The sequence below is a fragment of the Coloeus monedula genome, assembly GCF_965178545.1.
Source record: "Coloeus monedula genome assembly, chromosome: 8".
NCBI lineage: Eukaryota > Metazoa > Chordata > Aves > Passeriformes > Corvidae > Coloeus > Coloeus monedula.
Window position 1 is genome coordinate 4407398 of NC_138788.1, and position 61698 is coordinate 4469095.

General features: G+C 42.8%; 4 protein-coding genes across 4 annotated transcripts; all 4 read right to left on the reverse strand.

Moving 5' to 3' along the window:
* Nucleotides 1–863: 863 nt before the first annotated feature.
* On the reverse strand, nt 864–18355 carry LOC309575703 (hexokinase HKDC1-like; the record flags this gene model as incomplete). The annotated part of the gene is made up of 18 exons (XM_082286430.1): nt 864–1008; nt 1641–1874; nt 2581–2736; nt 3449–3632; nt 4213–4312; nt 4404–4499; nt 6027–6146; nt 6236–6384; nt 6664–6968; nt 7437–7670; nt 8410–8565; nt 8831–9014; nt 9638–9737; nt 10974–11069; nt 11860–11979; nt 12059–12207; nt 14595–14757; nt 18293–18355. The coding sequence occupies 18 exons, from the start codon at nt 18353–18355 to the stop codon at nt 864–866; spliced, it is 2754 nt and encodes a 917-aa protein (XP_082142556.1).
* Nucleotides 18356–23619: 5264 nt separating this feature from the next.
* SUPV3L1 (Suv3 like RNA helicase) lies at nt 23620–41318 on the reverse strand. The gene is made up of 15 exons (XM_082285898.1): nt 41033–41318; nt 36280–36357; nt 35889–35996; nt 34167–34281; nt 33435–33603; nt 31884–31995; nt 31529–31606; nt 30377–30468; nt 29809–29989; nt 29288–29381; nt 28423–28642; nt 27971–28051; nt 26281–26457; nt 24548–24696; nt 23620–24172 (listed from the first exon to the last, which is right to left on the reverse strand). The coding sequence occupies exons 1-15, from the start codon at nt 41286–41288 to the stop codon at nt 23677–23679; spliced, it is 2406 nt and encodes an 801-aa protein (XP_082142024.1). The 5' UTR covers nt 41289–41318; the 3' UTR covers nt 23620–23676.
* A 1528-nt stretch (nt 41319–42846) lies between these two features.
* Nucleotides 42847–54390, reverse strand: VPS26A (VPS26 retromer complex component A; the record flags this gene model as incomplete). Its single annotated transcript, XM_082286160.1, is given in 10 exon segments — nt 42847–43163; nt 44036–44178; nt 44748–44816; nt 45871–45977; nt 46398–46562; nt 47014–47170; nt 49252–49324; nt 50986–51135; nt 54308–54322; nt 54325–54390. Coding segments are annotated over 10 exon segments (1059 nt in total). The 3' UTR covers nt 42847–43049.
* A 427-nt stretch (nt 54391–54817) lies between these two features.
* SRGN (serglycin) lies at nt 54818–57308 on the reverse strand. Its single transcript, XM_082286175.1, has 3 exons — nt 57187–57308; nt 55271–55418; nt 54818–55126 (listed from the first exon to the last, which is right to left on the reverse strand). The coding sequence occupies exons 1-3, from the start codon at nt 57275–57277 to the stop codon at nt 54913–54915; spliced, it is 453 nt and encodes a 150-aa protein (XP_082142301.1). The 5' UTR covers nt 57278–57308; the 3' UTR covers nt 54818–54912.
* Nucleotides 57309–61698: the final 4390 nt, after the last annotated feature.

A 61698-nucleotide genomic window follows, 5' to 3' on the forward strand; every position in this document is an offset into this window, starting at 1 on the left:
ACAAAGAGGAGGCTTTCAGATACTCAGGTGATTTTTTTTTTCTCTCTACACAGCTGTTTTGGTGGCCTCTTTGATACCCTCTATGTAGCCCTGACACAGACATAGCTCAGACTCTGGAGCTCCTTCTACATTCTCTCTTTCCTTCAGTATCAAAGGAATCAGTCACAGTCAGAATTCATCCAGCATTGGTTTAGCTTTATGTGACTCAGATGCACTGATGTATTTTGACACAAACTCATATTCTGTGGAATCACGTTTTTTTCCTTTACATTCATCTATTAAACATGCCTCCTGTACTCAGGGAAGTATTACATTACACTTGCAACCAGTGCAGCAGTGGGGGGAGCATCATTGACCAAAGTCCATTAATTTATTTCACCTGCAAATTTATTGTAAAACCTGTGAAGCATTGAGAAAAGATATGTCCACTAGAGAAGATGCAACATCAGAATCTCAATATTCCTTGAGCCAGGCCAAGAGAAAACGAAGCTCAGAAATCCTAAGAAACGTGATAAACTCAGTTGTGGTGCAGTAGCTTAATTAGGATGTTGTAAAAAGACACATTTGGGTTGATTTTGTTTGTTTGTTTTGTTTTCACTCTCCCATGTGCATTATAGATGCATTGCAGGAAGTACAGAGCTGAGTAGACTGTGGTTTGCCAAGACATAATGCCAGTGGGGAGCAGAAACACCTAATCCAAGTTATCAAAGGACAAAAATCCACAATCCTGGTTGGTCAAAACCAGCTGCTCTCCAAAAACAGGTACCTGTGTACTGCTGTTTGGCAAAGCTATCTTGAATCACCACTCAGCAAATCCCTACTGCACACGCTTGGCAGTGCTGAAATTACTTGACCACTCATTTCTACTTCTGTCCAACATTATGCAATCTTTTTGCAACTGCAGTAATGAGGGCAGCTCCCTTCCCACTTCCATCTTCAGAAAGCATGAAAGTCACATCACACTGAGGTGCCAGTTCCTTCACTGTTTCCTGCAAGACCCTAGAAAAACTGAAAGGGAAGGGAGAGAAGAACAGAACATTTTAGCAGCTGCTTTCTGATCTGATATCTTTGTATTCACCTATAAGCAAGGAGCCATAACCTCAGCCAACATCTTCCACAGCATTGCTTTCTTTTGCTTTTCCTCCTAATCATCAAAGATACAAATTTCTGTACACAATCAGACTCTAATTTTTATTTCTCCATTTGAATTTTGTTCAGCATGATGCCACACACTGCCCGCGTCTTCAGAGATCATGAAGGAGGTTCTCTTAGCCCAGCTCAAAAGCTAATGCATCTATTTGTAGGCCTTGCTCACAAAATATTGACCCAACTCCAAAAACTCAAGACAGCTTTCCATCTGGGAGATTCAGATATTGCAGAAATATACCGAAACACTGCAAAATAAGCATTAGGTTCATTCAACATTCCACAGAAAAGAGCCTCCCAGTGGCAACTGGACTTGCCTTTGCAATTTTTGATCCTTTGGCTAGGCAAGGGAAATGACAAAATGCAGGGAAATGTGTTAGATTCTTACCCCCTCTCAGGATTTTAATTACCTCAGCAGAAAGCTGGTACAGCTTGGTATGTTCTCACAGTGAAAACAAGCAAACAGCAAAGGGAAGTGGTGCCAAGGTACTCACTGTGGATGGAGCTTGTACAGAGTCCCATCTACTCCAACAGTGATTTGCAAGCGCCCCACACCTTGGTTCTCCCTCTTCTTCTCCACAACAGCAGCCAGCCCTGCCCCACAGAGCCGGGCAGCTCTTCTTGACACAACACCACACACCTCCTTCACAATGATGCTGTCGTCACACGTGCTGTCCAGGCCGAGCTGCTGCAGGATGCGCCGCACTTGGAGGAGAGCGAGCCGGTCACTGTGCACAGGGAAGCACACAGAGCAGCAAGGCATTAGGGAAAGCTCCAGCAGCTGAGACAGATGTGATTCAAATGAAACGGGACCACTTCAACTCTAACACTCTCCAGCTCTTTTAAGGCAGATTTCTGTCTGAATTCAGATTGAAAACTTGCTCCTGCCATGCCCTTTGCCATGTTAAGCTGTATCTCCAGAAAGCACAAACTGTAGTCATTCATCTAACTCCCAAAGTCATGAGGGAGCAGAGCCAGATCAGCCACCTGACTGTTACTTTAGATCTCAAGGCTGAGACACTCCTTTCAAGGCTTTCCACAGCAGAAAGAGTTTCAAATAGCCTGGAAACCATTGCAATCACGCACAGATTTATAGGTAAGCACATATTCATGTATCACTGACTTCCTACTTTCTTAAATAAGTACTATTCTAAGTCTCACAAGAAACATTTAGCTTGATGGCTAAGGCATCCAAGATAACCCAGTTGTGTGGACAGGAAATAATATTTCATATAATTACAGAATAATTCTGTAACTCCCCCAGTTTCTCATTTTTAACTTTTATTCTGGAGGGGGGGGGTGCACAAAGAAGAAAACTGTAACTGACTTAATTGACTTCTTGAAGGAAAGGGCTCCACACACTAGCAAAAGACTGTTTTCTAGGTGTCCCAGAAGACTTTAAGGATTTAAACCATGTAAATCTAACAACTTTACCTCTCAATCTGAGACAGGAATTTTGTTTCAAATATGCCTCTTTTCCTGAGTGATTCCGAAATGTGTCCTCTGAACAGCAGCCCTTGTTTCGTTAAGTCAATCAAAATTTGCCTTACTATTTCACCTAGGTACATTCCACTGGTCATTTTTTCATACCTGTTGGGTCGAAAGAGGAATAAAAATGTTCATTTAAAGAGATGGCTCTGTTTAGCTTGAGTGGTATGTACATGCCCTGTGAACTCCAAAAAAGCAGCCCAAGCTTGCAGAGCAATAGTCATTGAACTCCATCTTTCAATCACCAAAAATCTGCTGCAGTGACTTCAAGTGCAAACATTAATTATGATATATTTACCTGTGCCAAATGGTAACAGAAGTAGAAAAAACTCTTGCAATATTAAGCAGAATATAGTGTTAAAGCCAAAGTCCACACTGAAGTGAAACTCTTCCCTGTCCCCCATGCATTCACCAGTGAGTCACACCTAACCAATACTGTCTTTACCCAACAAAGAACAGTCACGTTCAGTTTATCCTCTCGCTTGAGTTGTATTCTACCTTTGAAAAATCACCCTAAGAGGAGGAACAAAGCACAGCCTAGACTTTGCAGGGAAATCTTAAAAGCTGCGCTGTTTGGTAACTGCTTCAAGATGAAAACAGTGCTGTGGTAACAATGTACATCTTCGTTTTTTCCTTTGGGGTTTTTTTTTTTTTTTTTTTGGTATCTAGGTTACTTACCAAGCAACAACAAAAAAAATGCAATATTAAAATTTCCTTCCTGATTATTCATTCATTAAGCACGTTATAAAAAGCAGCCAGTGTCTCTCAAAGACTGACTTCATCAGGCTCTTGGCATCAGGACCATCACATTTACCTCTGTTTCCCTGGGTTTAGTGAGCCTTCATCTACTTCTTTATCATATTTTGTCCTGATGTTGTCAATACAGCCATTGTCACCAAATGCTCCCCATTCTGTATTAATACACATTTTTCCTTCATTCCCTTCCACTATTTCTATGTTTTTCATGTCCTCCATGTAGCAAACATTGCTGCCTGTTCCTAGAAGGAAAGAAATAACAAGACTTCAGCTGGAAAAGTGAACAGCACCAGGAACTCATAGAAGATGACTGCAGTGTTCATCTTTAAGTTCTCTTTGCCATAGCTCAAATTTCAAGGTCACTTCCAACACAGGCCATTCTATGATTCTATGCTTAGATATATTTCTGGATCAAAACTTGGAGGAACCTATTGGGGGAACCATCTAAGAAGCCCAACAAGAATTCATTCAGATTTTTAAAAATATTTGCTTGTTCCATGGTCTGTAACCTGGCCACACAGTAAATATGAATACACTTTCCGAAACAAGAATTCATGCTCTTATCTGCTTATATACTTTTACCCTGCATACACTTGCTAGGCACCATCAGAGATATGATAAAAAGTCCAACAGGTCCAGGAACTTATCTGCTACAGATGTTGTTAAGTTTCCTGCTGAATACCACACAAATCTGCCAAGAACCCCAAGCAACTAGTAACACCATATATCAAACTCAAATAAAAGATGCTGGTTTACAGATTCCAAAGCCCAGCATTACATAGGTGCTTTCTTCTCACAGTGGTCACCTGGCCACCACTGTACCTGCAATAAGGCCAATCTCACAGTTTGGATCCTCATATCCGCAAGTCATCATGGTCCCAACAGTGTCATTCACCACTGCTACAATGTCCAAGTCAAACTCCTAAAACACAAGTCACAATCAGTAGTGGAATGCCAGAGGAAGAGTGAGGGTGCATTAAGTACACCAAAATGAGCAGAAAAAAATAGCTCACATTTCTTCTTTTGATGGCCTCTCTCAGCATATCAACAACATCTTCCCCCTCACAGTCTGTTGCCTTGAATCCTTTTGTCCATCCCACAAGTGTTCCCTGAAACAGAAGAGAAAGAAAGTCATAAGTGAAGAAAAAGAGCAGACTGTACATTGCAAGCATCAGCTTTTTCTTGCCTCCCACCCCCATGTTTTGTTTTTTTTTTTTCCAAATGATGTATTTCCCTGGACAGGTTACTGAGAGTGACTAATGCAGGCTGTGCACATGTATCTTTGTTACCCAGCTGCTGATGGTAGTGACTCCAGGTTTACTCAGCTATTTATCAAGGCACTGCACTCAGTGCCTTCTAAATCTCATTTGGAAAACCTCATCCCATCTCATCTCTTGTGCACACAGCCATTGTATTACCTGTGAGGGAAAGACTGCAAAAAATACTTTTGCCATAAATTATTAAACACCCATCAAACATTAATGAACATCTACTGTTAATTTTTCGGTCGTTTACCGAAGGACATTTCACAACTTCAGGCAACACTAATTTGTTTCTTTTCAGACAACAACCTGGCCTGACAGAAGTTGATTTCCAGGTTACCTGAAGTAATTAGCCTTACACTTCCTAAGTGGCTCTAGACTGTGTGTCCAAATAAGAAAAAAAGAAAAAAAAAATAGATGGCAACTGGGAGAAAAAGCTGCTACTGAGAAATACTCTCAAGTTCTAACAACAATAGAAGACCAAACACACAGAGCAACATATTATGACCCTGACATATGTGTCTGTCTCAGTTTGCCTCCAATACTGTGGAATTTGCTTCCTAATCATTTGTCAAGACCTAAATGCTATGCTGTAGGTTGAGAAGGCATATGAATTAATGTCTCCACAAAAGGCTAAGTCCTATTGCTACTCTCTCAGCTGTGAGCTGAAAACTGAGACAAGGCAGACTAGCTTCCAGGCTTAGAAGCTATTGTAAAACCCACCAGGACATAAAAACATGCAATAAAATAGCAGTCTCTTATTTCCCCAATATCCTACACATTTGACTGGAACTAAGCAGTACAACATCCCCTGCCCCTCTCGGAAATCAATAAAAATAATCTTTTCTTACATAAGATCTGAAAAGATAAAAGATAAGGTATCTGTCAAAAATCCAACTCTTCCAAGCTGAACAAGAAAACTCAGGTCTATCCACTGACACTCAACAAAAAGAAGCTAATGTAGTGCGGAAGTTAAAACAGTAAGAGCTGTGCAGCACAGCTTGGAAAACAACCTGGGACTGTAGCTGTGCAAGCAGAAGGAGCCATTTATTATCCCTTACCACTGAAGAGTTAAGGCAGCGTAAGATTCCTGGGTTATTAAAAATATGCAGTTCATTTTGCTGTCATGAGGGCTTAGCTTTATAAAACAAAAGCAAGTCATGTCCACCACTTACCACAGACAAGAAGTGAAAATTCAGATTCCCATAGGCAGATGGATAACATAGGATGATAATTTTCTCGTGAAACACAACTAATTTGCAAAATAAAGTAATAACATTCTCCAAACCAACAAGTCACCCTTGCCCAAAATGATATGATTTACCAAGCAGATGCAGAGCTGCCATTTGACCCATTTTGTGCTGCAGTTCTTACCTTGTCAATGCTGGCTTGCCTGCAGGGGAAAGAGAAGGTGAAGCCCAGAGGAAGCCGAGCACCTTTAATCCCCATATACTCCAGAAAGTCTGCTATGCACTGGACAATATGGTCAAAGAGCTGGAGGGAAAGGAAAAGTATATAAATCTCACAACTAATCCCATACAATGGGCCTTGGCTGGATCGGTTAAACAGTCACTTAAGATTACCTCTTCTCCTGTCCCTTGCATGATCTCCAAAGGAATGGCAAAAATTTTGTTATACATTTGCACTGATCTTCTTCTCCCACTTTTGATTTTGACTAGCAGAACCCTGAAATTTGTGCCACCAAGATCAAGGGCAAGGAACTTTCCTTTCTCTGAAGGAAAAGAAAGATATTTCATTTTGGTGCTTCTCATAGCACATTTGCTATGAGTTAGAATGACATACCAATGATAGCACACTGCTCCCTACGGCATTTACCCCATCAAGTCTTTTAGCATGGGGCTGAAGATAACAGATAACATAGCAGGAAGCACCGGTTTGACAACATAAATCCCCCTGGCATTTGCCAGGTTAATCAGCATATTCCCTCTCCCCAGAAAACAGACAAACAGCTTTCCTGAACCACCTTCAGGTGATCAGGAACTAATTTCACCTGTTCCATCTGGTGTCCCACAGACGTACGTCGGCAGCATCTTCACTGTGGCATTGGCTTGTGTCTCTCTCTTCAGCCCGTACTCCAGCTCAGCCCTCATTTTGTCCATAACTTCTCTGAGGACGCCCAGGGGCAGCAGGAAGGGTGCAAGCGTGGCATCAATGCACTGGCGCTGGGCGGCCAGTCTGTGTGCCACCGCCGTGACCATGGCAGCCCCCCTGCCGCTGCCGCTCACCGACAGCAGGAACCGCACGTCACAGGTGGGCACCAGCCTTCTCACCACCTTGTGCAGACGTTTGGCATATCTAGCAGGGACAGAGATTTGCTTTAGGCTCTCACAGGCCTTTTGGGCATGGTTTACTTCATCTCTGCCTGGAATCAGACCTTCAACCAGTTTGGGAGAATAGCTGGAGAAAGTTCCCGGTTTGGCAAAGCACGTGTTCAAAAACAGGGAGGTAGTGGAGGAAAGGAGAAAGAAAGAAAGAAAAGAAAAAATGCGCAGTGAACTGCAAATGTCCTGGAGACCCAGGAGTCAGTTGAGAAATCAAATGCATTTCCCCAGACACCGTTATCCCAGGTATCATGTTCTTCCCACCCCACCCCAAATTCTAAAGCTCCTGGGACAGCTTTGCAATAACTAATCCAGTTAGATGTCACCCCAAAGCTGAAGCAAAACTGGCAGTTCTCTGAAAAGCCACACACACATGCAAATGGAGACTCTTAGCAACATCAATATGCAGCCAGCAATTATCAAATCCTCTCTAGTTACTTACTGGGGGTGGGTTTTATAGAGTCCCCCATCAATCCCAACAGTGGTTCGCATCCTCAGCAGCTTTTTATTCTCCCTGAGCCGGGTCAGGATAGCTGCCAAGGCAGCAGCACAGAGGTTGGCTGAGCGGAAGGAAACGATAGTGCAGACATGCTGAACAGCAACACAGTCCTCCTCAGAGGGAAACAGGTTCAGCTCTGTAAGGATCTCTTTTGTGTTGCTCAGACCTTCCTTGTACCTAACCCCAAAACAAAAGAATACATCACCAAATGCAAAGGCAACACATAAATCAATACCTTGGCTTAAAGAGAAATGAGAGGAGACCAGGACACAACCTATCAGGCAGTATCATGATTGGTTCCCATAAACCAGTAATGTCTTTTCCACAGTATTCCCAAAAGTACCCAGGGAAGAGAGTCTGCTTCCTGGGATTCAGCACTTGGTGAGACCAATCGGCTGTTCAAGAAGAGAACGGGATAAAATAGTCCATACAAGGAGAGCACATGAATGGATGTACAGCTTCACTCAATACAACAAAGAAAATAATTCCTGGACTGACAGTGAGGATCAGGTTTCCTCTCAAAACACCAGAATCCAAGTTTTCCATGCAGTCATCCATTAGCTAATCTAGAATCTGTACTACATCTCCACAGCCCCAGTATTCCCACATCAGAGAGGCTGAAAACTGCAGCAATCATCCCACACACAGGTCTCCAGAGAGGTTATTTAAACAACCTGCATCTGTGATGTTTAGCAATATATTTGCTACTGTGGTACTTTGCTAAAACTATCTTACACCAATTCCTACTTACAGAAAGGTCAACTTTTCTCCTAGCCAAAAGCAAAATCAAGCTGTACCGTTCAGGATTGTTCCCAGCACCCACAGATTATACCTACACATTCATTATCAGTGCTGTGCTTGTGACAGACTGACTTTGAGAGTGGCTACTCTCAAACACAGTATTACAGGTTCTTACTTTTCCATTGCAGACACGTGTTTCATTTCAATCTTGCCCTTAGTAAGCAGAGCTGTTGACACTTTCCCATTGAAGAGCAGACCTTCCTTTGTCATTTTTAGGAGAATGAGTCTTACAAGTTCCCCCAAATACAGGCTGCTGATCATCTTCTCAAACCTGGAATGGAGCACAGGAAGGATTACAGGTTGTTCACCTATTTTTAACAACACATGAGCAACTGTAGCAGCAATCCCCTGGCCTGAAGCAGGGAGGTGTGAAAGGTACCCACCCTTCCTAGAAGGAAAAGATCTGGCTAAGACAGAACCAGGATCATGCCATCTCAGGTTCACTTAAGCCAATTCCTGTTTCAAAGGGGCTCTTGGCATACACTGGAAAAGCACTCTGGGAACTCGGACTGCAAGTCAGTCAGGGAATCACTTACAGTTGTTTTCCAGGATTGAGAGATCCCAGATCCAGCTCCCGATCAAACTCTGTGCGGAGGTCATCCAAAGCACCATCATCTCCAAAGGCCCCCCACTCTGTGTTAATGCACATCCTCCCTTCATCCCCTTCCACCAGGTCAATGTGCCTCATCTCCTCCATGTAGCATGCGTTGGTGCCAGTCCCTGTGGGTATTGGATAAACTACTGTTTGTTCTAGGTGTGCTCTTTGTTTAAGCCCACATGTTTGGGAATAAGTCAGTATATTGACTTTGGAAGAAAATACAAACACATAACCCTGTGGTATAGGATGCTAATATAGGCCACCTGCACCTGTGAAATCATCATTTCACAATGAATGAAAAGACCCTGAAATTATTCTAAGGCTTGTCTTGTTTAAAAATAGTTTTTCCTTTTTCAAATGTACTTCTATGTGCCTAATAAAAGCCACCATGGTGCATGAAATGGACAAACTGTGGAAAGCATAGCTGGTACTAACTACCAGACATGAGGGGAATTCAGCCTTCTCTGGACAGACACAGTAATTTTCTATACGGTCAGCAGAAAAGTTTAGTATGCTGGTCACAACTGAGCCCAGACAAAATGGGGACTGTGGTATTTGATGGCAATGTGATCAGCATAAAAACAGCTGCTTTAGAGAAGGCAGCCAGGCTTGAAAATCCAATCATTGTTTTTTCCATTTTCTTTCTGCTCTTTCCTGTATTGTGAAACTCTCTCCTACTCCAGATTGGTAGTAATTTAACAAATGAGAGGGAAAAAAACCCTTCATGGTGAACAGAAAAAATTACCAATTATGAGCCCAACTTCACAGCGCTGGTCATCATATCCACAAGTCATCATGGTTCCCACGGTGTCATTGACCAGTGCCAAAACATCAACATCTACATCCTAATAGCATAAAGATGAGTGATTAACAGGGACAAAAGCTTAGAAAGCCTCCTATGTGATAAAGCACTGGCATGCAGACATACTCCCCAGGTTGCATTTTGAAGGCCTCATTCAGGAAAACTCTTTGATTGAAACACACTACTTCTTTTTACAACACTCTTCCCACAACCCTGTAAAGTTACAAGTATCTCTGAATTCTCAAGTGTTTCACCAGCCTCTTTGCTTGAAGGATTTGTTTTTCCCCAATACCACCTAATTTGCCAGAAAAATGGCGTGATACTGGTGTGAATGTTGTGATACTGTGCTTACAGACTGTGTGAAAGGATAACATCCTACCACCTGAGCAGATCCCACCAAATAGGACAGAACATAAATGCAGCTATGGCTGTGCAGCAACACCACACTCAAGCAGAAAGTCCTTCCATCAAGGCTGTCCCTTCACATTTCTCAAAGGATTGTTGTAACTCAGATGCCAATGCCAGGAGGAGGCCACACTTTACCCATGAAGCCCCAGATCTTTCGTTACCAATAACTACAAGACTGATGCAGATAAAGAAGTGAACCAAAATCAAGGCTGGATTTTTACCACGTGAGAAAACAGAAGAATTTCCTCTTTACTATGAATTCATCAAGATATGGAAAGATGCCTTGTATTTCTTAGCTGTTGTTACCAATAGCACCAAACATGAAAAGCAAGGCTTTCCAAAATATTAAAACGCAGTGTTATTCAAAGGCTATATGCTAGTTCAAGGGCAGATTTAATCATGTCTTACTGCTGACCTTAAAAATTACAATCACTCTATTCCACAGACTGGACAGGCAAACCCTGCTAGAGTCAGGTGTGCCAATTTGAGATGACAGTTGCCCCCTACCAAACTTCATCCCACAAGCCAGGCTGTGAAACACAGTATGTGAAACTATTGAGTGTTTCATGTCTCACTCAGTAGGTTCACAAGAGATTCCCTTGGGCTGAGACAGTGGGGCCATACTGGTATGCTGTCACAGCCAGCCTGGGTTACCAGTGTGCAGATGCCCTTGCTGTTACTGGGGAAGCCTGAGTTACAGCTGCGAGAGAGATTCAGATGCACCAGATGTACAGCCATGCTGAACACTTGCTACTGACCATCCCTTAAGGATGTCTGACAGCTCTCAAAAGAACCCACACAAGAAGAGCTGATTTCCCAGGAAGATATTCTGAGGCCACTCAGGTTCAGCTCCTGCAGGTATGAAACTTGCCTTACGCTTCTGGAGGGCCTTGCGCAGAGAGCTGACCACATCTGTGTCCTGAACTCCTCGGACCTTGAAGTGTTTTGTCCACGCAAGAAGAACCCCCTGAAAAGTAACAGTGCAGTGGCCCAAAAGCACACAAACTTTAGCATACAAACCACAAAGCCCGCCAAGACTAAAGTGTGTGGAGAAGTCCACTATGTCTCTCCACACATTAAAACTGAGCCAAAAATCAGTCAGAGCAGAACATCTTACCTTGGGGCACCTGTAAGTACCAACACAACCAAACAGGTACAGTCAAAGCCACAATCCTGCAAATGCTTCTCCCTGTGCTTCATTTAAAGCACATGTGGCTTTCCTGATGCTCCTCACAATCTAATAGCATTAAGCAAAAAGCATTCACAGGACTGGGACCCAGAGCACAAACTCTTAGAAATAAGAGAGGCTAGAATGAGAGAACACAAAATAATTGCAACCAGCCCTTTGTTTCCCCAAGAGGTGTCTCAAACAGCTGTGCTACAGGTATTTCCTATTCAGAATCAACTGTAAATAAAAAAAATTGAGAGTGATTAAAAAAGTAAAGACGCTTCAAGACACAAAAGTACATATCTATTTTTAACAGTGTTAATACAGGGGCACGTGGTTCCTATGGAATTGGGTACTGATTAAGCAATGTAATAGCTTTAGCTTAAATATCACGGTGCCTTGAGATGAGCAATGAATGGTTAAATGGTAGTCAAGTCTAGTTAGATGCTAATGGTCATCTATGCCTTCTTCAGAGAGCTACGTAAACATGACCCCACATAAAAGCCACAGGGTAACACCCCCATTCAACAGCTTCTCCAGATTCTGCAAGGAGCTCAGCTTGACAAGAGTATTTCTTTATGCATCTTACCTCTTCCAATTTGGTCTGTTTGCATGGAAAAGAAAATGTAAAGCCAAGAGGTAACTTCTTATGCTTCAGGTTTTTGGTTTCCATGAAGTCTAACAGACAGTCAGCAACATAATCAAAGAGCTGCACAAAAGGAGAGGACAGTTGGGCTGTGTCCTGCAGGCAGGCGCTCCACCACAGCACCACCACAGCAGTGCCCTACCTCGGCTCCGTTCCCCTGTATGACCTCCTTGGGTGTGGGGTAAAACTTGCTCTCCAGCTGGCTGCTCTGCTTCCCATCATCAAACACCTTCACCTGGTGGGCACGAAACTGGGAGCCACCCAGGTCAACAGCAAGGAAGTCACCCTTCTCTGCAACACAAGTGGGCAACCATCACTGGGGATGGCCACGAAGTGTGGCTCAGATGCCATGCTGAAGGCCACAGCCACAGACTCTCCTGCCCCATCATGGCAGATCCTTATCCTGTGGGCCTGGGTGCATCAGAAAGACTGAGAGTTGGAAACCCTAAGCAAGGCTGTCAGGTCTCTCCTGTTAGCTTGGTATGTAATAGCTAATTTAATTTTTATTTGGCAGTTTGGGTTTGTCCAACCCTGCTCCTTCCACAGCAGCATATTTTCAAGCTGCAAAAGGATGAGCTTTTCAGCAATAAAGGCCCAAAGCAACTGCAAAGCCAACCAGAGCACACAGGGGCTGCAAAACTGTCACCTGAAATGTGGGAGAATCAGAATGTTACCTGTAGCCGGTAAAGGACGCAGGATTTGCAGGCATATGTAAGACTCAGCTCTAGTGCAGAAGTCAACTTCCAAGTGGGGCAAAACTAATTTGCTACCTAAAGTCAACCAACACAATCCTTTTCAAATGCCTTTTGGTGTTTCTGTAAAAGTACCATTTTGTTTCACAGGCTTGCTCAAACACATACTTCTCCAGCAGCAGCCTCAGATGGAAGGACAGTTTGGCCTTACTGCTACAATAAAACAACTGTTTATCCCACACACAGGAAAAGGCCCTTCCCAAAAGGAAAACACAATGGTATGTGCCCAGCCTTGCATGATCTTTGTTCCACAGTCCAAACACCTGATTAAATTTTATCAAATCTGGTCCTGAAAGGGAAGGAAGAAGGAAATTCTACCTGTAATATCATGGTCAGCTATTAAAGGTGAGGAGGCAGATTGGGTTACTCAGTAAACTGTGACCTTAGTGAGACTATTAATCCCTAAACAACGAAAACCTGATAATGCTCCATGTGAGACATTTCAGGCAGCAACACTGAGGGCACCAAAAAAATCTTAAAGTTGAATGCTCTTGCAAATGGGGAATAACCATCCAAGTCTGAGCTGTTTAAACCTGCTGGAAGTTTTGTCTAGAAGCAAAAAAACCAACAAGGATTTTTCAAGAGACCAAAAATAGAAAAATCAATGTGATACTTAGAGTAGGCAGCGTGTCAATAAGATACAGCCCAGCTTGATGCTGCAGCATGTCCTTGACACATTGGAATGGCCACGCAGGCCAGGAGAGCACTGTCCAACCTTGGCCTTGAGGAACAGGAACTCTTGCAACAGTGATGACATTACATGAAATTTTCCAAGTCTGCTGGCCTCAGGGGCCCCCTGCTGTTTCAGGACAGCATCAGAGACATGTGAGACCTCAGGACCAGTGACTGTCACGGAGATTGCAAGGGTTAAGAAAGTACTTCTTTCTCTATGACAAAGGTAGCAGCAAAGGAAGAGTGCCCCCTTCCATCCAGGCAGCTTGTGTATAATTTCTCTCAGACATGCCTCATTTCAAGAGACTTACCTTCAAATACCTTCTTTATGCCATTAAAGCTGTTATTCCTCATTTAACTGCAGGGAAATTACCTTCAGAAGGAATAAAGTCACATGGAAATAAGGTACAAAGCTAACATTACATTTTTCTGCACAGCTAGTTTACACGGAGTCCTGACCTAGGCCACACACAGAATCCTGCAAAAATTTACTTGATTAAACCTGGGAAAAATGTAATTTTCTGTCAGTCTGCACTGCCAGGAGCCAGCTGAGGTGTTATTTTGGATGTGCATACTTCTCCAAACAAGATGGGCTTTTACTTCCTATCTCACATCACATCCTCCCAGACGACACTACTGCACTTTCTCCCTCTCTGTTCAAGTCTCAGGTGAAGGAGAGCGGAGAGTTTCCTGGCAGATCCCACCCAGAAGCAGATCTGCCCAATGCAGAAGGCAAGGAAGGGCAGAAGGGATCGCTTTTTGAGAAATTAGAAAAAGCAGTGCAGAGTTTGGGGATCACAGCTCTGAGGATGCCACGTTGCTGTCACTTGGCAATTTGAGGGGTTTCACTGCAGCATCCTGCCCTCCCTGTAGCTCCAAGAAGGCCAGGCCACACATCCCACAGCCTCAGTACACTGTAGTGCAGGCTCTGAGCTGTAGAGGCTGCCCTTGTCGTGTCCAGCCACAGCTCCAACAGCAAGGCCTGCACTAGGAACAGGTGGGAGAGGCTGTTCCTGAGCACTTACTAGGTCCTTTCCCCAAACAAGCAGCACTAGGTCAAAATCCACCCAGTGCAAGGAAAAAAACTCTCTGCCAGCATTTTCCCAGGCTCAATATACACACCTGCTTTCTCAATGAGATAGGCAGTAACCCAGAGTCACTGGGTGCCCTGTGTCTCTGCTGTGCTATCCTGGAGTATTGGCAGCAATTCATCTTGCTACAGCAGCTGTGCTGTGCTGGAGCAGGGCGACTCACCTGAGCCGTCGGGCAGCGAGCGCACGAACGACGGCAGCATTTTCACTGTTGCCGTGGGGTTCGTGTCTCTGCCCAGGCCCTTCACCATCTCAGCCTGGAATCGAGCCATCACATCCAGCAAGACATCGTCGGAGAGGCGCATGTGGTACAGGTACCTGTCGACCTGCAAAGATGGAAGGTGTTACTCAGAGGCATGCAGGCCCCTTAGTGCTCAGCAGCTACTGATTGTTCATTTTATTTTTGACCTCAGCACCTAAGTTTTCATGACTGCCAGCGCAAGCAAGCTCCAGGTCATCATCAGGACAGTCACTCTTCTAAAAACTTTGTTTTGAAAATGTTTAATGTAGCCCTGGTGAATTACTGCCCAAAAGTTGGCCATCTTTTCTGATGGCTCAGTAACTTGACAATCTACGTAAGCCCATGAGATTGCTTGAGAGCCTGACAAGCTGTTTTCACACCATCCACTCCTCCTACAGATGTAACGAACTAGAACTACAAAGTATCTCAATCTGATGAGAAGTTGACCTCTCTGAGGCAGATCCAGAAAATGCCATCAGTACCCAAGCATGTCAGCCACAGCCTGAAAACATCCATTCAGCTACTGCTTCACTCCGTGGACAATTAACTTTGTTGGCATGCCAGGCTACAACGCAAAGCCTTTTTCTCACTCCAGCTCTGCTCTCCATTCTCTTGTGATTCTAGGATTACACCTAAAACACATTTTTGGGTGCAATCAATACCCTTTGTTAAAGGTCTGTAACTCACGGAATACATCAAAATAGAAGCCAGTCGAATATAAAGGAATTCAAAAGTATCTATGAAGCAGCTCATTTAGATAAACTGGCAGAGAAGCTAATCAGTGTTTTATATACAGCTTCATCAGGGCAAAGTGATAGGTTTTTTCCTTGAGGACCACGCGCTGCTGGACCGACACGTACCTGCAGGGCTATAACTAGGGTGGCCTAGAAACTACATAGCTGGGTACAACAAAGGATTAACACAGGAAAATAAGAATCTGTCAACATCCAGAAGCTTTTCCACTGGGGAGCCAGATTTTGGTGCTGTATGAACATGATGCAGGCATAATAATTGTGTGCTCCAAATAGCTGGATGTCCCCTGAAGGGTAATTCGTGTTCACATCCCACTCCCCACCACATGAGACTCTGGGCCAGAGGAGGTGGGCAGGGGAGAGAGGTGAGACAGCTTCCAATGCTTTGTTACTACAGACACTCAGCTCTTGCACCACAGGATATGTTGTTATGGTGCTTTATCTGTTGAGAGCATTTCATCAGTCCAATTTACATAGGGAGGTCTGGAAGGTTGGAAGGACACAAACCAAGTCCCACCAGCACTAAGGCAGGATTTAAAAGGCGGCATTGTCTAAACAGAGGGCAATGCAGGTTGTAGATAAATTGGTCTCTGCCACAGTTTGGACTGGCCACCTATTTCAATGAGGCACAAAGTTAGTTACCTATTCACAGTCCCATTTTAAACTGATGGTCAGCAATGACCCACCTGAAAGAGCCAGGACCCTGAAAGTCACTCCAGCACTTACATAACACACACAGAGGAGCAAGTGTTAAACTAGAAGATACAATTGTCCTAGAGCAGCAGCTGCCTTTGGATACAGCTGTGCCTTGAAAAGGCCATTATTCAGATTTGTCTTCGTAGCCCTCATTTACACAGGTACTTGATTTTCTCCAAGGGTTTTTGAGGCCCCACCACTGCATAGGATCCATCATCTCAGCGCACACACCCGTGGTGCAGATCTATGCACCAGTACTGCTTTTTTGGAGAAAATACAATGATGGGAGACATACAGCACTCATGCACTCTGACACAGACCCAAATAGCCTTGTGACAGAAAACCCTGTGGGGAAAAAAACCCTCAAGAATAATAAAAATTACTCTGACTGTTTGCAGAGAACATGCACTAGCTCCCTGCTGCCCACAGACATTGCATTCCCCACCCTGTTTACTGACAACCACAGGAGCAGACAGTCCTCTCCAAGGAATTAGATACGGCAGAGCCCAGGAAAGCCTGCTGGCTCTCCAGCCTGACTTACAACCAGAGCAAGGCCCTGCTCACATAGCCATTTACTTGTCAACACAGGAATGGCCAGGCTGTGCTAAACCAAACTTGCTGCCTCCCTACCATGGCACCAGAACAGTGCCTTGCCTCATTTATGGAAATAGCACTGCTTTCCTGGCAGCCAGGCTCTTGGTTTTGCCACCACAGAGTAAATAAGCCTGGGGAGGTAGAGGTGGGAAGACATTCCTTCTTTCTAATTAGGGACAAATCAGTTCTGTTCTGTACAGCCTACCCTAGGCTCCTTAAAAGAGAAGTCTGAGAAGCATGTGGTTTCTTGCCTTCAGGAAGGGCTAGTTTGCACCTAGCAGAAAGACTTCGATATTTTTAATGGCTTTGTCAGAATTCCTCTGCCCCCTTGTGTCCATTGTCCTCACTCAACTACAAGCTGGATGTTTCTCTGAAAAGCCCAATACACCCGAGCACTGCTCCACAAGGTCTCTCTCTTTCTTAGTAAAAAGAAAGAAGAAATAGTACTGTCTAGATGTGAGATCAGCTCCTCACACAGGGGAGGGGCATCGAGGCCTTTTTCTGATCACATTAAATCCTATGGGTAAAAGGGCTATGACTGAGTCAGAGACATCTGATTGTTGAGATACCAGTACCTCTCCTGGAATGCCTCTCTCCAAAATAGAATTAGTGGAAGAAACCCTCCTTGGAACAAGCCACGCCATGTTTTGGGCACAGAAAAGAGAACCCAGAATTGCTCAGTTTGCTGATGAGCTCAGTGATGCAAGTGGATCTATGCACCACGACCCTGGATCTCCCACCATGCATCCACAGACAGCCCCACCTCCCACTGGTTGGAAAACCAGAGGACAGAGCCTGACAGCAATGGCCACCAGACTGCACTCAATGAAGACATCAGGAATACAGAGGAGCTGCAGGGGACATGCCGACAAACCAGAGGACCTCTGACCCATGAAGCTTACAGGTCTCACATGGTCTTATGACAGACATATGCCCAAAAACCCATTTCAGCATGGCCATGAAAGTAGATTAGGGAGGAGCAACCATTAGGCAGCTCACTCCCAGTACTGATAGCTTACTATCTGAGCCATCCTGAGCTTTTCCAACTGTAATTAAAGTCACACCTATAAAGATCAGAGTGATTAGCCAATTTTAGATAACCAGAGAGGAGGCACAGGCACACCAACACCAACTGGAAATCTCTCCCGAATCTCAGCAGACCCAGACCAAAGACCACAGAGGTTTCTCCTATCCCTGCTATGTGACTGACTCCTGATTCCTACTCAGATTGAGAAATCCCATCATTCACACTACACTTGCAAAGTGACTCAGCAAGAGTCATCCTTTCTGTCCTCTGGGCTCTACTACACCATGCCAGATAAAGCTCAAGCAGTTTCCCTTAATGAAGAGAATTTGTTCCACTACTGGGAGAGCACTTTTAACAGTGCAGGAAAAACCACAAAACAGACCTGTTTTCATACTCGTCAGGTGGTTTAGGGTTTAAATACCTCTTACCCCATTTGGCTGAATGGTTTTAGTGGATAATGTCATTATATGGTCTGCATTACGTACTGCAGACCCCTCCGTATCTGAGTAACACAGTTCTCAAAATAGCAATCAGTCAATGCTACATCTTACCTTTTTTATTTGATCCTCTTTTAGCTTTGTGAAGTGGAAAGCTAGCAAGTGGACAGCAAACATTTTCTTGAAGCAGATGGATGAGTCAGTAGTGACAGAGCTGCTGTGAATAACTCCAAAGCGACAGGTCTTTATTCACGGAGCTGGAGCTAGAGAAACTTCAGCAGAGGCATTTTCCCCAGTGTGGAATAGTGGAGTTCCTGGGAAATTGAGTCCAGAAATAAATCCATCCAGTGTGATCGGGTCAGTGATTAAACTTCTGCCTCTTTGTATCACCCCCCCCCAACAACCCAAAGTCCCTCCCTCCCCAGCTACACACTTCATTGTGCCAGAGCAGGCACCTGGAGAGCTGCCAAGCTGAAGAGGAGAAAAATCGATTTTGTTACTGCCCCACTTGGGAATTGTTACCACTTCTCAATGCAGTTGCTACGCAGCCTGCCCCGCTTCATTCCGGGGGCTGACAGGCTCCCACCACTGCTGCGTGCAGCAGAGTGCTGCCGGGAATCTGGAAAGTTAGAGGGTTTGAGGAGGTTTCTTCCCTCTGCTCAGCGCTCCCACTTTTGAGACAACCTCTTCTGCAACTCTAGTTCTGCACATTGCACCCTTATCTGCAGCTTTGTACCAATTAAGCTTCAGCTGTGCAAAAGAGCAGAGACACACAGACCTCTGCCCCCAGCTGGAATACCTCTTGCGCAATTCCCAGCAGAGAGGCTTTGGACTGATTCTTCTCCCTTCACCCAAAGTTTCAGACCAGTGAAGACCCTCAGTACTGCAAAACGCAAGGAGAGGACAGATTTACCTGGCAGGCAGCAGTGTGGGTATCAGACTGCCCCACTGGAAGGATGCCTTTAACTGGCAGCACAGAGCACCTACAGCAAGAGCAGCATCTTTACACCATCAGATTTTGACACAGCCTTTAACCATTACTCTCAAATTCATTCTGAATACACAAGTGTTTCCAGGATTTTGTCACTGTATCAAATGATATGGACTATGGAAACATCATCCAAAGAAAACAGTGAAATGCTGACACAAAGGAGAGAAAAAAAATAAAAGGCATTCTCTTGGGGTAATCAGAGGCTCAGTCTCAAACTACACCTACACACAGTGTGTTTGCCCCCAGTTACTGTTCACCTGAACTGAGCACAGTTACCGCAGACAATTGTCACCCTAAATTTTGCAGAGCAAGATAACAATTAAAAATTATTTTGATAGATTGGAAAAATAGCAGGGGGAGAAGAGGAAAGGGGGAGGGGAATGCCAAGTAATGCGAGGAAACACAAAGAACTACTGAGCAGTAGAAAATTGTCTAGAGATCCAGAGAAAGGCAGAGGCAGCCTGTCAGTAGAAAGGATGTCTGGCTACATCAGTTCATAGCCTAGAGTGCACCCAACAACCTTATGCTATTGTAAAAAGAAAAAAGTACAACTCATCATGGTGGGCTGTATATACAGGAGTATAATCCACAGACACACAAACCAACACTCAATTCCATACTCAGCACCAGTCTCAGAAAGAGGACTCTGACCAGTCCTGTCAGCTATCGCACATCAAGAAGGCATGGATCAGAAGGAGTTTGCTCTGCTGAACATCAGGAGCAGTCACAGGTCACATTTTTTCAGCTTCTGATCACGAGGAAAGATTGGAAGAGCTGAGGGAGGGGAACTCCTTCTGCAAAGACAAATTATACAGAACCTCTGCTAGGAAAGGTCTTTTTCTCTCCTCCTGCCCTGCATCAGGGATGAGCTCTGGACACTGGGAGATCCTGCCAGGTCTATTTATTCTTCATTATTCTAGAACAAGAGTAAAGCAGACAGAGTGGCTGAGCACTCCATAAATAGGACTTGTTCTAAAATTAGGCTTATGATCTTCGAGAGAAAGGGAGAAAAGAAAGAAGAAAATAAGCCACACTACCAGCCACAAACACGGTTCACTTCTCCTCTATTCATCTTTTAATAACTGCTGTCTCGTTAAGTCAGACACTGACTCCCAAAGGGACTGTCTCTCTCCTCATTGTTTACCCATGCCATCCGAGTCACAACCCCTCTGGCCAGCAAAATTGAAAACATCACCTTTCAAGCTCCATCCCATTTTGATCCAGAGCTCATTGTGTCTGTAATACAGTAGATTTATTTTTCATTCTCTCCTTTCTTTCTCTGACGGATGCCACTGGAAAAAGGTCTCAAAGATCTAAATGTTCCTAAACTGGCAGCAGGCTCTGTGAAATACCTGACATGTCAGAATCACTGCGTAACTTGTTCGCTCATCCCTGGTGCATCCCAGCTTCCGGCAGGCTGTTGTGCAAGAAAAGACAAGACATTATCTCATTTCCACACAGACAACAGTTCAGTGTACCAAGGGCCCAACACCCAGAAGTGTTACAGCCATTTAGCACATATCCTGGCCAGGACAGGGGAACTAATCCACTCCCAAGAGAACATATCAGCTCCAACTGCATGCAGTTTGGAAGCCTGAGGCGATGCTGGTTTTCCCGTTTTTTAGAGCTGCATCCAGTAAAAGTTATTCACAAACCTTCCCTCCCCACTTTGCAAGGGCCAACAAAACTTCCAAATTCTAACACCCCTCTCTCTACTTTCTTCTCCTGCAGTTCTGCCTCCAAACCCCATCTTAAGGCACAATGGAGAATCCTGAAGAGTCTGGTGTTCATCTGCCTCCCACAGCCTTGCAGTCAAAGGCCTGCAGAGAAAAGGAGCTCATAGCTACAATGGGGAAGCGCACAAAAATGTCTTGAGTACATCAGCTACACGTGCCCTGGTTACCTCCAGAAAGAGGTACCATATCAATATTTTATTGCAAGATAAAACTCATCTATCTTCGGTGAAGTATCAAAGGCAGTGGCAATACTGGCTGCTGAATTTGGTACCCAGGTTAACAAGGACACAGTGGACAAGGCTACTAGCAAGTCATCAGGCAAAATCCTTCTTCCTTATAGCTTATGATTCCAAGACCAACCCTTAGAACACATTCCCCCCTTCCCTGCAGTAGCACCTGGTTCATTCCCCATTATATTCCCACAAGTTCATCAAAGCTCAGAAGAGAAAAGGATCTCCGTATTCTTCCTGCATATGTCCCTCCTTGAGCAACATCAGGATATAAAGTAAGGCAGAACACCTGAAGGGACTAAATGGAAAAATCAGAAGAGATGGAAACAACACAGACAGAAGGATTTTACCAAGCAGTGCTGTTACAATCAGCATTTTACATTTAAAGGACAGCAAATAAACAATTAATGAAAAACTTCCAAACATCTTTAATTTCAATGCCTGAAATCAATCTGGAAATCTGAACACCTGAAATAGTTTTGCAAATGTGATTCCCAGATCAAGTTGTTGTTGCTCAAAAATAAAGCTTCAGCACAGCCCCACAAGGAAGGCTAAAAGTGGGTAGTTGGGGTAACTGCATCACACCAGTCCAGACTGTACCACATGGGACCAATTTGGCAGCCATTCTAATGGGAGTCAATGACAGCCACACCATTAGCTCCAAAGAAAAGAAAACTTTCATAAAGTCAGCCTGGAAACGCCTGAATAAACTTCAGAGCTTCTACAACAGTTACTATGGAGTCACTATGGAAACAAGCAATGAGTTAAGCAAAGTGCTAATCTCAGCAAAATACAAAAAAGAATGCTTATAGTCATTTAGCTTCTTTATTGCAAGGCTTGGTGCTGAAACACAAGGCTGGCTTACACCCTGAAGTCCCAGACACTCTTTCCTTGCTCAAAAATATACTCTAATACTCAGCTTACTGTACGATTAAAAGATAAATTCAACCTAACAGACTAGAAACAAAGCACAATAGCAATGTGGGTCTCCTGCAACCCAACCTCACACACACTGGGCAGAGAAAACAGAGTTGTCCATGGTGGACAGCCAAGGTGGTTTCAAGTTGTCCCAGGGGTAAGTGGGATACAATTTGACCAATACATGTGGTCAAAACGTGCCTGCAGGCTTGAGCAACTTCAACTTCCCTTCCAGTGAGTACCAAGGAACAAGGAGGCAATTGATACCACTCCATCACACAACCCACATCACACAAGCTGTGTGAATAGTAGCAAATGCAACGCATTTGTAAGGGTTAATGCAAGCTCACACTCTGCAAGTCGTGCTGCTGTTCAGCAGGACTCTGGGACAGCAAAGCTGAATTACTCATCCATGAAGCAGAAAATCCACAACACTCACATGGCCAGTGCCACACACATAGAGCTGCTTGGTTTTTCTTGGGGGACGAAAAAAAGATGTGGCTTTGCAGAGGAAGGGCCTAAAACTTTCTCTTCCCACCAGTACTGTACTGAAACCAGCAGGAGATCATGTGGACTAGAAACATTTACACACTGCTTGCTTTTTAGTAAACAGTGAGGAAAGAGTACATTAACTACCTGAAAACAGCTGTAAAAACATTTTTCAAACTGCTGCAGATTTGTTTCTGAACAGCAGCATAAAGGATTGATACCAGGAGAAAGAAAAGGGGATTCAGAGCAAACTTTCAGCCTGCAGAGAAACACAGTCGATCACTTCAGAAAGTCAGGTATTTGATAGTGAAACTCAACCTGGATTTTAAATGTTTCCCAACATTAACACAAGCAGGATCTGTGCTCTTGTACACAGCCAACCCCAGATATATGGTCAGTGTAGCATTATTCTCATCAGGCAGCCCAGCAACATGTCCCAGTGCTGAAATCCATTTCTGAAAACACACGGCAGTTTCAGCATCTGATTCCTTCTACTCTCCAGTATCCATACTGGGAGCTCAAAAGCACACCTTAAAGCTGCTCACATGAAAACCAAATCACACAGCATCAGTAATTACCACTTAGATTACAGAACTGAAATTTACTCAAAAATTCTTGTAGCCAGAATTCCATCATTCCCGACATATTACCACTAATGCTTTTCACCTCCTTCCACATTTTCACGGGACACAAAGGTTAGAGGCACATGATTCCTATCACCATTCTGAGCCAATTTTGTTCCAAGCTGTTCATTACTTGTTTGTGGTTTGTTAAACTCTGCCCTTTGGGAAGGGGTGGAATGAGTAGCTAATTCATTGCTAGTGAAATATCTGACATTTATTGATGATGAGAGGATATCTTGCAAGAAGACACCACATTCAAATTTTCACACAGCAGTAGATTATACACTTATGCTGAGCACCATGATTGAAAGAGTGTACAGCTGAGCGGTAAAAGCAAACTTGTGGCCTCTGAGCTTTTAAGAGTCCATTTCTCTGAGTGCTTCACATTACTGGTCACAGGAGAAGTAAAATTATCAAGGAGCTGCAGCGGTGTAAACATGAAATGCCAAAGAAGTTATTAAAATAGGATTTTATTTTATGAATAAAAACTAAACAGAATTAGGATATGGTTCTATTTTCTCTTTTTCCCTGTTTCCTTTGAACGATGCTGATCATCTCTTTTTGAACCAAAGCTGTATCTACCATTCCTGTGCTGATCCTGCCACTCACTCTCCAGCTGTCTCAGCATTTCCTGTGTCAGAAGTCCCTCCCGCAGCAATCTGTTGGCAAGAGATCCACGTCCATAGCTTTTCAGATCCTCCTGCCTGCTACCAAGCCGAGAGGGTCTCAAGTTCTTTGCTCTTCTCAGTCCTGCAGCCTCCACTGCAATGGACAGTGCCTCTGTGGAGGCTGCATCGTGACGGTCTGAAACCACCCTGGCATCCTTCTTAGTCCTTGAGAGAGGAAAGTCTTCTGACACAACTTCAGCTGTGCCAGGAGCAGCTGCAGACTGGGATGCTCGGATCAGCTTTGTGATGTTGCAGACACCAATCTGTATAATGTCGTCTAGTTTTTTCTGAATATCCCTTACAAGGACAGCATCAGGGAACATATCCATGAAGCGGTAACTGAAGAGAGGCAAAAGAACACACAATTAAACCTTCTCACTGGGTCAAAAATGGGATACATACTAAGTAAAAAAACCAAAAACGTTTATTACATGTTGCATGGGAAGGTCACTGTATTTTAATTTGCATTTCAGCTGCTCCAATCCAGGATCACCTTATTTCTACCTTTCTCTTTCTGTCAGTCACAAACTGCTCTCTGCAGAACTCACTCCCTCAACATTGCTATACTTGCATTTGTCAAGATCCTCTAAAGGGCCAAAGGAGCCCATCCTGCACCACATACACACGGGCTTGAAGATACTGTGCTTCTAAGGACTGTAAGTCATAAATAGTAGGAAAACACCAAAAAACAGCTTTCAAGCACAAAGACAATACCTTAACCACAGATAGAGGTCAAAAACATCATGCACAGCTTCAAGGTGTACAAGTTCTTTGATGTTTTTTGGAGCAGCTAAGGGCCACTTGGTGTGCCGGCAGAGCCAGTCAAACGTCAGAGGCTCATTTCTACTGAACTGTCGTGCAAACTGAAAAACAAGCAAATTCAGTCAAGTCTGTCAATTAGTCAGGAAAGAAGAAATCCCCAAAGAGTTAAACTCCCCAGAGTCTGCATACAAAGAATACTCCTGAAAATACCTGCTTTGTTTTACACAACCCAAATGCCACACATTCTTTTACTTAATTACTCAATGCAGGAGTCACCTCTCCTTTCCAGGGCCTCATTAACACAATTTGTCCACGGACCATGCACAGAGTTAAGCAACAAAAGCACAGAGCTATCCAGAAAAGTTAACACTGAAGGCATTTGATTTCATTTAGCAAAGCAGATGGACTTTGTGTCCTTTTTTAATCCTCCTCCTCCTATTTGGTTAATTATCTTGTTTCAGGGTTGCCAGGGTTTAAAATATTAAATGTATTCCCTGGCTTAGGAAACACACTACCCACAACCCAAACAGATTAATCTGCACTAGAAATCCGCCCTTCTGAAACCCAGACACCTCAGCTCCTTAACTAACAGAAAAACAAATCAAATAAGATTTAAATCTAAAATTTTCAAGAGTACTGCTGACTTGGAATAACTGCCTCCTAACTGGCTGATACTAAAGTGGGGTTTTTTGGGCAAGGAATGGGGCTTAAATTCACACAAGCATTCACAACAGCCTACTTCCCTCTAACACCACACAATGCCCCTCTGCATCTTCACTACTTGGAATCCAAATGCTCAGCATTTTCCTAATGAGGCACTTTTTTCAACTCTTCAATCACTCATTTTTTAAAGATTATTAGCCATTTTTGAAAAGCAGGGTTCTAAGATTTGTGACATGAGGACACCACATCAGTTTCATTTTTATACTATTTCATTTAAAAAGTTTAATGCAGTCTTTAAAAAGGGAACAATGGCAATACTGTCTAACAAAGTAACAGTCCCAAGTGACATTATTATTAACCCTGAAAAACTGAAACATCAGGTGAATACAAATTCCTCAAAATAATCACTCTGGGGGCACGGCAAAAAACAGTGCATCCAGGCCTGAAAAGTAAAGTGACATAATTCTGAGAGCAACTTACAACTCTGTGTTTTCTGAGGTTTAAATTCTATGTAACTGTATTATAGCATCAGCAATCACCCTTAATCCCCACATTCTCTTCTTTTGTTGACAAGCTAACAGCTCGAAGGAGCAGTAACTTGGTTTTTAATAACTGCTTTCCGGAACACTGTACTGCAAAGCTTAGCAGTGCACAAGTGACTAGGGAACACAACTCTCATCTCTCCGAGCAGTTCAGAGCTCACATACAAGGACAAGCAGGAGGATTTCCTGAGGCAAACAGCAGAGGAGCTATCCAAACTTTAATTTACATCATTAGAACCAGTTCTCAGAAGTTAAAAGCTTTGGTCAATAAAAATAGTGAAGAATTCAATTAGGAAAAAAATACATGTCCAGCTATTTTATATATCTTACACTACCTGTGAGCACTTTAAGAATGCTCTCAAATGATCTGATGGCAAAACCCGCAACAAATATAGCAACTAGATACAGTCTCAGTGCACCAAGACCCGCTTGGTCCAAAATAAACACCATGGCTTTTTGAGGGGAAAAAAAATAGCTGACCTTCAACAAAGTGGTACACACAAAAGGCTCTTTTCTGTTCAAGGGTGCAGTGCAGAAGACATATCGTGATCGCAGATTTAGTGGAATGTGCTGAATCATATCTGCTAGAAATTTAAAGTCGTCAATATTGCAGACAAAGTACATCCCATCGACTTGTGAGAGGCTCACAAAAATATCCTGTGAAAATAAAACCAAATGTAACAATGTTATTACAGGAGAGTGTTGCTAAACTTTTTATTACCAAACCAAAAAATTATTTAAGAGTTTAAAAGGCTAGTTATACTGAAAGAACAGTTAAAAACCATCAAATTTGACCACAGTAATAAAAAAGTGTCCAGGGGAGTTCCCCCTGCTCTTTTAGCAGAATTTGCATTAAATTCTCCAACACAGGATCAGAGGAGAAGACGTAACACTCTACACTTTATTTAAACACTTTCAGTTAGTCTCCTAAATAACAAAGTTCTGGAAGGGTACATTTTAGTTACAAAGAACACCATCACAGGAACCAGTTACCACTATGTTTAGAAATTTCTCCAGTTTTGTCACTTAGCATGACCCAAAAAGCTAACCTTACAGCAAAAAATTCAATAATTGAGCTATTTTTAGCTCAATGTCAGGATCAGATCTATTTTAGGAAGAAAGAAAACACCAGCTAAATACAGTATTCCAACAGAGGAGTTCAGAGAAAATATGAGACATACTCAAGGTTTGAAGAAACAGAAGATGCAGCGCACCCTGCAGGGGGAATTTTATGGGCCCCCGAAATTATTTCTCTAGTGTACATCTTTGAAGGATTTTTTAAAAACATCTTTAAAGAAATGCTGAGCTATTTAATTTTTAAAAATTAGTATTCAAAAGATCAAAAACAACACAAGGTTTGTATCTTAATACTTCTATGCTAGCCCAGAAACTGCTAATTTTAAAATTTTAATCATGTGCTGTTACCCTACCAGCCTAAGTCTTCCAGGAGATCTCCAGGTACAATCTTTTAGTTCAAGGTTAGAAATATACATTTTGCTAGGTAACAGCACATCAGCAGAGAACAAAAATGCACATTTAAAACGATGAAAGCTGCCAAGAATTTCTCCATGTACTAAAAGCTGTGATACTATTCTTTAAATACAGTATTAGAACCCTTAATGTCTATTTAAAATGTTTAGGTACATCCAAAAGAACTAGTATCTATCTAAAGAGGAGATCAAACTGATCCCACAAAATCTGTTTTCTGAAAGTTACAAACATACTGTTTTACCACAAAATCCACAGAAGCAGGAAAAAAAATATATCAGGTCGCTCTCAGATATGTGGAAATCTGGCACAACCAGCCTAGTTTCCCAGGGACTTTCAAATAATTTATCTAAATTTTGATCTCTAATATCTTCAGTCTCAGACCAAAATGTCTACATCTAAAATTCAGAAAAGCTGGAATGAAAAAGCTGCTGCACAGTCTTAAACAAGTATAAAAATGACTGACACGTTTCAACAGCTTTCAAGTTTATTGCAACACAGAAAAGTTAAACATTCTAAACCTATCTGCAGTCACTGTGCAGTAGAGAGAAGAATCCAACTGATAAAAAAAATACACACACGGCTGTCTGTCAGGTCTCCCAAGGGCAAGTTTGTACAAAAGCAGCAACTGTTAGTAATGCTCCATTTTTAAAGCAGAAGCTAATATTTTAATCATTCTTACAATTAAGTTGGATAAAGTGGCATCAGGAAGATGATAAGCAAACATTTCTATCTGCTCAGGAGTAGGATGTAGGCCAGCTGCCTAAATGGAAAATAAAGAAAAAAACTTCCATTAATTCTCAATATTGTTTTAAAGTTAATGCACCAGAAACAACATATTGAAAGACAAAATGCAAGAATCCAAAGCACCCTGCAGAGTCCAGTTTATTTAGCACACTTAGCTGAAACTTAAGAACTTTTGTGCTTGAGCTTTTAATTCTTAAAAGAGCAGATTCAATATAAAAGCAACACTGAAGTCTCCAAGTGGGACATACACCCAAAGTCACTCTGGCACAACACAACCCACTTTTATCACTAAATTGGAAACAGACAAAAGGAAAGATAATTTGGGATCAGAATATCATAAGCCAGCCCCAGAGCACATCTGTACAAACTGGATACTGCAGCTCTCACCTTCACAGGGGGCACAGCCTCACTCAGAATTTCCTTCAGCTGCACGAGGTCATCACGATGCATTGCAGTGACTTCTCCCTGCTTGAAGGAGGAGCCAAAACGCCCAGCCCTGCCTGCGATCTGGAGAGCCTGGGAGGTGGTAATGGAGTCTATTTCCTTCTCTCCCTTCTCGTTGACAGTCGGCTTTACTATGGAGTTGAAAATTATTCTTCTTATACACCTGAATTTCAACAAAAAATTTTTTTGCAAATTACTTCCAATACAAAGAATTAAAGCTTTTGCTTTTTTATAGGCTTTCTTCTCCTCTATAAATTAGAGTATCATAGATACTGCTTATGGACACAGCATATTCTAAAGGACAGGATAAGGCTGCTGGGTAGATGCAGAAGAATCATCACTCCTGCACACATCAATCATGTCCTATTAGGGTTCCAATCCATTCACCAACACCCGCCTCAGTAGTTTGTAGCAATGTGATTGCATGTCCGTCACCAATGAAATACATCTGCAACTGGGCTGAACTTGCTCTGTATTTCAGAAATACTAGAGAGTGATAACTCTGACAACCAAATGACAACATTTGACTCCAGTTGATCCAGTAGGCCCTGTCATCCACTGCCAATTATCACACTGAATTAGTCCAAGGGAGTTATTTAGTTCTTGGAATCAGTTTTAAAATTAAAGCTTGGTTCTGCCTAACCAAATTGATCGCTACTTCAAAATTGAAATGTATGTACTGAGTTATCAAGACACAGCAGATATTTATATGAGTTAATCAGACTGGGGAGATAAAAAGCAAGGAAATTAATGTGGCCATCACATCCAAAGGAAAATAAAAGTACCATAACCTGCTGCAAGTACTTACAAATTGAGACCCATTCCAATTGCATCTGTAGCAACTAAAATTTTGCATGGATCATCAGGATCATTGAATTTCTTTGCCTGTTCAAGCTTTGTTCCTAAAACAGAACGACAGAACACTTTGCATAGCAAACTTCATACAAAATAAAGACAATGTGCCACTAAGTCCAATGTCATTATAATAGGCTGAGGAAAAAAACAAATAAATTGATATTTTATTGGTATTTGGGTGCTGTTGGGGGGAGAGGGCAGGAGGGATTTAAATCATTCCCAGAGCTGTGGATAGATCTCATTTAATTATATCTATCTGAAGATCAAAATTAAGTACATAATAAAGGTCTAATCCCAAGATTAAAACACCAACCAATGAAAGCTGATTACTTTCTCTAGCTATACAGAGAAGCAAAACTAGGAAACTTGCACTGCTTTATTTTAAAATAAAGCAAGCAATACAATGGGTTTTTTCCTAAGAAAAGCAGCAAGAAACAGAACACACTCTTAACTATAAAAGCAGGAATGCTTTACCTGGTGGCAGACTGCCATATATGACGGCACATTCTAATCCTCTGGCTTCAATCTGTCGGCTGACGGAGTAAATGTCATTCTTACTGAAACAGACAATGCAGTCCCCAGGACGGAGGTTATCCAAGGACTCTAAGGCATAATCCAGCACAGTCAGAGGAGTCAGTCTCTTGTAGTTTCGGACCTAGAATCAAAGTTGTCAAAGATTGTATTTTTCTAAACTCAAATTCCATCATATAGAGAATAACTATCAATACATCCTGTAAAGTCAGCAAACTTGAGAGAACCGTGCCCTCCTGGAAGATCAGAACTGTAAAGAAAGTCCCTAAACAGCTGTAGCAGCTGCAGCATCCCCTGAAGGGAACTCATCAAACCACTTATTTTCTTTCTGTAAAACAGTACCACTATTTGAGAAAGAAAGAATTTTGCAACATCTTTGCTTTACAGAAATTAAGAAACATTGTAACAAGACCTCCTGCAGGATAACTTTGAGCAGTGATACACTCAAAAGACCCTACATTTTTTCCCCGTTTTACAGCAGAACCTGATGCTCTTTCCCAGAATTACTCACTTCAACTTCCTCCCCTGTAGTGTACATGAGCTCTGTCACTAAGTCAATAGCAGCAGGTTCTCCACAAACATGGATTTCTTCTGCACAGAGGCCTGAACAAGGTCCAGTGAAATAAAAAGCAAAATGTTACTTGTTTATATACAACAGTAGCTTTAGCTAGCTCTTGAAGTATCCAAAAATTGTATTTTGACTGCTAAACACAATGAGGACAGTATTTCACCTCCTTCAACGACCCAAACCAGCACCTAAAGCCTCTCCCACAATACAGTATTTCCTCAGAGCTGCTCTTGTTCTCTTACCAGCAGATGATAATTCATTAGTGTGACAATCAGAGCAGCCAATACCTCATTGCACCCTCTCAGCCAAAACAAGAGGTGCCCTCAGCCACTGAACAAATGGAGCAAAGCTTTGAGTATGTTTCATTTACTACTCATGTTTTACTAACTCCCAAACTATAGCAGAACTGAGGAGTTTTGTTTTCTGCATGAATTTGCCTCTAATTCAGTCAGAACAGAAAAGGGAAAAACAGGAAGTAAAGGAAGTATGACAAATCTGCTGAACTTAGAATCAAAAGCAATGAAAGGAAGGGCGAGGAGGAATCAGATTCCAAACTTCTGTTCCAAATATGAGGAAAAATGCTTCCAAAATTCCTCTTAAAAAATTCTAAAATTATCAAAATAAGCATTCTTCTACGAATGTTAACAGATTCATGCAGCTCTATAAATGAGCCATGTGCAATTAACACTATAAAATATTTTAAATTGCCATTTTTAAGCAGTATCTCTACATAAGGCAGTCTCTTGAAAACTTGTGTTGTTCTCATTGAACAGAAAAGCATACTTCTTGGAAATAGTCAACGTCAAAGGACAGCACAACTTAGAAAAGACTCCGTATCATCCAAGGAGGGAAAAATAAAAGGCGCCTGAATAAAATTTTAAAACCCCATTTGTTAAGTAAAACACAACAGGTAGCCTGTCATGCAGACATATCCTTTGAGGCAGGTATCTCTCTAACTTGGTCTGAGAAGACATGAAAAAAAAAAAAACCTTTTATTTTGCATCACATATTATAACCACTGATGACTATACTGACTGCTAAGCTTGAATTTCATGTGCCATGAAGCTAATTCATTGCCAACACAAACAAGCTTACCTAGAAGGGCTCTCGTCCAAGCCCAGCCTCTGGCAGGATCTCTGATCATCTGAATTTCATCAATCACAGCAACTTCATCTTAAAACAAAAAAGAAATATATGATGCACCAAGGAAGAGCATCTAGAACAGCAGCACAAGACACGAAGGAACTCACGGGTTTCCTAAAAAAGCTTGCCCAGACAAAGCTAATCCTCTATCACCAAAGAGCTATTCTGAGATGATCCAGGTTTCTTCAACTGCTCTATCATAGTTCAGAAATTGTTCAAATAAGAGTGAAAAAAAAGACTTTTGACTCCAAGCAATAACACACATAACGATCCCCCAGACGGGACTGAAACAATTATGTGTACTTACAAGGTGTATTAGTGCTGCACATTTCAATGGTACAAGCAACATGAGGAGCCTGTCTGGCATCTTCATTGGCATACACACGTTCTTCTCCTGTCACCAGGTCACATGGCACATTCTAAAGGCATTCAGAAATCTCAGGTTAAGTTTCTTTAATATAAAAGAATCCCATTCCAAAGGGGACAAAATCAGTTCTTACAGTAGTTTCTAGGACAGTATAATAGAAGCTATTCAGGAAGTAACTACTCAGCCTTGAGAGACTTGTGCCTTGTATTTAAGTCCTATCAGAATGGAGGTTTAATGAAGAGGTGGTGTCTGTAATTAGATGCCTTCCCCTACTCCTGCAGGAGGTTACCTATTCCCCTGAGCATTTCAGAGCTGTCACCCCTGCCACAAAAGAACTGTTAGAAAAGTACAAGGGGCTCATAAAGCAAGGCTCAGCAGTGAAGGAGCCTTACAAGCTCCAGCTCCTTTGACAATTGACCTGCTGCCAGCCTCATCTGCTGCCTTATACTCACAGAGCAAGAGCCCATGAGGATCAGCTGTGAGAGACAGCTGAGGCCACCACCCTGCCAGCCCTACACTCCTTCGTGCTGGTGGCTGCTCCATCCAAACCTACAGCCACCTGCAGAGCCCTCATGGAAGCCCTGTTTAAGCCCCAAGGGCCTAAACATGATCCAGGAGACACCAACTGAAAAGTTCTCACACACAGTAAACATGTGGGAGAAAAGTTCAGTAACCACTACCAAGGAACACCACTGCATTGTACCCACTGTCACGATGTGAACACACGTGGTACATCACAGGTATCTCCTAGGACAAGCCAGTCTTTCTTATGTGTTGCTCAGATAGACGGATAATAGGAGTTACTCATTCTACATGAACAAAAGAGAAATCACAACATCACTACTGTACACACACACAGTATTAAACTGTGCTGTATTAACATATGACACGTGGTTATAATGCTTCAGAACTGGTCTGGTTCCCTGCAGCTGGAAACACACTGGTGAGGAGCCTCCAAAAAATATGCCAGAAACAATATAAAACACTAATGAAAATTTCCTCTAAGGACCTGATATATAGCACTGTTATTCAACTCAACACATCTCAATCTGCAGAATTTTTCAAGGGTGGTGAAGTGAAATATATTTAAACATTGAAGCAGAAGGCTAAGGGGAATTAAGTAAGGGTAATTTTTTGTGCGTAAGCTATAGTAAAGGTAATAGGCAAAAGAAGTCACGGTCCCTATGCTGAAAACCCTAATAGCAGAAGCTACCTAACCCAGGGAACAACAAATTACAGAACAGAGGCAGGTTACAGGGATGATTGCACAGCACATGCTTTAGGGACAGCACTGTTCCACTGGGGGAAACAAAGTTCCATTCTGCTCCTAATGCAGAAATGCATAACTGTTTTCATGTGAGCTGACACCACTGCAAAGCAAAGGCACCTGTTCAAGCACAGGGCTCCAGGGACCACCTGGGGCTTCACAGACACACATTCATGAGACTGTTCCAGTACTAAGGATGTTGATAAGTAATATGACATACTGACAGCATCATTACTCTTTTGGAAGATCTCATGAGCCAGAAGTTTTAGTGGACCACAGTATATTCCAGATTTGGCTGACAAAAATCTCTGGATAGCATGGTAAGTTTTTCCACTGTTTGTAGGACCAGCATGGAATATTATCTTTCTCTGAATAGCCCTGGCATCTGGATACCTAAAGCAAAGGCAAAAAAAAAAGCAGATCTGTTGAACATCTATCTGGATACTGATTCAGGAGAAACTAGAAATTGGCTTAAGCATTTATTTATTAATAGATTTTAATGTGTGTTGAAAGCAGAAATACCAAGTTCTTAGAGACAGTATAAAGAGGTTACTATGTCTTACACACTGATCTTCTAAGTCATACAATGCTTTCAAAGATTCCAAGTGAAATTCACATATTGCTTTCAAAATAATTCTCACTACTCGTCCAATTCTCTCTCCTTGAGCTTATCAGCATTTCAACATTTTGATGTGCTACTTCCCAAACATATTGTCAGAAAACATCCTCCTGGAAAAGCCACACCAACTCAGTGACTTTCATACTTGATATAATCTTATTTTCTTTTTAATTCACTGTGATGTATCTTGTAAAAAATGTAGGAGTTCCTGACACATATTATTGTAAAAACAGAGAAATGGATCTGCAAATGTAGCATAATTACGCTTGAGTCCACAGTCTATGAAGTTCTATGACACTAAGAAAAGAAAACAATGCAACCACTTCATCACACTGACCAGTTGGGCGGCAGCCTCAAATCGCTGATCTTGCGCAGATCATCCATGCAGTCCAGCATTGGAAAGATCTGCTTTGCATGCCTCAGGAAAAACGGAAACAGATCATCCACGTGACCTAGCAGAATAAATCCTTTTCAGAAAGTTTGTGTGCTTGAGTGTATACTTTCATGATAAACTTTGAAAAACAATTCTCTACTACTTCCACCCCACACCTGTGTAATCCTTTCAACTTCTGGCTCTCTACAAAGTTCAATAACTTTGAATTATTGAACTCAAAGTTCAGTAAGTTCAATAACTTATCTCAGTGGCAGAAAAGGAAACTAACACAAGTGCATGGACACATTTAGCAGTGGAATACAAACACAATAATATGAAAAAATGCATCTCATTTCAGCATATTCACTCTGTCAGCCTACTTGCCTAGAGAACCTCTAAGTAAAATGAGAAACTGTTGAAAAGCTGGATGAGAACCAGCTTTTCTGTCCTAAGAAGATTTTAGCCCTTTCTTTCTAAATTCATGTATTGCCTTGAAATAAAATAAAGCTTTTAAAGAGCTTTTATGACTAAACAGAGAAAAACAGATTTGCAGATTCTCTAAGATACTGAGACTTAGGATGCTGATTCCAAATTCTAAGTTTCCAATCCCTAGGAGAGAAAATAAAAATACTAAAATCAACTCAGAAGAGAAATTCAGGTTCATTCTTCTAAATGTTTGCAGAGTAGACATGTGGGCCTTAAAGGTCTCATTTCAGGTCACACTCTGACTGTTCAGCTCTCATAGAATTTCAAAGAACTATCTTGATGTAAAAAGCTATTATCAAACATACACACACAAAAAGAAAAAGCAGTAGTTTGGGGTTTGTTGGAGTTTTTTATTTGGGGGGGAATGTTCTATTTCAGGGGGGAGCTTAAATTCAGAATTATTCAATGAATAAAAATTATTGTGGAATTTTTTTTTAAAATGTAATATATTTAATTACCATCTTCAGACAAGCAAGACTCATATTAAAAAATTTCAGTATTTCTGTATATGAGTTTTAAGGCATAATGCTCACGTACAACTAAATAAGGAGTGGAAATAAAATCCTGTAGAACATTTTATGCACATGTAAATAATGAGACAATTTCCTAAGATCGCCAACATCTACACATTTACATTTTAAGACAAAACTAATGGCCACTGTAACCCTTAAATTCCCATCATTAAAACACACACACTATGCAGCTCAAACCCTGGAAGAAAGCTGATTCTGCTGTTCCCAGCTGGCATCACCTCTCAGTTAAGTGCTGTTAATTACAACACAGGATGCACTAAGCAGGCAAACACACCTCTGTGAGTGCCACAGGGAAACAGAGCAGTGTCACAAACCTGTCCCTAAAGCCACCTGGCCGGGAGAAAGCTCTCCAAGTGCCCCCTAGTGACTACTGGATTTTTAAGAGAGGAATAAACAGAACAGCACTGTTTTCATTTCAGCCCTGAACAGATGTTGTACAACAACAAGCTGCTTCTTGCTAACACCTCCACATCTTTCATTTCCACTTCAGAAGATTTAAGAACAGAACGTTCCCTCCTAGAATGGGCGCAAATGTTTCTGATACGGAAGGAGGGATTTTTAATCTTTCTGACAGCATAGTAGGGGGTCCACATGTATGTAGGTAAGTATATAGGGCAAAAACAAATAAAAATGCACATTTTATTTTACAAGCACTCCAGATACTTGCCTGCATCACAGCATATATCATTGAGAATAATATGCAAATCAGCACTCACAGAACTGGATTCCATTATATACTTCCTAAAGCTTATAAATGCTTGGTGAAAGAGGCGAGCTGCAGTAAAGAAAAAAAAAAAAAAAGGAACAAAATTAATGTGGCCAGGATCAGAAAACTCTACTTGTAAACACTCAATAAAACACTGATGCAGTTCATTAAAAACCTATACCTTAATAAAGGCTATGAGAAGTAAATATAAAGGTTATTTGAACCAAGTAGCAGAGACAAGGTAAAAAAGCAGTGTTGTGATGACAAGATCCCATACAAAAAGATCTAATACCATATCTAAATTAAAACAGATTTCACTCTAAAATAATATATACTTAAAACATTTTCTTACCATCTAGTCCATTTTCTGCTCCTAGTCTTTGAATTTCTTTTCTTTTGTAGAACTTGTTTAAGTTCTTTAGAACTTCACCTGTAGAAAAAGAATAACCTTTTTTTTAGCTTCCTCAAAATTAAATCACATTCTCCTGGCCCAAAGATCCTGGTTACAGTCTCCTTACTGAAGACTCTGGAGAGAGGGCATCTTTCCATGCTGAACAGACTCAAATGAAATCTCCCTACATCAAATACAATCAATGAGTGAGATTTGGACTATTGCAAAGAAGGACAACCTTCAACTGCAGCAGAGTAAGAACTGCCATGGAGACAATGCCAACCATCTCCCCCGGTACTTGATAGGAAAGCATAAAGTTTGGAACATGCAGCTAACAAGTCATGGAACAAACTAATTAATGGTTTGGGGTGGGTTTTTGTTTGTTTTTTATCAGCACCCATCAGGAGGTTTTAATATGAAAAGCAAATCTGCTTGAACTATGTGGTGACAGCTTTTAATAAACATCCTGAGGTATGTTCTTCCATCCATCCTGCTTCCAAGACAGGCTCTTCGGAAAGATCAGGTAAACCAGACACAGCATTCCTTCTTTTCTCAGGTTAAATAAAAAGAGGGAAGGAAAAAACCAGAGTTTCTTCATATATATCACAAGTTACTCAGCTTTGTTTGAATAAAATCTCTTATAAACTTATTAATAAATGCTTTCCCTCCCATAAAAGGCAAGTTCAGTGTCGCAACAAAACTGTATTTACTCAAGTACACGCTGATTTTTAGCTCGTTAAATGACAGTGCAAAAGGATGTGTCCCCTTTCCATCTACAGATCAGAAACTCACAAAAAATCTAGCAAATTTCATGAACACCTATTCATGAGCTTACATTATTCTTAAAACTCAATGAAAAGTCTATGAACCCTGCATTGTAAAATGCTAGGAGTGATAAATGTAGCACACCCCTGGTGCCAGCACAAGTCACTGGACACAACACTGTCAAGCTCTGCTCTCTGCAACTAACTCCATAACTGTCTGAGATGACATGGAAACCTCCCCATGAGATCAATCTTAAATTATTGAAAGAGTGCCTCTCTAAAAAGCTATAAGAGACAGTCCACTTGGCACAATGAAAATCACCAGCTGACAAGAATATGCCAAATTTAAATACACATCCCAAGCCCCAGGAACAGCTACAGGAGTCTCTTAATGGATTAACGCACAACCTGAAATGTTCCCAAAGGCAACAAAGCAAGGCCGCCAGCAGGATTACATTTCCTAGGAAGGCATCTACAGCCATCATTAAGGGCCCCGAAATCAAAGACAGACTGGAAAACAGTGCAGTATAAGAAAGCACAGAGCTGAATACTCTTCAGAGCTTCCCTAAGAAAGCTCTAGCAATTAACACATCAGCACGCAGCTAAATTCACAGCCCATTGGCCTTACTATAAAAGGTCAATGCCAAAACATGTTACTATCCAAGGCAACATGACATTGGGACCATGCAGCCCCACAACCAAGGTCACGATCCTTCCTAAGCATAAACACTTGCCTTAACAGTAAGGTAAATCAAAACAAAATGAAGCTGGCATTGCAGCCCACGTGAGCTTAATCCAACACATACAGGTAGCAATCGGGGTACACACTCAGGAGGACATCTGTGTCCTGTCTCAGTCACCACCTTTTTTACCACTCACTTTCATTTTGAGATTTCCCTTTGTTTACCATTTCCTCATTCTAGAGATGTGTTTTAGCTCTTACTCCTCAATTACTTTGACTTCTCAGCAGCATTTTTAAGGTTCGATGTCAAAAGACAGCCCAAATGCAGTGAAGTTCAGGAATTATGCAGTTAGTCTCCAATGTATCAGATTCATTTACATGTTTCACCCTGTTTGCAGGAAGGCTGTTGGGTCATTTCCCTGTATCTCTGATAACAGTAATCCACTGCAGTCAGGCTGGATGCTATCACTGGGGCAGCTGAACTGCTTTATTTGAGAATTCCTCCCCAACCATTAGACTACCATTGTCCAGTCCAAGCAACCTTGGGCATCTAACTGACCCTGTTGAGGCATCTCCTGTTTCTGCTACATGAATTGCTGCCAATACTGGTCCTTCCTGACTTGCACTTCCCACAGGTAAGCACAGCCCCATGGTCTGACAACTGAAGCCACAGAACTAACATTCAATTACAACTGATACGGAACATACATACACCAAAATTTAAAGTATTCATCAGCACTCACAGGGATATACTTCCTATGAAGTCGTGGAAAACAGAGCAGTGAATTTAGTCCAGGTTTCTTATGAAGTTTTTACAAAACTGGCTTTACAAAAGTAAGCTTCTAAAAATACCTTTAGACTTCCTAACAGTGTGTGCCTAGTATGAAAACTATCATCACTCTCACTTGAGCAAGTAACAAGCTAACAAGATGATTCACACTGGAATTACACTCACTAACAAAGTTTCTTTACAAGCTGTAACCGGAAAGCTCATAAATACGCATCTTTCTTTTTTGAATCTAGTTCAGTACTTGGCAGCAGACTCTGAAAAAGCATCTTCGTTTAAAATATAAAAAAAACCAGACGCATAATACTGTGTGTGGTCAGAACCTGAAGGGGGGAAGCAGAGGAAGACTATTTATTTCACTTTTTAAAAATGGCTACATGTTAAGGAAGGTCTTTGTCCAGTTTTCTGTAACATTATTTGGTTTCAAAATACCAGTACTTTTAAAATACATTATTGTTTTTTCAAAATATTGCTGACAGCAACGAAGAGAGCACTAAAGGCCAACAAGCCAGGGGAGCACCACACAGGTCACCTGGCTGCTATTCCTTGCCAGTCTCACATGGAAGAACTTCAGGCTGTTGGAGGTAGTTAATTTTCACCTGTGGGAGCACACCTAATTTTAGCCAATCTGTTCTCTCTCAACAACTTAGCAAAGAGAATCTATATTTATTTTCCCAGAGCATTTTAGCTGTACCTTTGAAGAAATCCAACATAACTGCTCCTCTAAGAAATGAGACAACAGGTAATGTACAAATAAGCCATCATTCATCTTTACTGGGACCTGAGGAATGCACTAGTCATATAAAAGACAAGTCTGACAACACAGATTTTTGCATTACAGCTATTCAAGATTCTTCTCCCTAACTAGGTTTTTTTTAGCTTTCAAGACCAAATATTCTTTTCTCCACAGTTCTGAACAATTAAGATCATTTTCCCATGCTTCCTATTCTCCAGAGTTAATATAAATAATATGCCATCAAAACACTTAATTAGGAGAAGATATGAAAAATATTTCCATTTGCACACTTAATGCTTTTGGATCAGCAAACATAGGAAGAATCAAGAACTTCTCTTATTTACCAAATCTTTAAAGACCATGGAGTCACAAGATCACAGAACTATTTGGGTTGGAAGGGACCTTAAAGACCATTTCGCTCGAATCTCCTGCCATGGCCAGGGACACCTTTTGCTAGACCAGGCTGCTCCAAACCCCATCCAACCCGGCCGTGAACACTTCCAGGGGTGGTGCAGCCACAGCTTCTCTGGGCAACCCATGCCATTGCCTCACCACCCTCACAGGGAAGAATTTCTTCCTAATACCCAATCTAAACCTACCCTCTGTCCATTTGAAGCCATTCCCCCTTGTCCTATCACTTTGCCCACTTTTGATCTAGGCACATTCACACACAATCTCTTCTGTCTGTAACACCAATATTCGAGGAAACTATGCCTTTTAAGATCAGATACAGTTAAGGTTCTGGAATGCACAAGATCGAAGTTTGGCTGTGGGACCTGCCTCAACCCAAGCACCTTTACCCTGACCACGCCAAAACAGAGAATGGAGGAACCAGGCCAGCAGAGTGTTTCCTCCACACAGGGCACACCTACTGGCCCATGTCAATCACAGAATATTCTGAGCTGGAAGGCACCCACCCGGATCATCAAAGTCCAACTCCTGGCCCGGCACAGCACAGCCCCATGAGTGCTACTACATGCCAGTGTCATCTCACCCAACAGCCTTTATTCCACTTCACCTTCACGGGCACCAGCAGCTACACCGGTCAGAGAACCTGCAGGGAAAGACTCCCTGCTCTTAAGGGTGGGTGGTCTTTCTGACCCCAGGAAAGGACCCAAGAGCAGCAGGGGCCAGTTCCCTCAGCCCTCAGGAGGGTCACAGAATCAATTAAGTTAGAAAAGACCTCTAAGATCATCGAGTCCAACCTATGACCGAACACCACCTTGTACACCACAGCAGAGCACTCTGTGCTACATGCAGTCTGTCCTTAAAACACCTCAAGAGATGGTAACTTCACCACCTCGCTGGGCAGCCCCTTCCAACGTTTAATCACTCGTCCTGTGATGAAATTCCTCCCAATGTCCAGCCTTAACCTCCCCTGGCACAGCCTGAGGCCGTTTCCTCTTGTCCCGTTGTTGTTCCCCAGGAGCAGAGCCCGATCCCAATCTGGCTGCAGCCTGTCAGGGAGTAGGAGAAAGCGAGAAGGTGTCCCGTGCGTCCCGTGTGGCCGAGCCCCCCCAGCCGCTCCTCATCAGATTTTTGCTCCAGCTCCTTCCCCAGCTCCATCGCCCTTCTCTGGACTCGCTCGAGCTCCTCAACGTCCTTCCTGAATAGAGCGGCCCAGAGCTGGACACAGCGCTCGAGGCGCAGCCTCAGCAGCCGCCTCCGGTGCTGGCGCACGAGGCCTCAGGGCCGGTGCCCGAGGACCCCTCCACCCGACCCCTCACGGTCCAGCCCGCACTCACCCTTGTCGAGGGGTCGCGTGAGTTCGGCGCCCACATCTTCTTCGGCCGGGCCTCCGAGGCCGGGCTTCAGCGGCACAGGCACGAAGAGCGAGGTGTCGGGGGCGCGGGATGCGCCGCCGTCGCCGGAGGAGGCCGATGATGAGGACGATGCTGAGGAGGCGGCGAGGCGCGCGCGGGGAGGGCCGCCGCCATGTCGGAGCGCGAGCCCCGCGCGCGCCGAGAGCCGCCACAGCAGCGGCCACGCGCAGCGACTCATCCGCGGACAAGGGCGGCGGCGCGCGGCGGACGCGTCATCGTCCCGCGCCCGACCCGCGCACCTGCGCGCGCGCGGCACCGCCCCCGTCACCCCTCCCCCCCCCCCGGGCGCCCTCAGGGCCGGCAGCGCCCATGAAACACAGACAACCCGGGTTTAGTGAGAATACAGCTGGTTTAATAATTCAAATAGCAGCTCAGGATGTTTCCCCCCCGCTCGTTATACACGGTTGCACAATATCAGGCTGGTTAAGTACAATCAAGTTTTTCAAAATCATCGTTCCCAGGTTTACGACATGCAAGTGACCATGAAAATATTTGGCTTTTTTTTTTTAACTTTATTCTTTTAAGTTTCTGAACAGGCACTTACATGAGGGAGTTGGATTTGCTCTCAGCCGAAGATATCCGCATTAGGAGTATCCTAGCATAAAGTACACAGAGTCTTTGCTTTATCAAAGTGCCACAGTAATAAAACAGTTCTTACAGAAATGTAATTTGATTATTTACTTACTCATAAAGTAAGGTTACCAATGACACTTGCACCAGAGTTGAGAAGCCTTGGTTTAAAGGCCAAGTTAACTACAAGTGCAAGTTGCCTTCCTCACAGCAGGCTTCAATTTGTGCCCAAGCCACAGGTCTGATAACAGACTCCATGCTCTGTGGTGAACAGATGAACACTAACTCCTTTAAGCTACTTCTTCAAACACTAAATGCCTATGAGATGATGATAAAGACAAACAGTCTGCTATGCCAGACAAGCTTCTAAGTTTTAAGGCTTGCCTGGCTTCAAATACCTTTGCAGAAGACCACAAAAATCTTGTTTGCCCTCTAACAGGCCCAGAAGGATGTCCTTTGAGGACATTTTACCTCTCCTGTCAGGACAGTTACAGAGACTAACTGTGAAGACAGTGGAATCATGAAGCCAGGAGGAAACACAGTTTTCACGTATTTGCAAAATAATCAATGTTACCAGCATTTACTTCATCAATAAGATAACTACGTTTGAATACTTTACCCACTCACCACCTGAAGGTGGACTCATGACAACATCTCTACAGTCACTAATTACTGGGTAACAAGCTCCCAAAAATTAGAAGCGACTCATGTGAAAGGCTTAGAGAAGTTTGACAGAGAACTGGGGGAGAGAGGGCAAAGATGCTTCCCAATATTCTTTGTTACTGCCAGATGCAAAGCCTCCCAGAACAGCTGGTGAGGTGTCTGAAGGCTCCACAGGTACCAGTCATAGTGCACGTACATGCAGCTTCAGTTAAACCCTGTCTAATGTAGTAATTAGGAGATTTAGGACAGATGCACCATAAACCTTGATTTTTAGTGTGATTTAGTCAATTGTGTCTTAACGCAGTTTCAAAACAAAACAAAGCAAATAAGCGACATTGGAAACAAACATGCAATAAACAACATTGTAGAGGTGAGCAGCAAAAATCAAATATACCAGCCTACCATGCATGGAAATAACTAGATTTAAGCTTTTGCATACCCAAGTGCATGTAACATTATCAAATAAAAGTAAATGTGCAGTATAAAATAGTAGCTTAAGAAAGTTCCAGTGTTTGAGAAAGCACTTTATTTTAAATGTATATACATACTTGAATGTTTAACTGAAGAACGCTTTAGTAGTATGGTAAATGCAGCACTGCAAGATGAAGGAAGACAGTTGTAATGGGAATTCTGGCCTTCTTTTCCCACAGGCTGCTGCCATCTTTAACCTGCTGAAGCATTGCAAAGTTTTTCACCTTAGACCAGTTCACATTTCAGGTTGCTCAGCAGATGCTTGTGACTCTGGAGATTCAAATCGCTGGTGGAAGTTTGTCCGTTGTTTCCTCAGCTTCTCAGGAGCTTTTCTCCATAAAATTATTTCCTGTTTGAGGAAGAAAACACTCTTGAAAACAGTATTTACCATTAAGGCAACAGCATCAAGTGTCTTAAGTTCCTGATAAACAAAGACTTTTGGGAAAATAAAAAAGATAAACAAACACAAGAGCCCACAAAAAAATGTATCCCCCCTGCCTACCAGTGCAGTTCATATGAAAGTAACAAAGACAGCACCATTAAGTTTACATATTCAGTTACTGCTTGAATACTTGCAATCTTGAGCAGTCACCTCTTCCTCAACTATCCTACCCTCAATTTTAATAGTATTGAAGAGCTCAAGAAATTTTTCTTCCTCCTTTTCTCCAAATCCAAAGCCTACCATAGCCACTGTATGCTCCAGCTACCTCTTGTTTTCCATGTTTAATTATACTGTCTTGTCTACTTTGCAGTAGGAAGATTCTGATCTAATCCACATGGCTTCTTCCAGTGACCCTTTTGGCTATACCCTTCCTCAGCATCACCTCATCTTTTCTAACATTTTCAGTCAAATGTCTTAGTCTTTATTAAGACTTTGCAGTTTAGAACCCGGGCTAATGCAGGAGGGGAGATTTCTCTGCAGGAATGTAAGAAAGCAAACAAACTCATCAGTAGCTCATTTTACCCACCCAGTGTTTTGTCTGGGTATTCCCAATGCAAGTTCTATGGTACTGAGCATCCTGTCCTTGCTGGAATAGCATCCAACATCCCCCTTGGCTCCTTTTGTGCAAGCTAACATTATCTACAGACCTGTCAACACACTTGCCAGCAGAAATGCTTATGCCACGCTTGAAGCACAGGTGGCTTCTAACTTGCTGAAGGTTCAAAGCAGCACATACAGAAGCCCAGATAATTCTGCAACAGGACTGCTACAGACCATACCTGCTGCTTGAAGTATCGTCTGTCTTCTTCATCCACAAGCACCAGATTTAGGAAGTACCTCACTGAGAATTTTTTGTTTACATCCCTCATTGTTGGAGTTGGGTCGTAGCCTGCTAAGAACAGTCTTATAGGAATTGATTCACCTTAAAAAGAAAAGAAAGCTTAAATTAGTTCCTTAAAACTGGAATAATTAATACAGTTTCAGAAGACATGTAAAATGAAAGCAGTTTCCCAAGCACTCTCTGTGCCTGTTCCTTGGTTAAAAAAAAAACAAAAACAAACATACATGAGACAAAAAACATCCACCCAAAAAATCAGAACCATAACACTGAGCACAGAGGCAAGTATGAAATGAACAGTGAGAACCCTTTCTCAGTGCAATCATGGTAGCCAGGAAAGCCAGAAGGATCTGTATTTTTAACTTTCTAGAGCTGGTCTACACCATGCATGGAGTCAGGTTTGATCAAAGAATCAGTCATAGAATTTCCGACAGTAAATAAGGGTAAAAGTTACTAGGATCCCAAGTGAAATGCCCTAAGTCCATAAAAATGTCTTCTCTGAATAGAAAATGCACCATCATTTCAGCAACCTAAGGAGAAGTATGGTTTCTCTGGTAAAAAAAAATTGTCTAAGTCATCTCTTCTGCCCCAGATCTTTTAAATAGCATTTTAACACTAAATGCTCACCCTTGAAAACAATCACAGTTATTTACCTTTAACTGGTGCACCATCCATTATTTCGTACTTTGCAATGGTTTCAGTCTCTGTTGTGGTACTGGGTCCTGGTGAAACAAGTTTTCACTGTGAGAACACACGCTTCGGTTTTAAACATTTACAAAGCTTTATCACAACAATTCCCATTCTGCAGCACTTAAATTAACACAGCACGGTATTTTGGCCTTCATCTTGCATGTAAGTCAGACATGGCTAAAGCAAGCAAAACCCTCTCCCAGGCAGGATATCTCTTTCTTACTCTTCCCCCCGCCATGCTGACACTGAAGAGGCAGTAGCCAGAGCTTCAAAGGAGCCCTGGATATGCAAGCTTTAAATAAGGGACAAGCAAGAGGGTCTGGAATCTTGAAATTGCTCTGTTTGGTGAGCAGTGCTAGCAACTGATACTGCTAGGCCATGCTCAGACTAGAAACCTGAAGGGTTATCAGCCAGCTCAAGAGCCGGCTGATAATAAAGTAGTGAAATAAAGTAGTGCTTTCTGCCCTTACTCTACTAGAAGCTTTCTCATTCTTCATACAAGAAACTCCAAAGAACCCCAGCCACTGGGGAATGAAGTCAAGAGCCACAGCCTCTTACAGCCTTCCTTGCTCGAGCGTGTACAAGCCTGATCTGCAGTAACAAGCTGTTTCTGCTTTGAAGCTGCTTGATATTTCCATCGCATCAATTTTTTTAGGATGACAGAAAATAACACATTTCTAGAGCATTACTGATTCATGCTTATGTTTACCAAGCCCCTTTAACCAGTTAATCCGTGTAGAGGCAAGGGGGTCTTCAGGATGCATTTTACACCTCTTCCCTTGTTCATTACTTATTAAGGTTGATTAAGCTACTGTATATTTATGCCCAAGTTCCATTTACAAGGGTTCACATTTGTGAAGAGTCACAATAGTCACAACACCAGAACAATTAAACAGACTGACAACGTTGACTACAAAGTACTATTGCCAAGGCAAAAAATGCCAATGGTAGTCAAACACCAGTGAGAAAGAAGCTGGTGGAGCACTAGTTTAGTGAGAGCTGAAACTACTGACTTCACTCTCCAGGTCTGCATAAGGCTCAACTGGCACACAATTTGCCCTTTCCTTTGGACTTTGTTTCTCTTACCAATTCCAGTAATCTCCTTTTTGATCAGCTGCAACTCCATGTGCTGAATTTTTATTCTCACTAAGAGGAAATAAATTTTTCCAACAATCACATCCTTTAAGTGATACCTTTAAAAGAACAAAATGGGGGGTTTCGTTAAAGAATAAACACAAGTTTTACACCTTCTTGAATACAAGTCACACAGGCAGTTATCTTATCTGCCTGGTAACTACTTAGAGCTTACTTCCCCACTGAACTAAGCACCTCAGCCAGACCAGAGCAACTACAGTATTTCATCATTCCATCAGTACCAGTAAAAGAAGTGCTGTTAGTCATACTGAAAAGGCATAAAAGCAAAAACTAAGCCTTAAATATTTGCTAGTGACCTTCCTGTTAGTACTGAAGACAGAACAGCCAACTATTTCTCGAAAACACCATTGTGTAAATAGTACTTTACACTTTCAGCCCGCAGCTGGTCATAATGTATTACATACTGTACCCTTTTATACCAAGTTATTTACTTGAATGCATTTTGCTCTGACACTTACTTTGACTTATTGTATTCAAACTCTATATGGAGACAGTCTTCAATGCCTACTTCCATTTTGATGGAGTTGTTTACATCTGGGTATGTAGCGAGCTGGTGAACAATCAGATCATATTCTTTCACCAAGTCTGACAGTCGTCTCACGATAGTCACTTTTAGAAAATACCTAGGAAGAAAGACACTGAGTTAGCCAGAATTATTCAAATTTACTAAGAGCCCTTGTGTTCTTAAATACAGATATTCTTTGAAAGATCAGTATACAATCTCATAAGACTCAGTAGAAAAGAGTAAGACACCAAAGCACAAGACAAAACACTCACATGTGGGAATGTTTTCTTCAGTTGTGGATATGTTGGTTTTTTTTAAAGGAGAGACATGGACTGTCTTCACTTCATTGAACCGAAGAATTTTATTTATACAAACAGCATTGAGCGATTCCAAATTAAGTAGAAAAGATGTGTTACAGTCTCAACAACTCCAATCAAGGCACACTAGCTACTGGCTATTACATGTTCTATATAATAACCAAAAGGAGGAAGAGGGGGCAGCATAATTGTTAAATTATGAATTTTCTGCAGGGGAGGAGAGGAAAAATAAAAGATTTAGCAGTTACGAACCTCAGTCTGACGTTGGCACCAATGTAGGATTCATATGGCTTTTCAACCTGCATGAATTCAAAATCATAGTTTCTGCTTTGGGTCAGTTCTCCAGGTAAGGCCAGTTCTTTCACTAAGTTTACAAATTCATGGGTATTACTTTTGTCATTGAAGAGTTCTAAAGTTAGGAAGTTAAAGGAAAACATGTTTCAGTGTTTGTTTTTAGCAAAATTCAACAAAATTGTCTCTAATTTGGCAGGAGCAGGTGGGAGAGTATAACAGAAGCAATTAACTTAAAATACACATATTTGACCAAATGTTTTACTCAGGCTTTTTAATTACCTTCAGTTCTAGCAGCCTACAGTTAGCATCCCTAAAGAACTAACTGGAATGAAGAGAACATGTTTAAAGCTTCACTAGCAGGGCATTGTTTTTTAATGACAGTTTAGCTAGCTTTAATAAGTACTTCTTGCTTTGCATGCTCGGTAATTAGCATTGCCTGGTTTTGGCTTCCAGCATTTATTGCTGCAGGGACAAAACCTAAGCAATGTCAAGATGGGCTTATTTAGGACAGGCCAGTGATCCTAAATGGTCTCCTGCAAATTAATAACATCTATCAAATAATTTATTATTACTACTAGTCTACAATCAAATGGCTTATTATAACCCTGGCTTAAGTCAGTCATTTGGAAACAAAAGCAGTTTCACAGCAACGGCATCTCCTGTCCCCAGAGAAGCGTCAGTTATTCATGCCTAGATCTGTCTCCTGCAATTCTCACCTAAAATTACCTTAAACATCAAAACCCGAACACTTCAGTATCTAAAAATAAGCTTTGCCACCATTCAAAACTGAACATCAGCGTTGGTAGTTGGTTTTACACGGACTGAAGTTTTTCAGAAAAGAATAAATGAACTAAACACACCAACTTCACAGTTCATCACTGCCAATTTCGTAGAAACTGACACTTAACTAGTAATTCCTATTTTCTGATATGACCACAAATTATCTAAAAATGTACTTAATTTGCTGTGACTACCATTTATCTAATACATAGTTTATTTACTGCTGCATATCAAATACTTTTTGTGCCAGTCAGTCAAAAAAGCTGTACTCTGAAGAGTTGGTTTAAAATACAGCTTTGATAAGGAGTTAGTCTCCAAATAGTGCAGGGAGATCACACTACTGGAATACTTCCAGCATTTCTACACTAAAACTTGGAAGGATGCAAGAAAATACTGACAAGTACAAAGAGCAGTAGTTTAAACCATTTCTGCATAACTATGTGGACTTCTAAATGTAGCGTAACAGAAAGTCCCAGAAATGCATGAATTTCAAGAAACACTACATCAAATTAAATTCATCTGAATAATAAAATTTGTAATTCAAGAGTAGATGAAAAACAAACTGTACAGCTATTAGAAGACAACAGACTAAATGAAACTGACATACATGAGCTCTTTTTTTCCCTGTTGCCTATATGCCTCACTCCCACCACAGTGCTGCTTTATTCTGAAAGTTTAATTTTACAGCCTTACTGATCAAAACTTCAAAGCATAAAGCAGCAAGTGCTGGGTCTCAGCCATATCTGCTAGACAACAGTTCAGACACAGACTACTGGAGCCTACTGACTGATCAGAAATAGGGAATTTGTGAAATTCCATATAAAGTCAATTGTATGAGGCTGAAACTTGAGTAATTACTTCCAAGAGGGACAATAATGCAAACAGCTCTCTGAGAGGGAAGTAATTCTAGCATAAGCCTAAGGGTGCAGAGAGATTACCTGGACTGGTAAGAAGTTAGATACAATAAAGATTCCTCATAGTTCAACTCTAAGACAACTAGGGTAGTTATAAGAAATTGACATTTCTAATAGGTTTTATAAAACCAACTGCCATAGAATGTATTTTGCTATAGGCTACCTCAATCTCTTTTCTATGCCTCTTCTCTTTCAGAGAAGGCCACAAGTTTATTTTTCCTAAATCTCTAATGGTTATTAACCAAACTTTTAGCTAGTCTTGGACTGAACACTCACCAACCTGGTTCTCCCTCACATGTACATATCTTTTTCCCAATGACTTTCTAAGTAGCACAAATTAGTACATCACTTGCTTTAAGTAAGGAAGATAAAACTTTCCCCTGGCACTTATCATCTACTGATCAGAACAGGTTGCATTGTTTGAGCTGAACTGCTGACAGCCACAAGTGCCAAGTTCCATAAACCACAAGCACCTAAAAGCCCCTTTATAACTTAAACTCACCAATTTGTCCTACAAATTCAATTCTAATTCCTTGGTGCTCTAGTCTCTTCCCATGCTTAAGGGAGACATTCACCTACCAAGATAAAATAAAAACAAACAAACACAAGTTAAATTTTTTCACCATTTTCATTCTAACACAATCTCGAAAGGAAAACATATTAGTACATGCCTATGAAAACCAACATCTCTTCTCAACAGCCCTACCTGAGCTTGAAGGCAGCCAAATCAAACAGCTGATTATGAAATTAAGCATTTCCAAGGCACCACTAAAACATTCAAGAAAAATCTAATCATCCACAACACTGAATTTTATAACTAAAATTGAAACTTTCAAGTCCCAAAATTAAGTATCCAAGCCAGAGCTCAAGCAGAGCTAGTCGTGATGCTTCAAAGCATCTTCTGACAGTCACATTTGGAAGTTCAAAAATGAACTGCCATGAGATTGATTCCTTTTAAGTCAAGTGAGCTTCAGTCCCTTCCCTAGCAGATAGCTAAATATTGGTATTGGCAAAGTCAATGAAAAATAACAGATAATGAAACCTGCTATGAAGAGTTTCATTTGTGACTCTGATTCTCAAAAACAGACAAGAAAGGATTCCACAAAGTTACTTTGTATTGAAATATGTAAATATTAAGCATATAGAATGTTTGCTCATAAAGCAGTGATGACCAGAGAAATTCTCGTACTTTAAAATCCAGTACACTGTCAATATCCGAGTAGGAAGTAAACCACTCAAATAATCCATCTTTGTGGTGAAAAGAAGGACAGGGTAGAGGGAAGCTGTCCAAAAATTACTGGTCTCCCAGACCTCCTCATGCCACTGCGTTTGTGTTAGCCAGAACTCATGAGGCACCTCTCAGACGTAGCCGATACAAGAGAGCAGTGCTCCAGCCTGTGATCATTAAGCTTTTCCCTCAGCTTCCTGAACTTGAGGCCCATCTTGTGGCCCTTCACATCCCTGGAAGGATCCTTCTGGAGAAGCAGGACCTTTGTACAGAAAGGTATCACTAGAGCAGGAAGATGCCCAGTGGAATAGATCAGTCAAGATCAAAGTAGGCATTTAGAAGTCAATCTCATAACTCAAGTCTTTTGATGGAAAAGTGAATCATAATAGAAACATTCAGAGAATGGCTCCGCTAAAACAGAGTGATAGCAAGGAGTTCCTAGGTGCAATACTGAATGTAGAGAAATCCCTCTGGCTATCTCAACTTCACTGTCTTTTTTTCCAGTAAGAGAAACTATTGTGGACCCAGCAGTCAGCTGAACTTGGTATGTTGCTTCTCTGATGCAATCCAGAAACCACTTCAGGGCATGGAACGAAAGGCTTATCTTCAGGGTTTGCAAATTTTTGACTGCACCAGCCAAAAACTACTGTTACATGTGTTGGATTGTGGATTTTGGAGCTCAAAGGGAAGGGGAAGCAGGAGGATGCAGTTCGGAACAGTTTTCTCATCAGAAGTAATGGTAGGATTGCACATCATTGCACAAAAACCTTATTCACAAATATGAGATGACTGGAAATAAATAAACAGCTACTATTCAAAAATGTTGAGTTTTATCAGCTGCCTGAATGACTTAATGGTTAAAAAGACCATACATAGCAAAGCAGTTTTCTCTCTGAATAACAACACAAGCTGAAAATGCAGCTCTTACAATAGTTTGTCATTTACCTACCTATATGCATTTGCATGCCAGAATGAGTAATTAATAGTCACTTTTAAATAAAAATTTACCTTTCCTGAAACAGATTCTCCATCGTAGAAGAGAAAATGCTTTTCTACTTTACCATCTTCTGTTTTGATTTCTGCCGGTTTTCGTGTTTCAGCATCATTAAGTACAACATCAATCTCACAAACAGGAACAAAAAGGTTTCCAAGAAAACTCTGGAATAACAAGAATTGGATAAGTGGATACTCCATTTTAAATGTGGTGTTTACTTGCAGCTGTACACTATATACTGGGGAAAAAAACATTTGTGCTTCCACGAAGTTACAAAGCCATTATGTATGAGAGACCCAAGAAACAGTGATGACAAAGGACAACTGTTCCTCTAGGAAATAACTGAAATCAGATCAGTAACAAGCTCTTACAAAAATATAACACTTATAAAAAGTACACCGTGTAATTACCATTACTACTACTAAAAAAAAAAAAAAAAAAAAAAAAACCAAAAACACCACAACCCAAAAAAACCCATTAGAGCAAAGTAGAATGGAAAGAAACAACAGGGGATATAATGCAAAGCCCAAAGCATCCCCCTGGCTGGGGAAGGGGAATAGGGATTTTATTTATTTGCTGCCTCTGCCTCCTCACCACAGTTGTCTTAGCAAACAGCACTAGCAGCTTTGAGAGGCAGTGGTTCTTCACACAGCCCACCTCAGCTGCACAACGCTGCCATCAGAGAGAGTGGGTGTTACAAGTTTACCTGTAACACTGCTTTGGGCACAATGTCGGTCCTCACCTTTCCTCAGCATTCTCTGTGCTCGAAATTTTGACCAGCACCAAACATGAGAACCTGAGAGATCATCCTTTGATCTTACACAAACACTTCTTACAAGAAGCTGCAAAACATGTTAGTTGTATGGGAAACTCAACAAGATTAGTACAAAAGCCAACATTTTCCTCCAAAGATTTAGGCACTAATCTGCTTTGATGTACTAAAGCAGATGACACTTCACTAATTCAGTGTGATTTTTGTGGGGTTTTTTATGTTCTTCATGAGAATATCTGCTTCAACCAGATGAATTTGGTACACATTAAACAGTCTGTCCTGGTTTCAGATGAAGTTAACTTCTTCTAGAAATAATTTCTCCTAGAGTTGATTTCTTCTCAGTAGCTGACACAGTGCTGGTTTTTTGATTCAGTCTGAGAATAACATTGATAACACACTGATGTTTTAGTTGTCGCTATGTTGGGTTCATCCTAAGTCAAGGACTTTCTTGTGCTGCATGCTCTGCCAGTGAAGAGGTATACGAAAGAGCTGGGAGCATGGCCTGGACAGGTGACCCAAACTAGCCAAAGGGATATTCCACACTGTCCTGCCCAGTGTATAAACTGGGGGAGTAACCTAGAAGGGGCTGACAGGGTTCTGACGTTAGTCAGAAATTGTGCATTACTTGTTTATTTTTCTTTTTATTATTATTGTTATTATTTACCATTATTAATATATTTTACTTTGTTTTAATTATTAAACTGTTATCTCAACCTGCAAGTTTTACTTTTGCTTCTCTTCTCCATCTCACCATGGTGGGGAGGTGACTGCACAGCTGTCTGTGGTGGTGCTTTGTTGCCAGCTGGGGTTAAACGACACAATCATTCTCACTTCACAAATTTAACATAAAAAAAAGGAGTAAGAACACTTTCCAAGACATTCTGAGGACCTGAAGTTTGAAATGCAGCATAAAAAACAAAGAGCCTAGGGGAAGATTTGATCTGAATGCTACTGCTTAGCAATAGGAACACTGAGTGACTTCGTGCTCACCCCTCCTGGTGAAGAGGGGACATAGACCAGGCTGGAGCTATAGAACAGTGATTCACACAAGACTAAACTGACTTTGTATACATTCAGCAATTGGCCCTAGTTCAATCCACAAAGATATATATGACTCTAACTGAAACCCTGTTATATCTACTACACATTCTGAGGGGAAAGCAGCAGCACATGACCAACAAGCCCATCAGATAAAAGACCAAAATGTCTTCCACATCTCTGCCAAACACAGATTTGTACTGACTGCTGAAAAAATATCATTTTTTTTAAACAGTGCACACTAGAACCATTACTGATTCTTGGCTTCTGGGGAAGGGCAACAGAAGAAGAAGAAAGTTTCAACAAGAATTTCAAATTGTAGGCTATTTTAAATACAAGATACTTTTGAGCATGGGCACATTTTTTCCCTTGAAACTGTACTTGTTTTCCAGATTAGTCTTATACTCCCCTCTAATTAAACAAGGAAGCACATTACCTTTAGGCAAATTATACCGGATGCTCGCAAAGTACTCTCTGAATTATGAAGCTGACCATTTAAATGGTCAACCAGACCAAACACTGGTAACACATCACTTCTCAGGAGACTGCATGTAAATATTTCAACTGCACCCCTTCGAGATTAGCTGTGATGTCCTCCAGAGAGAATGAGAACATATGAAATAAAGAAGTCAACAGCTGGTATCTCCTCCAGTTGCTATCGAAGATACTACTGCGGGGAAACTATGCAAAACAAGAATTATTTTAAGAAGCTATAATAGAGCTTATTATGTTACAGTTTAAAAGAATGCAGACAGAGAACTGGGGTTTCCAGAAACTGGCCAAATGCCAGGCTACGCTCTTGGTTTTGTGCAAAAGACAAACGCTGGAGATTCTGCTACATCAGGACCCAAATCAACCTGCGTTCAGCCCTGAAGTGTAACAGCTGCACTGAAGGACTTGTGGGACTGCCAGCGGCTGACAGAGGGTGCAGAAAGCCCAGCTTCAGCTTCACACGGAGCCCTGAGCAGCTTCTGCACGCGCAACAGAGAGACACGTGTTATGGACCCCGAACACCCCAGAACCACAAAGCCATCGATCCAGATGACTCTTTACGACACGTATTTTTTTAACCTCTCCATCAGGGCACACCGAGCACTTCGCTGAGCCTGCCAGGCACAAAGCGGCCGCCGTTTCCTGAAGGGTGTGATCCTTAAGGAACACAGCCCACAGCTGCCAGCGCTGCCTCACGGCACTGCCGGAAGATCTACCGATAACCCCAGGTCCGTCCACGAGCTTTCCCCGACGGCAGCTGTGCGGGGCACACGGAACCCGAGTTTCACGACCAAACCCCGCCCTACCGAGGTCATGAGGGCACTTTTAATCCGCAAATAAAATTAATACCCCCCCCAAACCCTTGTTTTTCGAAGGAAGGAGGGGAAAAGGCGGCACCGCCCTGCCCAGGCCGCCGCCTCAGGCGATGGCGGATCGGCGCTGCCCCCTCTCCGCCCCGCACTCGCCATGGTAGGCGCCCCTCCTGCCCACCCCGCATAACCACTTCCCCCCCCCCCCCCCCCCGCCACACTCACCATGGTACGCGCCCCCTCCGCGGCCCGACGCCAGCCCCGCGCGCACCAGCACCAGCCGCCCCCGGCCGCGCGCCCCTGGTCATGTGACCTTACGGGGCCCCAGGCCACGCCCACCCCCGCGCGCGGACCACGCCCCGCTGCACGTGACCGCCCCCTCCAGCCCAGTGCCCACCCCGGGAGGGCGCCGCCTGGCGGCCGGGAGGCGGCAGCGCTTGGGAGGTCTCCTCAGGAAATAACCGCGGTAGTAAACGTTTTCTTTTCGCAGGATTTCGGGCTGGTTTTCGGGATACGCTGTTGGCTGACTGCTGTAAAAGTGCAGGCGGCTCCCAGCGCACAAAGGGTTGGAATTTATCCCCTCAGAGTACTATGGCTTCCCCACAGAGCTGGCTGCCCACCCATCACTGTTGTTCCCCCCATTGGGATGGCTGCCGCACATACACATGTAAGGCAGTTCAGACTGAACAATAACCTTTTTAGTAAGTGAAAGCAGTAAGGATCTTAAGGCAAAATTTTTATTGATGCTGGTTTGAAACCGCTTCATGGCTGTTGGGTCAGGCTCTGGGGAAGAGGCGAGGGAGCGACGCATGAGGACAACGTCTCCAGCCCTACAGGAGCAAATCCTCCTCCGACAGCTTTTCCTTCAGCTCAGTGCCTCGCAGGCTCTCCAGGAAGACAGGCAGCTTCGCCTCAGAAAAGCTGTCATTGTCACCAAGCCCCGACCCAGAGGCTGGCTCTGCTTCCACCATGGTATTGGACCCAGAGGCGGAATCCTCATCCGAGAGAGGGAATGTATCACCCAACTCCTGGTATCTCTTCATCCTGAAATGCAGAATGGCATTTTTCTCTCTTAGATGAACAGATCTAAGCGTGGGCGAGCCACACTGTGACAGGACCGTCAAGGAAGGAATAATAGACATTCTGGGGTGCTAGCATTAATGACAACCATGTGGCAAATGAACTTACAAGGACGGGTCTGCCATGGGAGGAAGGATCCTGTTGGCTCCACCACTGGGCATGTAAAACCAGGGCCCCTTCTCTTCAATGCAGTTAGCAGACCAGGCGTCAGGCCGGCACCTCACTCTCTTGTACCTTGCCCTCTGCATCGGAGCACCTGATGGAATCAGCCACACATTATCCATGAGGACCAGGACATTACTCACCAGGTCCTATTAACTTTATGAGCACCCAATAAGGCTTAAAAGAGCAGATGGAAATAATTTGTGGGGCCCTGATTGCTCAACCTCTGGAAAACTAAAGTAACCCTAACAACTTTTTTTAAAATGGCTACTGACATCCTAAGTGACTCCTTTGCCATCAGAGACATCAGACGTATCTCCCACACGGCACCAGGAAGTCCATGAAAAATCCCTGGGAATCCCCTTCACACACAGCACCGGGAAGTCCATGGGAAACCACTGCTGTCACAGCAAGGCTCATCCCCAGCTCACAGTATGGCGCAACTGTGGGGGCCCTGAGGGTGCCCTGCAGCTCTCCTTGAGAGAAGGTGGAGGTATGTGAAAATAATGTGAAAATCTCTGGGGACAAGGAATCCAGCAGACAGCTGGCTCCTGTGCTCTCCTTCCTCTCTTGGCTCCAGCTCTGCCCCTTCGAGTTCAATGGGATGAGTTTTGATGGGGAGGTGATAAACTCAGGGTATGCCATGGGAGCAGGTTTGGGGTTTATGTAGGCTCTCGGAGCACTCGCCAGAGGAGAGGCAGTTCAGGTGTCTCCTAGACACAACAAGGTTTTGTAAACCCATGTTTTCAGTTCTGGTGCTCTCCAGGTGCCTGATTGGGGCTGTCACTGAAAATGTGGGTCTTCAAAAAATACCAAAATGACAAAATAAGGATCACATAGTGAAGATAAAAGCAGTGGCATTTCATCCTTCCTCTTGGTCTCATATAATTAATTTGTTCAGAAACCTCCTGGTGCATTCTCAACCTGTTGGCACTTTATCTATTTTTTTTCTCAGTTTCTTGGGAATACCTCTCTGTAATTACACTTCTCTATTGCCCTATATATTTCCATAATGTACTGGATGACTTTCAGGTACCTCCTACACTCTTCTGTAAAAGAAAAAAGATCTCATGGGTGTAATTTCCTGCTGCTTCTACAGTATATTCCTTTATCATACTTATTTTCTTCTCCTCGCCTATTATTAAGGAGGTTTTTAATAATAACAGTCACAACAAAATAAACAGCTGTAGCTGAAAAATTTGCAAATAAGCAACATAGAGCAAGCAGGCCATCGTCCCTCAAAGATCAGCCTCAGAGTGGTAATGCATAATGAGAGCCTTTCACTATCACAGCTTTGGTTTGTGGACAAATTACACTCTACATGCTTGAAGAGGAGTTTTTCTCTCACAAGAAGCAAATCCATGGGGTATGGCATCATGAATCAATATTTCCTTTTCGTTGTTTTAGTGCTGTATGTTGCAATATTTTACCAAATAAACCGTTTAGTTTCCTCATACTTACAGCTAGTTTCCTTTCCTGCTCACCCCAGAAAGCAGACCGTAGGAGTTATGACATGGGAACTGTTACATACTATGTCTGTAACTCCGTAAGTGAGTAACAGCAGTAACCAGACCACTATGAAAGGGACATTTAGAAAAATACATATTGAAATACGTAGACTGAAAAGAAATACACACATACAACAAACTTTTCATTAAGCTTTTTTCAAAAATTGAAATGCTCCAATTGCAAAAAGCACATTTTCTTGCTGTTCCCTCTCCAAAAAAGGAAACTTTAGCAAAACAGACTTTCTGAGTAGATCTCATTACCCCCAGAAGAAGGCCAGTTTGTGAAATTCAGAGGCTGCCTACACTGCATAGCTCAGAAAGAGGATTACCGAGAGAACAACAACCCCGTTTTACCTTGTGCTGTGTATCCCACAAAGAGGATTAAACAAATAGCCAGGAAAATCCTCCCGTTACATCTGATAAGGAGCTGCATTTTGGCTGGCATCCCTCTGCTCGCAACCAGCCTTCACCACAGCTTCACACTTCAGAAATAAGACGGAGCGAGATCAACTTTTAGAAAAGGTTCCAAAACCTCAAACCCAACCCATAACCTGCGTCACCACTTCCTGACTGACAGGAGTGAGACATGAACAGAAAAGCTCAGCACTGTGGCCTTCCTGCCTTCATCAATCCAAATTGAAAGTTCCTCTGCCTTCATCTCCTGTTTTGCCCGAGGAGAAAAGCAAACCTAGGACCCACCAGCTGGACTGAAGGTGGTGCTGCCAGCAGCTTGTGGTCAAGGCACACATCCCACCCAGCGTCTGCCCAATGCTGAGAGGCCTCCAGAGTGAAAAAGCAGTGCTTCATGTTCCCTGATTTTCGGTCAACTGCATTTGTGCATTGGCACTGGCACTGCCTTTCCCTGCCTCAAGCCCACACCAGTCCGCCAAGATGGTTAGAAGCCAGCTACTCGCAGTAGGTACATGTTTCACCGTGTGGGGAATCATCTTTTTCCACAGAAGTAAATTATCTCTGTAATTTCATGCCAGGCTTGGGGTTTTTTTGAAAGCAGAATCATAGATATTCACAGTAGAAGTGAAAAAAAATGTATTAAGTTAAATAATATATTCTGGTGGAAACACATCAGCTCCTTTCTGGAAGGGCAGAGTCAATTTGCTTGGCCAGATCATCATTGTGTGGTGCAAATGCCCCTTTGGATGACATGTGGCTCCACAAGGAACACATCTGAGAAGCCATGAAAGCTCTTATAGAGACAGATAAATAGAAGCTGCCTTTCAGCTGGCTCGTACATTTTACTTGCCTTTTGGCTGTGATTAAACTCAGGCTTGAGTTCACTTAAGAATAAATTACAAACAACAAGGTTATCAAAGGAGTGAAGGTTTTTCTCAGTCGTACTGAGAGCTGCTGGATTAACTGGGGCACCGACATGTGGGCCTGACATGCTGCAGCACCTCGTCGGTACTGGGGCTGACAGTGCAAGTTGTCTGTGGTAAATATATTTTTATGTGGTGGAAAGTCCACAGAGGCCCCCAGTGGGGATCTGGGCTGAGCGGTGACTTTCCCCAGGGCACGGTGTTCCACCAAAACCCCATGAAGCAGCAGAAAAGATTCCAGCAGCTCCCTCCCCTCTCCATGCTGGGATTTACCACCAGACTGAGGGATCAAGTTGCATGTTCAGCCTTGATGTGGTTTATTATGAGCCTCTGCACATGGGGTTTTTCTCTGGCACAGGAAAAATAGGAGCAGGTGTGGAAGGACTCGTGCAATGGTTATTCTTACCACCCTCATTTGTACATTGTATTTTTAGCATCAACTCTTTTTTTCTTTTTGTTTAAGGCAGTGTTCAGCATCAATAGGAAGCTGGGCAAACACGTGAGGGAGATAATCAGCCTCCACTTGCTGAAGGCTGCGGAAACCGTCCCTGCAATAACACCTCTCACTTTCCACTGATCATGGGTACACGCTGATCCGTTCCTCACCCCTCCACTGTGCACAAACAATCTCCGTGTGAGAGAGCAAAAACTCCACTGGCTAGTTTTGCCCACTAGCCCAGGGCATTTTCCACTATGGCATTGGAAGCCCTGTGAGATGCAGCCAGAGCAATACCCACCAGTGGGCACGGTCATGGGGAACTGGGGATTCTGCAGGAGCTGGGGGAGCTGCTGTGCGTAGGGGAGCTGCAAATTCCCTGTACCTGGAGGGGGATCTCACAGAGCCAAGTTATCTGTCTTGTACCATCAGCTGATGGGGGAACTTGTAGCACTGGCAGTTTTGCTACACAGTTTTGTTGGGGTTTTTTTTGTGTCCACAGCATGCCTCAGGAAATGAGATCACTTTACAATCGGTAGCTGTGGGAAGTCCAAAGCAAATGTTTCACCCCTATCTCACGTACATCTGTGTAACAGGGCCCTGAAGCCTGCAGGTAGGGTTAGCCTGTGCCCATCTCCTGCCCTGCTGTGCTCTGCCAGTGCCCACACCCCACTGCACTTCGCAAGTAAAGGATTTTCCACCTTCCTACAAACATGGAAGTCACTGGAGACCTGGATCTTAAGCAGACTGGGACATGCAGGTCTTAAAAGTAAAGCATGCCCTTTATGGAGTGTCACGGGATGCCCAAGGAACACCATCTGTAAACCACTCAAGACATACAGTGAAAATAATCAGCTCTAATTTAAAAAAAATCTCATCTTGGGCTAGAGGACACAACTGCTGAAAGTTAACAAATTTTTTCTTTTTTTAAAGAGCTAACCTATATTGGAACACTAACATGCCATGGTATGACTATCAGACTTTAAGAGAAACAGGATTTTAAGTTAAATATTTTAAATCTGCAGAGGAGAGCACAGTCACCATACCAATGTCAGCTACCTCAAATTTACCTTCCATAAACTGTAAGGAAGATTTGTAGGATAATATTCTTCCCTGTGTATGTAAACTGAAAGATTAAATAGCCCAACATAATAGGCCTACAAAAAGAAGCAAATAAATGAGGAAGAGGTATTTGAGAACACAGCTTGCTCCTGGAGCCTTGCTTACAGCTACTGCACTGAAGTGCTGCCATTATTTTCAAATCACATGCAAAGCAGGTTTCTTAATCTGCAAAGCTCTTGCTTTGCATTTTTGTAAGGCATTAATTTGGGGAGAAGGGAACAGGTGGAGGGAGAAGGCTGCCTCGGCACTATGCACCCAGACCCCTGAGCAGACACCCAGGACTTTCCATTATGTGCCTGAACAATCTGGAAGTAGTCTTAAACTACAATAAACACTTCAAAATCTAAAGTGTTTAACTGCTCCTTAGTCTTAACTTTCAGAGCTGTTGTATCTCCCTACTGGCCTCAGGAGTAATGACTAATTTAGTAACATCACTAAATGTGGACCACACTGCAGGAGTGCCTGGCATAAGGACATCCACTCTGCTGATGAGGGCAGAATATCGGGCAAAAGAAAATCCCAGCAGTAACCCACAGGGGCATCACGGGGGTGTTTCAGCCAATTCTTTGGACATCAACCCCTTCTCTGCTCTAGGCCAGGTAAATGCTGATGGTGCAGATTGGTCCAGAGGAGTGGTCTGGCATAGCAGTGCCAGGCCAATCTCTCTGTTGCTTTTCCTCAGCAGGCAGCACAGGTTTACTTTGCAGTCTGTATTCCTGACAAGCAGCCAGATGGACAGATGGACTCCCATGGGTGCAGGGGCACCCACAGTCCTGGTGCTTATCAGCAAGGCTCGCAGGCAAGGCACTATCTGTCCAGGCAGGGTCCTGATAAAGAGTTTTCTCACTGACAACTGCTCAGAAATCAGATAAACCTTAACTGCTGCGGGGTCACTCTGCTCTCAGGGGCAAGTTTTCCCCTGCCCGAGCTGATGGGAGCTCAACTCTGGCTTCCATGGGAATCCAGGCCAACCCCTGCACACCTCAAACACTCATCCCCATGGAGCAGCAAAGCCAGCAGACAGCTGGAGCAGCTGGGGATCCTGAAGCACTGGGCCTGCCTGTGATTCTCAGCTCTTTATTTACTTTGCTGGGAAAGTAGGAATACATATTTTGTACACCAGGGAGCAGCCGGTACAGAAAAGGCTACATCTATTACAAGCAGAGCTGGAAACAAGAGTAAAGAGAGAATGATGGCAACAGAAAAAAAAATAGAGGACAGACAGAGCACAGAGGAGAGTGTCTGAATGGTAGCTGGGTTCAACACAAGGAGCATTTGTTTTGCCCATCTTGCCTTTTGGGAAGGCAGAACAGTTTTCTTCCCTGACACTCACTGCTGAATTGGGATGAGATTCATGAGACCTGGACATCCAATGGGTCCTGAGCGCACTGGTGCATCTCAAAGGGTACTCATGAGCTGCACTCTTAAATGCCCAAAATCACCCTGATGCCCTCAGAAGTGAACTCCCCTCCAGGCAGGCATTCCAGCTAAATTTAAGGATGCCTTTTGCCAACAGTTCCTGTTCAACCAACCAACCAGTCAACCAACCTTTGGTGACTGAAAGCAAAAATCTCTCCTGCTTCAAAATAGCAAAGAGCTGGCAAGCCAGAGAGAGAGGTTTGGGTCCAGATGGGGGGATTTCTAAATCCAGCCCTGAGTAAAGAGTAATTCTTAACCTGGGTCACATCTGAGCTCAGCATTTGACCCGTGTTCACCCCTGCACCCAGAGCATCATGGCCCAGGCAGCCCATGGCATCCTCGGCCTCTTGTGCCACCACCTCTCTCCTCTGAGGGCAGCATCAGGGCCTGGTCCATGCAGATAAGATTCAGATCTTGTAAGAAAGCACTGACATTTATCATGTAGAAATCAGACACTTGTTACCATATAGATCTCACAGAAGAGCAACTCCTTCTTTCTTCCCATGGTGAAGGTCAACAAGTGCAGGGGGAAATCGTTGCTGCAAAGCCACAGCT

Bases quoted from the DNA above. Each gene is read 5' to 3' on its own strand.
- SUPV3L1 (XM_082285898.1), bottom strand. From the start codon at position 41,288: ATGAGTCGCTGCGCGTGGCCGCTGCTGTGGCGGCTCTCGGCGCGCGCG. The intron at 35,997-36,279 runs GTAAGAAAATGT...TCTTTACTGCAG, and splicing joins AGCAGAAAATGGACTAGATG to CTCGCCTCTTTCACCAAGCA. The intron at 24,173-24,547 runs GTATTGTCTTTG...GCCTCTCTTCAG, and splicing joins GACCTCTATCTGTGGTTAAG to TTACCGCTTCATGGATATGT.
- SRGN (XM_082286175.1), bottom strand. From the start codon at position 57,277: ATGCCAGCCAAAATGCAGCTCCTTATCAGATGTAACGGGAGGATTTTC. The intron at 55,419-57,186 runs GTAAAACGGGGT...TGATTCCATCAG, and splicing joins TGTGGGATACACAGCACAAG to GTGCTCCGATGCAGAGGGCA. The intron at 55,127-55,270 runs GTAAGTTCATTT...TCTGCATTTCAG, and splicing joins CCCATGGCAGACCCGTCCTT to GATGAAGAGATACCAGGAGT.